At 38.7% G+C, this 72,089-nt stretch overlaps 1 protein-coding gene across 1 annotated transcript; it reads left to right on the top strand.

Moving 5' to 3' along the window:
• Nucleotides 1-35,423: 35,423 nt before the first annotated feature.
• Nucleotides 35,424-41,266, top strand: irx2a (iroquois homeobox 2a). Its single transcript, XM_084944816.1, has 3 exons — nt 35,424-35,828; nt 37,179-37,584; nt 38,296-41,266. Exons 1-3 carry the CDS (start codon nt 35,589-35,591, stop codon nt 39,189-39,191), a joined length of 1,542 nt encoding a protein of 513 aa, XP_084800942.1. The 5' UTR covers nt 35,424-35,588; the 3' UTR covers nt 39,192-41,266.
• Nucleotides 41,267-72,089: the final 30,823 nt, after the last annotated feature.

Below are 72,089 nucleotides of genomic sequence, written 5' to 3'. Positions count from 1 at the left end.
TTCTTATTATTCAATAAACATTGGGGGTGTTCTTACCTTCACATTTATATCAGTGCCTGGAACCCAGTGAACCACAACCTATCTGGTAACAAATGAAGAGAGAGGGCTAGGTGATTAATGAAGTGGTCCACGATAGTAAACTGACTCTGATAACAGTTTCTCTTGCAAATAATAAATTACAAACCTAAAATTCTTCTAGGAAAAATAATAGGGAGGTATGAGGGTATATGAGGAAAACGTTCAAGAGGGAGATTGGAGAAGTGTGTGTGTGTCTGTTTTGTGTGTTAGTGTCTGTGGGTGTAAGGAAAGGGAGGTTGCAGGGGAAAATAAAGGGATACATTGCAGTCATGCTGTTTAAACGCAGGTGAACACACACTAAAAATGATTAAAAAATAAATAAATTAGTAGTCATAGTTCCCCTGCACCTCTTTCCTCTTCAGAATTTTATTCCTTCCATTTTTTAAATCAAGGATTTTGCATCCAGAGCTGATAGTCAAAAAATACAATAGGTCCAATGCCGTATTTGCTCCACATTGTGCTGTGAAAACACATTTGTTGGGCTCCCTCAGCTGTAATTTAAAGAATTTAATTTTTGCTGTTCTCAGATTGCAGTATCTACTCTGAAGTTCAATTTCATGCAACTTGTTTTATAGCATTTCCTCAAAGAGGCTACAATAGAAACATAAAAACTGAACTTAGAAGTTGCACTGTATATTTTCACAATGAAAATAGTGTAAATTTAAGCAGATCTTAAAATTAGGTAAATACAGCTTCAGATGAACAAAAAAACTTGACATATTTCACCTGACATTATTCATATATTTGTTTATATTATTTATGTTTTTTTAATTGCTAAAATAAAGAAGCAATGTGTGAAAAATGAAAAATGACCTTATTGCTTCCATAGGACTTAGTACAGTGAGAAGGAACCAGATGTTGGTTGATAAATACAACAATGCACTTGATGAATGATCATCAGTAACTACCTCTATAAAAGCAGAAGTTTTGGCAGTTTGCTGTATTCAGGTGTGTTAATCCAATGCCAATGAGGAAAGATGTCAACAATGATCTTAAAGGAGTAACTGCTGCTGTTCATCAATCTACGAATGGTTATAAAGTCATTTACACACAATTTGAAGTTCATCTTTCTACAGTGAGAAGGACTAACAAATTGAAAACATTCAAGACTCTTAGCAGTCTTCCTAGAAGTTGATGTCCCTGGAACATCACCCTAAAGTCAGAGAAACATCAAAAAACTAAGAGATATATCTGACTCTATGGGCCTCTGTTAATAGGGTAACTATTAAAGCTCATGGTAGAAAGAAAAAGCCTTAACAATTAAGGCTTGTTTGGAAGGAATGCAAGGAGAACCCTCCTTGTCTCTAAAAAGAACTTTGCAGCATAGCTTAGCTTGCTTATCTTTGCAAAATTGCATCTGATTAAACCACAAGACTTCTGAAAAAATGTCCTTTAGTCAGACAAAACCAAGCTAGACTTGTTTGGCCATAATGCATAGTGGCAGATTTGGAGAAATCACACATATCAGTACAAAAAATGTAATCCTAACTGTGTCACTATGAGGTGGTGGTGGAGAGGTGATGATTCAGACTTGTTTTGAAGCCACGGGATCTTAAGTGAACCGTGAACTCTTAAGTCTTGCAACAGGGCAATGATCTCAAGCATAGCAGCAAAGGAACAAAAGAATGGCTGAAAAAAAGAATCAAGGTATTGCAATGGCGCAGGACAAAAGTCAGCTAAGGTGAATGCTGTAGTTTTTTAAATCATTTTTTAAGACCTGGCTGGAATATTTCTTATTATATCCTAACATGTAAAACCTTAGAACCGAAAGACGTGTGAAGAAATCTAGGTTTAAATTACATCTCACATTGAATATTGGACACAAATTGTTGGGTTGCAAATCTTTTCCATATTTGGTTGAAATATTATGCCATCTGTGATTATTTAATTTAATTTTATGAAATTGGATGAGCTTGCGTTGCCATCTTATTGTAGGCAGGTTGAATCTAAAAAAAGGAATGCTCAATCTTCAAATTGGAGTTTTAAAAAAGAAGAAAATAAAAACCTGTCTATTTTGCAGCTGGATGAATTAATTTAGTTTAAAGGTGTTTGTGTGATGGTACTGACCCTGCGAAGAAAAAAAAAAAGAACAGAACAGACAAAGAGAGAAGTGTGAAAGATGGTAAAGACACATAGAGAGAAACAGATGGATGGAGAAAAGGCAAATAAAAGCAGATTTTGCACTATGATTGGAAAAAGAAGCAACTCAGACAGCATCACCTTGGGCCCTGGGCCCAAACTCCCGCAGCACACAAGACCTCAGTAACCAGAGGAAGTTGCCAGGCCCACAGAAGCCTTGGAGGTAATTAATCATTTTAACCTGAAGCCTGTCAAGATACCACTCTGTCTCACTCCCTTTGCTGATTTCCCTGTCAATTATATGTCCAGACAATTCGACAACCTCTCACTCTGTCTTCTTCCCTTTCTCTTACTCCAAACTGCCATCTGTAATTGTTTAAAAAAGTTACTTTGAACCTTCAACTTTTTTGACTGCTGAGTGTTTAGCTTAGTTTCAGGTTGCTTCTGCAATTTAGGGTTTGAAGATCTTTTTTTTTTTTTTTTTTAATAAACCCAAATACAACATGTAAGAAAAAGAAATGGATGAAATTAGCAGTCTGCACTCTTATGACAATGAAATAAATAATCCATTAAAAAAGAGGAAGTGTTACACTTGCTATCTGTTCTTTGTAGCATCACTTCCACAAGCATACCAATTACTTTTTTTTTTTAGCATGCAGTGTTTTGTAAGTTACATTGGCTCCTCAGTGAGAACTGGATATTGCAAGTTTTAAATGTTAATTTCCGCTCCACCCTTCCATGAGAAGTATTTTTTCTGGAATACTGCACAAATCTCAATCATCCCAATTCCTGTAACTCCTGTGCTGGTCCCTGACAGCTTGCCCAGTGCTGTTGTGTGACCTAGAGGGCTGGTCCCCAGTGGTAGTCTCCTGTCTCCCAATTACAGCTAACAGACTTACTGAAAACCTGCCTCGCCAGGTTCGCTTCCATATTCTCTCTTTCACTTTTCATTGCTGTGTGGTTCTGTGTGTGGTATGAGCTTTTTCTTCTTCTTCCTTTTTCTCTATCCTTTTCACTCTCTTGTTCTCTGTTCTCCCACCATCTCTCCTTCTCTTCCTCCATCCTCTATGCCTACATCCCTCCTTGTCCTCCAGGGACCGAGTGCAGTACTAGTGCTGCCGCTATGCTTGCCAAGAACAGATGTCCAAGAAATACCAACCCAGTGAGAGAAAAGTAGTGAGAAAGAGAGAGGAAGCACATGGAGGCAGATTAGGTGAACCGTAGGATCTTCTGGTGCCGTCTGGAAATGTGGGACTTCATTCAGAGATTTGAAAACCTGTGTTGTTAAGCTTATGGTTTTTGTGTTCCTACAACATTTGGGATTATTATTATAAAATATTATTATTATTAATAATAATATTATTGTTGTTGTTATTATTATTATTATTCACAAACAGATTCTAAAAGATAACCATATTTTTATTTCTTTTAAACTTTTGAGTACATGTAACTTTAATAGAGACAAACATTTTTTTTTCTTCTTCTTCTTTTCCCCCAAAGTTTTGATAAAAGACATTCAGGATATATTAATATGTAGGATAATTTCTTTCTGGTATCATCTGATATTTGAGAAAAAGTATGAGAGTTGGTAATTATGTACCTGCTAGGTTTGTTTAAAGTACACTGTTTGAAATACAGATCAATTGGATCAATAAATGAATTTACAAAAATACATCCTGATAATCTAACATAACTTGTAAGGAAGGAAAGAAGACTTCTAAATGTGCTTTTAAAGTGATGAAATGCAAATCCACCCTGTATGATGCTAACTTATAAGATAAATCTGCATTCACTTGTGTGATGTATCCACAAGTAGCACATGAGTGAATCCAATGCCAAGGATTTCTTGCTTGGCAGTTTGGTTTCTCTGACCTTGTGGCTTTTTCTTGAATCTCTTCCGCTTAACCTTGCATGGATGACAGGAGACATGAGTGAAAGAAAGCAAGTAGGCCTATTAACATAACGTATAGCCCATTTCACATTGGCCTTGTCGAGCCAGTGTTTTGGTAGCTGTCGTGAATATGTGACTCCGATAGCAATGTGTCATGTTTCTTGCAAGCTCTACCTGGGCACCTCCACTTGAGTATTTGCATTTGTGAGAACAACCTGTGTGGACCTTCTCCTGTTGTTGTGTTATATTTATTATAAAAACAGAGTACCTAATTTTCCTGGTACTGTTTTGAATTCATGTGCAAAAACAGCCTTAGCTTAAATTACATTTCCTTTGTGTTTCCAAGAATATGTGTGTTACCAGGGATACGAGTGAGCATTAAACCTTTGCCCCATATTCAAATATGTCCATGTTTTCTTTTCCTTCATTTATATACTTTTATTTCAAGTGAGCTAAGTCTAATCTAGCCAAACTGTTTTTCTGCCATATTTTATAATATATGTTTATACTTGTAACGTACAACCTTGTGACCCTCCGAAAGGAAACTAAATATAAATGGGTTTAAATTTAAGAAACGGGGAATGAAGAGATAAAACCGCAACCTGGAGAAAAGAGTAGAATGTAAAATTAGTGAGAGAGAAAACACACATAAAGGAAAAAAAAAAGTGCCTGGTGTGGAACAAACCAGTGACCCAAGTAACCTGAGTTCCTCCCAGCAGATTATCATGGGCACTGTGTGATTAAGGCCAGCCTTATTAGCATAATGATTTCCCATCCTCCCTATTCTCTCCTTCTATCCTGCCATCCATCCTTCCTTCCCTGCTTTCCTCTTTTTCTGGGCCCCGTGTTGTTAGCCACCAGCTCCCAGTGCTCCTCAAGTACTTTAAGCTTGTTAATAATCATTATGGGTGTGCAGTGAAGTGGGGGAAAGGAATAATTACCTCACCTGAGCCAAACCAAATTAACCCCTTTTCATTTTTTTTCTCCTCTTTGACTGTTGTCAGTTACCCATTCCATATCCCCACCCACCCATTTGCACATGTGCACACACACAGACATAGCATTCACCTGGGACCTATTAGGGCTGTCTGTTATTAAGTGCTGAAATAATAAGTGCTTGCACACACCATTTGCTATTTGGTAGCAGAGGTACCTGTTTGGATTACATCTAAAGGGTGCTGTTTCACAAAGAAGGAGCCAAGATGAGTAAAACCAAAACATGCTTTTTGTCCATGGTGAAGAGTTATATATACACATATAATACATATATATATGTAATATATAATATATATATATATTTATATGTATTTTCAACTCTTAGTTCACATTGAACGTGCAAATTCTGTCACCCTTGAATACGTCATTAAATGCATTTAAAACATGCTTTTTCATGTTGTTCAGGTCATTCACAGCATGACAGTAAGTAACAAGTGAACCAATTTATACAATTTTCTAAACATTTATTTTCAGTATTTTGTTCATAATAAATCCAATTTCCTCCTCTCAGCAGAGAGTAGACCAAAGACATATGTCTGTAATATTATAGCCTGATGCTCAAATAGAGATAGATTAGGGGCCATAAGAAATGAAAAATGTTTAAATTGTTAAGGGAGAGGGCTGATATTTTCCATATTTCACTCTGCGTATATCAAAATGACATAATCTTAAATGGGAGGAAACAGAAGCGAAAGCTCAGTACATATTTCTCATTTGAGTCAGCTGAGAAGTCAAGGGGTGTAATATAAGGCTTGCTTAACTGCATTAAGAATGTGAATAGAAAACAGATGTTGCCCTTTTTCCCATGTCAAAATGTTCGGCATTTCTGTACTCCAACAAGTGAAAATCAGTGATGCTGGGTAAATGGCTTCCAAAACCCCAGATTATACCCAAATAGGAGCATAAACCTGATTAGCACCTTGTCTTCCGTGTTACATTTGTGTACTATTATACCTTTATTTTTACAATAGCAGTGAGGCAGTGCCCCTACCTACCACTGTAGTCTTGAGACAGGGTACTTATTTATACAGTTATGCTGTTAGGGGAGAAATTTGTTCTTTAATGTAACAGTACAGAGTTGACCTTTTAAAAAATGCCTGAAAACAAGCTAAGTAACTATGAAGCTTGTTAGAATATCTGTAAATTCTTAACACTTACTTCATTAGTGAAAAATCCAGACAGCATTATCTAGATATAAAAGAATGAGACACGTTATGTGGCAGAGATCAAAGTATATTGAATCTATTCATATGTACATTACAAACATGAGCTTTGTTTATGGAACAGAAGCTATTAAAGAGTTTGAAAACCCCCTAGAGCCCCCATCACTGCTTAGTTTTGCAAGACAAAACATAAGCTCCTGAAATGATCTCCACTAAATGCCTATAAGCAAATTAAACATGGGTGTCTCCGCTGCTCATCAATGACAGCATTCATGGGAGGGATATGTAATGAAAGACTTGGAGTACAGGGGGATAACGCTACAAGCACAGCCATCATCACTCAGGTGTGTGGCTGAGATGAAGGATCAAAGGCAGACTCTGCCACTGGCATGCCTCTGCTGTGCTGCCGGCCCTGCTGCCAAAAAATCACTAGGTTTATTTCAGGGGAGATAAAGTAAGGATTAGGAATAAACAAATGCTTGAACTCACAACATCATTTACACAAGAAACAACAAGCTGGAGATGTGGGAGGCCTTCTGTACTTCAATTTGAGTGCTCAGTCTGAGGGAGAAGGTTGGTGTGAAAAGGCCTGAAGAGACGCTGACATTGCATTCAAAAAGCGTGTTTTTTTATTGTTGATCCATTAAAACCTGCTGAGATGTAAAGGTATGAACAAGGTTTGCTGTTGAGACAGTTTCCTGGTAGAAGATGATGCTCACTGATTAACTTTAAATTCTTTATTTGTCATTTTATAAATCAAGGTTCAGATCTTTCTTAGAAATTTAGTGATTATGTGATGGTAATCAAATTCTGTGTTTTTCTTTTGACAAAGAGGAGTGTGCATTTGTTTGTTACCATTACTATAAATACAGTATGTCTATATAGTTGTTAGGTTAAAGGATGTTGACACATGCAGCTATGCAAGTCACGATTGACCCTCATAACCAGTTAACCACTCTTTAGACTCATTCCCTGGTCCCTTTCCATCTCTTTATCCAAGCAGTAGCATGTTGTTTCACGGGCACAAGCCCGTGTTTTGTTTTGTTTTCCCCTCTCTTTGTTTTTAATTGCTACCGTGGAGGTCAATTAATTTCACTTCCCCCCCACTCTCTATCTGCAGCCCACACAGCTGCGGCACAGTGTGTTTGTTAGCCCATCTCCTTCCAAGCCCTAATGCCACATCACTTCAAATGGATTAATCGAGCCACTTTGTTGTTTAATCTTGCCTCGGCAGAACTAGTGGGTGGGTGGTTTAGGGGGTGTGTGTGTGTGGGAGTGGTGTGATCAGAGATGCACAGGCTTGTCTGTCTTTGTCGTGGACAGACATACTGACGGGCAGACAAATGATTGCGCAGGCAGAGGAACGGAAGGACAGGGGACCGAATGATAGGCAGAAACAGGCACTGAGGAAGACAAGAAATGCAGATGAGGTGGCATTACTGATAGACACATCGAAAATGTAAAAAAAAAAAAACAGGACAAATAGCTGCAAACTTGTCTGAATAGTCATATTTTTTATGTAAAGTTGTCAGTAATTTTTCAGTGTTATGAAGCTGCTCATCTCATATCAGTTTGTACAAAACATTAAATTACATCTAGAAGAACACAAATTCATGCGGGCCTGATGAAACATCCACTAACAATCAAAGGCCTGCAAACGTGCGATGCCAAACGCTGTTTCTTTCGACACACATCCACACATGCACGTACACACACACACACACACACACACACACACACAGAGAAGCACAATTAAAGGTCCTGTTTGATGTTTTGATGCTTTCATGTTCCTGATGACAATTTCATCGAGAAGGAGGGAGGTTGCATGGTTCGAACCTCCTGGCTACGAGTGGACAGACATTTGCAACAAGAAAAAAAAAACGACACGGTGCCTCCCTGACAACACACAGTCAGAAGCACACACAAACCACATGTACACACATATGTACACAGCCAGCCTTCCAGCTACCAGCATTGCTTTTTTTTCCCCTCTCTCTTCTGATCTGCTGAGTCAGCCCAAGCCCCTTAAGATGTTTTGCCTTTACTAGATATCAGAGAGTGCAGAAGAAGAGAGAATGTGATGGGAGAAATAGAGTACAAAAAGGACAGATATTGGTCTGGGGACAGTCAACAGACCTTTGTGATCTTTTAATTTTTTTTCTCTTAATTTTGTTTTCCACCCTGTTGGTTGGGTTGAAGCGGCGGGGTATCTATGACAGTTTGCATGCATGATTTAAAAGTTGTTTAAGCTTTATATGCATGAAAAATTGCCCAAATCAGTCTTATTTGAGGCAAATCTTTTCTTATGGCATTTGTAAACTGTAAATTGTAAAGGAAAAAAGCATTCTTATAAGGCTTATTTGATTATTCATCAGATTAAAAATGTACAAACTTGAAAACAAAGCTAAGATCACAATTTTAGCAATATTTAGGTGTTTTTAGGTGCTTTGCATTTATGATCAGCTTACTGACAAAACAGTCGTTTGAAAGGCAAAATACACGGTGTATCTTTCATATGAATGATAATCATGTTGTTTATCCCTCATTCTGTATTTCATGAGCATCCTACTCAAAATGAGGACAGAGCCTGTTTGGGTGACCTCAGCAGAATAAGTCTGATTGAAATATAGGTGGTATATTTTATACGTGTGTGGATGTGCACGTGGAAGTACATGCTAGACAAAAGGAACACAGACACACTGTGGTTTCCTCTGCTCTAAACGCTGGGCTTTAGGGGAAGCAGTGAATAAACGGTTTTCAGTTAGCCCCGAATCAGAAGTTCCTTTGCTGATAAGGAGAGCCAGAGAGCTGATGAAGAGGGCAGGTGAGAGAGGGGCCAGTGTGGTTTTCTGCCAAGGTGACAGTTGAGTAATATCAGTGTTGCTATTACAAGAATCAACACCACCAACATCTAAAATCAGGTCAGAAAAGCGTCTCAAGATGCAGATAACTATGGAAAACAAGATAACTTCTGTTTGTTGTTTTTTCCATTGTACATTGTAAACGTGCTTTTAAACCCAATGACAATTTTCCACAACGTAAATAAATTTATGGATATCAAAACTGGAAAAAAATGGTGTAGCCTATCTGCCGTAATATACATTTTTAGAAAGGAAAAACAAGGAAAGAAAAAAAATCTATTACGTAAAGAAAAGGAAAAATGTGCAGCCCTCTTTCATCTGCTGGCGGATAATCCTTTATTACATGAAAACCAATGCTCAAATTACCAAATAGCCCCCTATAAAGCACCATAACTTTATAATCTGTTCATAATTAGCATTTCAATTATCCTACACATTAATGTTCGACCTTCAAGAACTCTGACCTGCCTCTAATTGGTGCTCATATCCAATCATTGCAGTATATGAAACTAGCCATGACCAAACAAATGGACCTCAGGTACAGCTAATTTCTGGAGCAATTATCTTTTCATGTTGAGAGATTTAGCTGATTATCTGCACAATTTCACACAGTTTTTTTTCTCAGTGTGATTCTAAATGGCATTACATTATAAAAATATTTTTTTAATCACTTTTTAAAGCCTGCACAGAGCACATTCAGATGGTATAAGTCTTAATGCCTGATCGTGTGGAAATTTTCTAAATGCCTGTCCACTCAAGTACATAAAACCATAAAAAGACCTGATATATTTTACCACAGAGAATTTTGAAGACATGAAAGACTTTTGACCAGTAAAAACAGTGGGCACTTGGCATTTTTAAACAGTTATTAAGCCTCTTTTTTGGAGATTTCAAAGAGTAATTCATATGTATCCATTGCTATATTGAATCCAAAGAGATAAAGGTCAACTTATGGCTGAAAACTGATTTTCTCAAAATGACAAGAAAAAGTTCTTATGCTGCTTGAATGCACCTAGGTGCTGTGTTCAAGTGGGCTGAGACATCATTTAACATTTTCTAATTGAATGCTGTCTTTAATAACGAAAAAGTAGAATAGTTTATGCTCAAGCGTGAAAGGTGGCCAGATGGTATAATTAAATTCAATGTACATCGAGTTGTTATAAACATCCTTTGGGCAGGCAACTAAAAACAATGATTATAAGGTAAGTCATTGAGGAAATTACTATAGCATATAGGAAGCTCCTTGTGTGGTCCAAAGTCACTTCGTGTAATGTCCCCATTAAAACCAGGGACAGAAAAGCACAATGACAGTTTTAAAAGCGGGCATAAACAGTGATTAGATGCAGGTGTATTGTAAGTGCTCTTTACACCTTGATGAAGGCAGTGGCACGGGGAAAAACGGCAGTTGTTGGTTAACCAGCATTAGGAGAAAAATGGTTGGTATCAATGACAGAACAGTGTACATATCAAAGAGTTTTCATACTGTCGTATTCCCCTTCAGCTGCGCGCTGTGCTGTGTGCTTCTTAGTGTTACCAGATATGATGACGACGTCAGTGTGATTCCCCCTCCATAAACAAGGCCTTTAATTCACAGATTTTGTATAATGAGAACATTAATTGTAATGCTTTGAACCACTAAGGCTTTTGATAGCTAATCTTATCAATGCTGCACAACATAGGGTTTATCAAATGAATGCATTTCCTGTGGTGGGTCTAGCAAAGGGGGTTGGTGGGGGGGATACTGGATTATTAAATATAAAGGCAGTCTGAGGAAATGTAAAAGTTAAGAGGGAAAATAAAAAGGCAGGGGAAAAAAAAGCTAATATGACAGAAGTAGGTCTGAATTCTGATTGCTGTGCTGGTTTCTGAGTTGCAGGGGTCAGATCGGGTCACCTTGGTTTACTGGTGTGCAACTATCAACACCCCCCCCCCCCCCCCCCCCAAAAAAAAAAAAACAAAAAACAAAAAAAAAAAAACAAAAAACAAAAAACAAAAAACAAAAAACAAAAGAACAAAAGAACAAAAGAACAAAAACAAAAACAAAAACAAAAACAAAAACCCTACACAAAATCAAAACCAAAAATGTAAAATAGATTAATTCAATTTACAAGAGAGCAAAACGTAAAGCAAAACATAAAGAGCATACTAAAAAACAAGTAAGTGAAAAGAAAATTGCACTTATTTTCATTTTGCATATAAGGCATTTTATTCTATGAATTCTATGAAGGTGGACTGAGAGAAAGAAATTGTGTGTGCGAGTGTGTGGTGGTGGTGGTGGTGGGGAGGGGGATTCACCTCTTAAAGAGATCACTTCAAAAAATGCATCCTCATAAATTGTCATCCCATCCGCTGCTCTTCCAATGTGTATTTTTCTGATGCATGAGAGGCCATATTCAAATTAAGGAGGGGAAGACCTTTCACACACACGGCGAGCTATAATGGGGGAAAGCTTAGCATAACTTCTGTCTGATTTCCAATGCAAATATTAGCAGTCAAGTTCAGTGTGTGGTTGCAGATTATAGTTTATCCCTCTCACACACCACAGAGTTCTTTTACGCTCTGGAAACATTTTTGCTTATCAGTGCAATGCAACGATCAACTCTCCTCATATCCTCTCAGTCCCTTGGAGACTTCAAGAGGGATGGGGGGTGGGTGGGTGTGGGAGGAACAGACGATGATGAAGCGGGCGGGGGTAGGTGGTGGCAGCAAGGGTTGGGGGGAGGGGGGGGGGGGGGGAGTGTAGCAGAATTAGAGGAGATGAAGTGGGGGAAAGAGAATTATCAACATTCAAATGTAGTCAGATCCACCCCAAACTTTAGCCACAACCCATGATTATTATTTTTTTTCTTCTTGTCTGAATCCTTAGCGCTCAAATCCTTAAATTAAACATCTTAATTGCTGTAAGCCTTACTATCAAATAGGGAATTACAAAGAACTCAGAGGATTCTGCAGCCCCTCTTTCCCCAAACTCCCCCTCTCCACTCCTAATAACATATCACATACTATTGTTTATGTAATTACGCTGCTTGAGATGCTCCAGCAACATCCCTCCCAATCTCCCCCTGCTCTTCTTGTGTTTGTAATAGTATAAAAGCAGCATGACTAATGAGTTCTCACATCAAACAATAGATGGAAAATAGCACAGATAATTCTATTAGCTTATACAGTTTACTTACTCGGTTGTTTGATATGTTTGAAGCATACCCATTTATGAATATTATCTTTTTCTCCCTTTTACTCAAGTAATGCTCAATTTATGTCTGACACAAGCACTAGTGTCACTTCCTAACATGAAATTGGTTAGAAGAAACCTATTGTCTAACTACACTCACTGGTTAGTTTATTCATTCTAGTTTAGGGGACCCACTTTTGCTTTCAGAACTGCTTTAATTCTTCATGGAGTAGATTCAAGGGGGTGCTGGACAGATTCCTCTGAGATTTTGGTTCTTATTGCCATGATAGCATCACGCAGTTGCTGCAAATTTGTCAGCTGCAGGTCCATGATGCAAGTCTCTCATTCCATCACAGCCAAAACGGGCTTTATTAGACTGAGACATGGTGGCTGTGGGGACCATTTGAGTAGAGGGAACACATGTTTAAGAAGACAGACCACTTTAATGTCTAAGGAGCTTGGAAAAAAAGTTTCTTGAAGACGTTTCACCTCTCATCTGAGAAGCTTCTTCAGTTTCTATGGTCAAATGGTGGAGAGCCCCAGATTTTAAGCCTTAGAGTCTTAGAACTGAAGAAGCTTCTCGGATGAGAGGTGAAATGTCTTCAAAGAACTTAAAGAAGTCCAGATGCTTTTTTTTTCCAAGCTCCTTAGACTACTCAGAACCTTCACAGACACCACTTCAATGTGTTACCCTGTTGGAAGAAAGCACCAGAAGTTACCTTGTGGTTATAAAGAGATGGACATTGTTAGCAACAATACTCAGGATTTAAATGCACTGGAACTAAGGGTCCCAAACTGTGATAAGAAAATATCCCACCAACTTTTACAGTACCCATCTTGTCTGAACCATTCAAGGCAGGAGGGATCAAAGCCAAATTCTGACCCTACCAACTGAATGGTGCACCAGAAACCAACACTCATTGCAATAGACAGTGTTTTCCCAATCTTCTTTTCTTAGCCCATACCAACATTAGTTCCCTGTTCTTCGCTGACAAGAGTGGCACTCAGTGAGATCTTCTGCTATGTAGATCATCTGCTTTAACGTTCAATATGCTATGCATTCAGAGATGCTCTTCTGCATATCTTGGTTGTAATTTGACTTGTTCCTAATTTGACCATTCTCTTCTGCCCTCTGGCGTCAACTAGCCATTTTCATCCAGTGAACTGCTGCTCACAGGATATTTCCTTTTTTTCAGGCCATTCTCTAGTTTGAAATTCATCTCGACCATGTCTACATGGCTAATATGTCTTGATGCATTCTCAATCATCCAGGAAAATAAATCTCCAAAAGTTGATTCTGTTCATCTGGATGTAGCGTTTTGTGGGAGAAACGTTTCGTCACTCATCCAAGTGACATCATTATGCAAATGTACTGTTTATAAGATTGGGGAAACCTGCAGTCAGCTGAGACTGAAGAAGTCACTTGGATGAGTGACGAAACGTTTCTCCCACAAAACGCTACGTCCAGATGAACAGAATCAACTTTTGGAGATACATGGCTAATAGCGCTGGCTAGCAGCAAAGTGACTGGCTGAATCAATGTTTCTGTTAATGAGTCGTTGCAGAGGTAACTAACTAAGAAACTTTCCGGTGTGTGCGTGTGTTGATATACAGTACAGCATGTAGTGTAGTGTACCGGCACTACAAAAAAAAAAAAAAAAAAAAACCTTCAGGACAGGCATTGTTCCCAAATGTGATCATTTGCATACATCAATAAATTTATCTCAGTAAAACAGCATGTCTGGGTCCTAATTATTAGTTTGCCTTGCGGTGTAATGCCAGCTACAGCCTTCCCACTCTCTCAGATACAGTATGAATCTATTCATTACATTCTTTCTTTCTAATCCAATGATTACATTTTTCAGTTAATCAGTAAATCACTGGTTCTATGAAAGGTCAGTCCCTATTGCATGTTACCAAACACTGATCAGTTAATTTGAGTTTATCATAACAGTTAGATCAAGCGATAGAACATGCAATAGCTGCCCATTTGTCTGCTGGGTGTGGAATTATACGTTTGCCTAACTTTTTTTCCTATGCCAATAGCAATCACCATTATGTATGTGTATATTTATTATTTGTTATTGTTAAATATTTCAGAAGAAATTTTTTTTTGCTCTTTATCACAGTAGACATTATTTTCAGTAAGCAATATTTACATCTAAAGTACTTTTTAAAGTTGTCAAATGTTCATCTGGCAATGAGCCGTGACTATTGTGCCTTTAAGCAATACGTAGTAATCTATCAACTGTTACTGAAGCAACAAAAAGAAAGGCTTTTTTTTGGTTTAATTTTGTACTCCGACATTCATAGCACTAGAGGGGTGGGTAAACACAGAGCACCCTGGCAGCAGAGCCAATTAGAAGTTGTATAAGGTCAGGCCAGAGCCCAAGGGAGTGGAGTAAACAATAAATAATTTGGAGGGTAAAAAGCAAAGTCTTGCCCAGTACAAAATGCATTGTGTTCTTTAAAGTCGTGACAATTTATTTTCCCAATGAATTATACATGTGAGACTCTGCTGCAAACATGCATTGCCCAGTGAGGGGGAGATAATCTTCAATCTTTGTAAGTACTTCAACAATGGTGTGTATGACAAACACTGGATGAGATTTGGTGCTGGATGGAGACGTGAAGTGCTCCCTGCATTGTAGACGTGAAGTGCTCCCTGCATTGTAACATCTCCCAACAGCTTTGGAAAACAACAATCCAACTGCACTTATCCTTAGCCAATGTTTACTGATTCTTTCATGTAATGGGAAAAATACTGTATTAAAGCAGCTTGTGGAAATAACCGTTTGTGTCAGTATTTATTTATTTTTCTTAAATAAATGTTTGGAAGCAGAAAGAATGACAAAGAAAACAAAAGCATAAAGCATAAAAAATAATCTGTGTGGTTTACAAAATAAAAAAAAGTATTTTAAGACAAGCATGTTGTCTAAGTTTACACAAACACTACTATAAGTTGTCTGAATGATGATGAATAATCAGTTGTTAAGACTGTAAGCTGTGGCAATTGTGATTCCAGTGCCAGTGTGAGTGAACCTAAAGAGCAGATTTCGTATTTAAAGTTTTCAGCTGTGAGATTAAAAATTTTCAGTTGGATATATCATCGGGAACCTTGAATCAGAAGCGAACATTTGCTTTTCAAAGCAAATCCAGTCACGCGGAGCCATTTGCTGCATTCTACTTTTCCCTATTCTTGTTTTCCAAAACATTAGTCTTGCTAACTCTAATGCGTGCAAATGGAGGGAGTCGAGCAGGCTGCCTGTTTCTCTCTCGCCCTCTCTCTCTCTCTCTCTCTCGTGTTTCTTTTCTTTTCCTCACGCTTCCTCCTTCTGTGTTTAGAAGGCGGTGAGTAAATCATATGGTCAGGCTTGTGCAAAGCCAGAAAATAACGGGATCATATTCCATTCTCTTCCGCCTATCAAAGTTTCATACAATAGCAACAAGCCTCTACTTTCAATACCCAGGAAATTCTAAAGACTCTGACAAATCAACATCCCTCGACAGCTACATAATGTATTGAGCCTATGGATCCACAGCTACACTGATTTACCGACACATGCTGCCAGTCGCATTGGATACAAGGCAAAGGACTGAAGTTTGTTTTAGGAGGTAAACAGAGTGTTGAGGTAAAAGTAAGTTAAGCGAAAGTCAACTGCTTTTAAAGTTTGAATGGACTTTCAATGGATCTCCCATTAACGGTGGGTGTTAATGTGAAAAGTGTGGAAATATTTTCATACAACAAATTAAAAATTGACATCGCCATCAGATAATGTGATTCATTATAGCCTTTTCTTACATATAAAATCCCACCATTTGGCTGTCCTACAAGCAGTCAAATTGAGCTGGGATATTTCCTGCTGACTGACAAATACCAACCCCAAACTCCAGTGGAAATGACAAAGCTTTCCAAAACCAGCTTGCCTCTTTTTTTTTTCTCTTGTGAAGTGTATTTTCAAGGACATCTGGAAAGCAGCACTGTAGAAAATGTTAGAATATAATCTTTGCATGGATGCTTTCTTCAACAGCTGTGCCGCACATGGCACACCATAGAAATTGTAAGGAAATCATAACATGCCCAGTGCTGAAATTGCCTCGTAAAAATTCCCCCGTACATGCACGCAGTGACAGAATAACCAAAAGAAATGAGGGCAGACAGGAACTGCACTTCATAAAGCACATTCACACATAAAAGCACACTGATCCTGAGCCACATATTAGGTGAGACATCTCATTTAAGTCTCTGTATAATTTAGTATATCATACATACGTCAGGGTCTTGCTCTTTACTCATGCACGCTCCCTCTAATCCAACATTTCCTGGGGTCAAAGTGGAAGTGAGTGGAAGTCATTTCCAGCAGAAGCCCTCTATTGCACATGCCCTGATGGGGTTGATTAATCCGCAGCAACTATGGTTTGTCTTCTACAGCTGAGTGAACAACTTCATTTCAACTGATGAGTTCAAGCTCAGGTCAGGGTGGTCCTCATCTGTGACATTACAACCGCCACACAATGAGAATTAATTTCTCTTACTCTGAAAACAACTATGCGGTACTGGGACCTGGCTTTGGTGACATATTGCAATTAGGATCAAACAACTCGGAGAGGAGTTATATGCTGAAGTGATATCGCTTTGTGTGCCCATGTGTGTGCATGTGTCCTAAAAGATTTTTTTTGTTTTTTTTTACTTTGTTCACTCTTCATGTGGCTTTGGTAATGTTGGTCAAGTGTAAACAATGATGTTTTTTTTTCCAGGCCTTTTCTGCATTTGACAGATGATTGTTTGGAGTCTGTTCCTCTGTAGTTTCCAGCTCCCACAAATAAATGTACTGAACACAAACAGGTGAAGCAATCTGCAATACTCATTTTAACAAAAAAAAAAAAAAGTGGTGCCAGGGAAAGCAAACTTCAAGCAATGTTTGTCTTTGTTTCTGAGACTACCCATTCTGTAGTATGGGTTCCATTTGCATCTAATATTACCACTGCAAAATCAAAGAAAAACAAAAACTATTTTTTGATTTCTGTATGGTTTGCCATCTGCTACCATACTTCTGAATTCTGCATTGTGGGTCTCTAAGGTATTTACTCACTTTCTCTCTTATTCACAGCTATTTTTCCACCCCATCTCTTTCCCCCTTTGCAGTCAATCACACAGCTATGAGTTAGCCTCTCCAGCATCACCAGTATCCAAGCTTCATCAAAATATTTAAACCTAAGCAATAGAAACCTCATGTCCTCAGATCTGTGTGAACCTTTAGTTTGTTGTGTTGTGTGCTGAAATGATACAGCCCATGCATACCAACGGGAAATGTTAACACTACTGTGGATATTCACAAAAACAAACCTACACACGTATAGTGTAGGAGGACATAAGGTACTGAAAAATGAAGTCACTCTTAAATGGGGAAGCACTTATAAATCTGCGGGGCCTTTCAATGGACTGTGACCTGTTTTCTGCAGCTTTGACTGAATGTGCTGGCATTTTTACAAATAAATATTGGTTTGAATATATAGCCCTGTCAAAGCTTTGTATTATGGTTATGGTTTTGGGAATAATTAAATCTGTGCAGATGGTCTGATCTGGGTAAATTAATGGATTGTTCCAAGGGGCTGGTGCAAACAGAGAGGTCCAAGGTTTAGCAATTGTGATGTGTGGAAAGTCATTTCACTGTTTAGCATGGAAGGGCATAATGTAAAAATGTGACTGGTGTCCTGCGATGTATGTCACAGTCAGTTTTATCTTGAGCATGATGAAAATCAAGTGTCTCCGGGGTTTGAAACGACACTGCGTGTTATCTTTCCCGTGGAATATTCATTGCTTCAATTATTTAAAACTCGAATAGAGCCTGTCTGTGTTTATGTGCACTGAGGAGAAAATATGGCGCATGAAAGGTTATTCATAGTTTTACACATAAATCAGCATCATATTATGAAAATCAACACACAGCTACATAAAACCTCACAGCTGATAAGAAATGCTACCTGCAAAGCAGCAGAGAACTCAGCGTGTAGTGTAAATTAATCCTGCAGTTTCGCAGACCGCCAAACTTAAACCTGCTTTGATAAAGTTTTCCATTTGGCTTCTGAGTCTGCTCTTCATTTGAGTAAAAAAATGAGATTTGTAAAAGAGACAAAGGAAACAGGCCAGAAGTTGTCAAGATTGAAACGATAGAGTAAATGTCGCCTGTGCTCTATCTGCTTCCACTCGCATGAAACACAAGTTGGCCGGAGCAAAGACAAAGAGCTTGTCTCCTTCAAGCATGAAGGAAGACAGAGAGAGAATATGTAACCATCCTTAAGTAATTTTGTTTACTGGCCCTGGCTCCTGTGCACTCGGGGTAAAATCTCTAGGCGCTCTCCCATCTATTGAACAAAACTAAGCAAATTGGTACCTCAGGTTTATTTCTCTTTCAGCTCTCTCACCTGGGAGTCGGGGGAAGAATTGCCTTGTAGGCCTGAACTGCAAACAGCTTTTTCTCTGATCTGCTCCCTTCGCCCTCACACTATTTGAACTGTGTTTTCCCCTGGCATTCTGGGAACCGTTTGCTCTCTTTCTCTGTGTTCAGAAAGAAAAAGGCTGTGTTCTTCATACATTTTTTAAAGTCTGGTGTATGTTCCCTCATGCAAACCCAAACACATACAGTCATACACATAGACATACTTTCTCCTCTGCACTCGTTGGCACTTTCAGGGCCATTCTGTCAGTACCTGGACGTCAGGTTTTTGTTGTTGTTGTTTTTAAAGGAAAAGGTCTACCGTCTTGCCCCAATTTGTAAACACGTTTGGACGACATGAGCGCATTAGTGTCGGTTCTCTGTAAATTCAGTGCTGAGAAATGCCAAGAACGTGTATAACATGGCGCTCTGATGAAGCTGTCATCGATCAATAATTCATCACAACTTTGCTCGGCTATACAACCATCTCAATAAGTTTCTAAGCAAATCAGAAGAGAATAAAATGAAAGCAGAAAGCTAAGAAAGGAAACACACACGCACACACGTCTCATCGTGTTTATATTTAAAGGCTTTCTTTCTTTCTAGAAATGCCACAACACACTTGGTCAGCACATTTAGATGGGACGAAGGGAAGTGGAAGACAGGAGCACTGGTGCGGGGGGTGTCTGAAAAACAACTTTGTACAAGCACCTCTGGTTTGTTCTCATTTTGTTATTTAGCGGCATAAAGAAAGAGAAAAAAATTGCTTTGGCCACCATCTTGTGGTATTTCCTGCTAATCCCCACAACCTCCTGCTCAGCGGTGGTGCTGGTTTGTATGTTTGTATGTGTGTGTGTGTGTGTGTGTGTGTGTGTGTGTGTGTGTGTGTGTGTGTGTTTGCATGTACATATGTGCACCTGCATGTGTGCTGGGGCTTTAGTTTCTCTTGTGTGGCCAAAATCTAAATCCATGCCAGGACAGCAATCCAGTTTGAAAACACAGCTCTAATCCTTTAACCTTCAGAACAAGAGAAGAGGGAAAAACAGCTGAAGGGCCCCACGTGGTGAGGCAGAGGGAGCAAGACAGACACCCAACTAAGACCAGACCAGGAGGCCACAGATATTCCTTCAGCCCGCCTGTCTCCTCAAGGGAGGAAAATGGATTTCTATTTCTGGTGGCTTGATATCACTGATCATGGTTCATAGCCCCCTTTCAGGGCCTGGAGTTAACATTGCGGGCCGATGTCAGGATGTGAACACTGATCAGAGCCAGAGAGATGGGTCCTGATGGCCTTCCAATCTGCCAAAGCTGTGATGGCTGCTTTGCTGATACCATCATACTAAATTCTATCACTGTCACTCTCTGTTTCTATCCAGAAGCACTCAGACTATGTGTTGGCACGTCTTAGTGTGTACATTAGTGTGTATGTGCCTTTTTCAGCTGTCCGTGACTGACAAGTTATCTGATGGCATTGTGCTCTCTGTGATGTACTGTAGCTTAACCTCAATGATGCAGTCCCTTGAAAACTTGAGCAGCTGGATTTACAGGTGCAATGGCTAATGAGAAAATGAGTAATGTCGCTTTGTATTTGTAGTGTAACAGTAATGGTAAAGTGACACATTTTGATCAACAGAAATGATAAGTGGCACTCAACATGAAAATAGGATTTTTGCTATTGGAGATCCAAATTTGAACATATCTCATTTACTAATATCAGTAAGACAACTTATACCGACACCCTGCCAATGTTGGAATAGCTTAAACGCGATAAAAGCACAGTCTTACAATAAATATGCTCGATTTCCTTTCTAAGGTTGTCCTTAAAACCTTCTATTGGTCCGTTTACATGAACACATAATCGTGTAAGCAGCACACAAGTCTGTAAAGTAGTGCAGCCGTGTATCATAGCTTAAACCCACAAACTTGCAATTCTTCATCATTTTACATGCTATCAGAACTCTCCATCCTTTGGCTGCATTGATATTTATGCTGACAATAAATAAATAAAATGTTCCTCCTACTCTTCTGTGTCTGTATAGCCCCCAGCATATTCCTGGGGCCTCAGTCTAGGAAAGGAAATGCATAAACAAGAAAAGATCTGAAGAGACTTAGCCAGAGGCACTGACTACACAAACCCACTCACAGGGGCCCGCACACACACACACACACAAACATATTGCATATGCAGTCCCCACTCCAGTCTCTCCCCTTCACACACGCAAATGTACACACTAGAACATTAATGGTCAGCAAGCCAACTACTTAAAGTAATCAAAGGGTCCTGAATTCCTTGCTGATTTTTTTTCTCTACCAACTTCTCAACAAACTTATTCAGAGTTTAACTTGAAAGAATTTATAAACGCATGACAGGAAGTGCATTTGTATGTGTAGGATTGGGGTAGATCACAGCTCCAGAGTGCAACTGCCATATTTTTTTTTTGTTCCATCTGTCTTTAACCTCCTAGGACCTGGCATCCACATATGTGGACATCATTTGGGTTATTTAGACCAAAATACTCAATTTTGCTCTACAAGGGTCTGATATCCACTTACGAGGACATTATACTGCTACTGTTCTATCGAAATTTTAAACAAATATCCTCATATGTGGCTCTCATTTTTCTTAGAAACAAAAATCAGGTAAAAAAACAAATCTGGTCATTCTTTGTTTTTACATTCATTGGGTCCCAATCAGCCCAAATATCAAAGAGAAATCAAAAATGCATGCCGTGGAAGAGTTCGGGTCTTAGGAGGCTAAAGTCGTTTCTTGCAAGACAAATATAGTCGGTATGCAAACAAACATACAATGCATAGAAAAATCCAACATCCATAAGTATACACATAAATTAAAACCTAATATTTTTTGGTTCATTAACTGCAATCTGAGCAACCTGAGTTGAGTCAGAAAGCTCAATAGTCTTTTTTTCTCTTCACGGTTTACATAACCACAATCAAAATAAAATTATAACATGTGTGACCCAACAATGGAGTAGAACAGTCTCAGATAAAGGCATGTTTTCCAGAATATATGTTAAATTCAGGTTAATCTTACTTATAGTTGTTGTGCAAAGAGTTCACTCTGGATCTTCAGTATAATTCACCGTAAATATATAAACATGATGTTCCTTATGTGGTGGAGGAGGCTGTTTCATACAGTGCATTACATCTCCAGTGACAGGCAGTTTCCCTAGTCCTCCATACCATTAGGACCATCAATGTTGACAGAATCAATACCTGTGTTTTGGCCCCAGTGCCCCTGCCAGAGATAGCATGTCACTGCTGACAGACAAATATCAGCGCTTGGCCCTTTGACAGAGGGGAAATCATAGTACTTTCCCTTTAAGATCATCCAACATGGTATTGATCTGCCCTGTGCTAATCATACATCAGAGCTGAATAAATGGCTCAGAGGCAAAAGTTCCATTGTTCACGATTGGGAGATGTAATAAAAAAGAGAGACATTTCTTTTATTGCTTGTAACTTGGGGCTAGTCACATAATCTTGCTTTGACGGGAAAAGACCTGGTTAGATTGAGGTTGGTCAGGATGTTGTTGCTACTTTTTAGTGATGATCCATCAGCTGAGCCAGGTTCTGATTACAGTTCATGTTGGTGTGTGTGGGAGGGGTTTATGTATTGTGTTGGATGTAAAAGAGCAGATTGCTATCAGATTACTTGTTTTACTTACTGTATACAAAAATTGGAACTCCAAAATTGCAGCAAGAGGAAAAACTGGAATTTGATATATGACTTGTGAGGAGTCTTCTTTAGATATGAAATGGATGTCCTTGGGGCTGTGCGATATATCATAATATTTTTTGGCTATATCACAATACATGATATATATCACTACATGCTTAAATAACCTGCAAAAACAAATGTTATTTTCAACCATATAGTGCCTAAAACTGCACTGGTATACTCATTCAAACTGGATATTCAATATTTTTTTCCTACTTTCAATACAAAAAATCTGAATGAACTGAAATGTTGTTTTTAACCATTTTTAACCATAAGTTGCACTCAGAGGTTTTTCACAAATGACAATACTGTCACACTAAGTCAACAAAAAAGTACATCAAGCAACAATTCACTAGACAAAATAAAACAATTAAATTTAAAAAGGTGTATTTTGTGCTTATAACTTATAAAAATTGTAAAGAAAAAAAATGTGATGATCTCAAATTAGAATAATAAAGCCATTTTAACCATCGTACGTGGTCGATATATATCGCCCACCCCTAGATAGCCTCCTACTCTTTCACATTCAGTCAAGTCAATGCCTTGCAAGGGCTGTCAGTTTGTTGCTAATGATTTTGCAATACTTTTTCATGGAAATACATATTTTCCTTAAGTAAGAATCCAGTCCAATCGAAGACTGTAAGTTATAACAAAGTAGTTTTCACATATATTATCAGTCATTTCTGTTAAGTGAAGGATGTCATTCCTTCCACCACCATTCTGTGTATGTTGTAGGACTAGCAATAAGTAGCTTTATCATACCTTCAGCTCCCAGCTGGTCAATAGTATCCCCTTTAATAACAATTTTAGAGTTGGCACAGGTACTTCCACAAAGAATACTCTGTGAGCCAGAAGTGACAATATGGTGGAGAGCTAATAATAATAATAATGGATTGGATTTATATAGCGCTTTTCAAGGCACCCAAAGCGCTTTACAATGCCACTATTCATTCACTCTCACACACTGGTGGAGGCAGCTACAGTTGTAGCCACAGCTGCCCTGGGGCAGACTGACAGAAGCGAGGCTGCCATATCGCGCCATCGGCCCCTCTGGCCAACACCAGTAGGCGGTAGGGTAAAGTGTCTTGCCCAAAGACACAACGACCAGGACAGAGAGGCCAGGGATCGAACCGGCAACCTTCCGGTTACAGATGAGCTTCCCAACCCCCTGAGCTATGGTCGCCCCATCAGCTAATGTATCAGTTAGCGCTATAAAGCCTAGTCAACAGACTGCATCCATAAAGTCTAATGGTGTATGGGTGCAGTGCACCAGCTAATTAGTGCACATTAAGAAAATAAAAAAAATTTATCACAATTGTTTATAGCATAACTTCATTAAAATTATTAAAAAAGCTCCAATAGCAGGTTCAGGAATTTTAGTGATAAAGTCATGAGGGCTAACTAGTAGTTAATAATCAGTAACAAGGGTAACACATTAACTTTTCAGCTTATTCAAGACTAAGAACATTGATATATATGTGCACTCGTTTCATTTCAGGTTAGGAGAAGACTCTTCACTGCTGTTTCGCTCCTCCTCTGTGCTATGTTTCTCCCACAATTTGTGTATGTGCTCTTTGCTTAATTTCTGTTCCCATTTCGTGTGTTATGGTAAAACAGAGATGCATGGAGTGAAGGGCACACAAGGAGAGACAGATAAAGTGAAATTAACGTTACTTGACTTTACAACAACTTATTTCATTTCTGCAAGTTTTAGTACATTTATTGTTATTGTAGCTGAGCTTGAACAGTTCCAGTCAAGTCATAGTTCAGTGGGTTTCAGTCACAGCAGTTTTTCAGGTTTTATTTTGTCTCCTGTTTATTAAAAAAATATATAACTTTGACAGTGTGGGCTGCTTCTATTGTGCATGTACTTGTGGTCCTATAAGGCATCTTTTGGGCCAGTTTGCATATGTGTAGTCATATTAAGACATGAAGGGATTATTGCCATGAAAAAGAAGCAAAAATTAAAACAGTCCAAATACATCATTTTAATGAACAGAGATAAGTTTAATTAATGCCAGAATAGGAATTTTAACGGTTAGAAATGTTGCTATGTGGCGATGGTTCCATAATTATTTCAAAAGCAGCTTCTCTTGATCTCCTGTTTCCTTCCATCTTTTCTGACTAGACCTACTCTGTTATCTGCACAATTTCATCAAAAACCACGCTGATAACAGACTGGAGAACTCAATTGACCTTGACTGTGTGTGGGAGAGTAGACACTTGTAAATTGAGGGGAAAAAAGGGCAAAGGAAACTGTTAACACTTACTGTCTGTCTATTCTGTTTTTTTGCAAATGACACACTTACATTGTTGTAATTGTAACAGAGCTGTGGGTCTGTTAAGATTAATTTTTTGGTGAAATCATTTGAGGTTAGACACGATACATTTTAAATGATAATAGAGTGCCCCTGTCAGTCTAAAAAAATCTTAGATGATGTTATGTTATATTATAACATGATCTACTGCTGATTAATGATTAGCTCAAACCCAATTTACATCAGTTTTTGTTTTATTCTTTTATAGCATTAATTAAGTTTCTCCTAATTGGTCAGACAAACATCCAGCAAAAAATAGTACATGGTGATTGTGTCTTTGTTACATTACTCTTGCCATACCACCAGCCTGTTAAGGAATCATTACTTGAGAATATTTGGTCATACTATATCATTGCACCTATAATATAATATGAAATTTGCGCGGTTTATGTAGTTATTTATTTTAATTTAATTGGCATATTATTATTATTACTATTATTATTATTGTTACTGACCAGTCTATTTTGATTCACATGCTATCAAATACACTGTTTTGTCAAACTGTGTCTGACAAACAAGATTTAGAGAGATGCCAGTTGAGTCTATTCCACTCACACCAGTGCTTGAAAAGGACCTTATGGTGTGACATTTAAACACTGAGTGGGAGTAATTTTTCAACATATAGAGTTAGCCGCAAAGAGGTATATTCTAACCCAAACCCCAGTCGTTTCCTATACCCTAACCATTTATGCTTTCGGTGATTAAACCCATTGTTTACTTTACATTTGAACATGTAAAACTGAAAGTGAAAAGTTGTTGAAAATTAAATAAATTAGAGTGAAAGCCAAGTAAAACAAAGTTTATAAGACAAAGCTCACAAAAAAGTGCAAACTATGGTATTCTGTCTGAAAAACATCTAACGTATTTCATACCCATGCAGCCTCCACAAGCTTGATAATCAAGCTAGCAATTACATATATGGGACACAAAGAAAAGTAATTGTGAATCCTGAGTGCTACAAGAGTTTTGCAGGTATGAACCATCATTGCTACGTAAGTGTCCAATGCTGCTGAAGAATTAAAGCACAGATTCCAGCACTCACCATACATAACTTGGAGATGCTGTTGTGCTTTCTTAAACATAAATAAAATATTTCATTATGCAGTGCATCTGTTAGGATGTCAAACATGTTTGTATAATTTATTCACCATTTATTCAAGCACTCTTTGAGGTGTCTACTTTCGAGGAAAGTACTTCAAAAAAAAGGATTAAACTTTAAGCATAGCTAAAACAACACAGTATCCATATGATATAAAGATACATATACAGAAACTGGTCTATATATACACAAACACACACACATATACATTTAATGGTTTCCCTTTATTTTTACTGCTCTATATATTGTAGATACTCACTGAAGATGTCAAATATATTGAAGCAGGATATAGAGAATTGTGTAGTAAAGAAAAAATTGATAAATAACTCAAAATATATTTTATATTTTAGATTCCTCAAAGTAGCCACCCTTTGCTATGTTGACAGCGCTGCAAACCCTTGGCCTTCTCTTAGTGAGCTTCATGATGTAGTCACCTGAAATGGTTCTCACCTCACAGGTGTGCCTTGTCAGGATTCATTTGTGGAATTTCTTGCCTTCTTAATAGGGTTGTGACCATCAGTTATGTGACAGTCCATCACTACTTACTTACTTACTTCTATAATTACTACAAAGAGTGGCTATTTTGAAGAGTCTTGAACATGTTTTGAGTTATTTCACACTTTTTTGTTTACTACATAATTCCACATGTGATCATTTATAGTTTTGATGCCTTCATTGAGAATCTACAATGTAAATAGTCATAAAAATAAAGGAAAACCATTAAATGAGAAGGTGTGTCCAAACGTTTGACTGGTAGTGTATGACAGCCTCTTTTACTTGCTTCTCTAGTGACTGATTTCTTTTTAAGGAACTCTAGACACCCCAGTAGAAGCTGCCAGCTGTCAATACAGTGGAAGAGTGCCAAATGTAAAAAATCACAAACCTTTAGCCTGCCACACACAATCATGAGTCTCCTCAAAGAAAAACTGCTGACCATTAAATTATTCATATTCACGCTATGAATAAATAAAATAAACAGGCCCTGCTCTCAGTCTACAAATCTAGGAAGTATTTTCCCATTTAATCATCAAATTTTAACAGAAGCTGCAACACATTGCATAAGCACTCAGGACTCCTGGGACAGTTACAAACTTGACCAACTGCCAATAAGTGGTTGTGCCTAATTTTCAAGAGCTATTTGCCTCCTATCTAATTCCTTTTCCTCATATCAAGGCCCATAGTATAAAGCTTGTCTCTCCATCCGTCCCTAGATAATTAACTTGGCTTTGTTCTGAACAGCACACGCAAATCTATTTCTAATTAGCAAACAGCATCTAGAACTACTATAGGATATTTTAAAACACCTAGTAGTATTAGTAGCAGAGTAATAGTGCTTTTTTTTCCGCATGTACAAAATGTAGGTAAATCAATAGTGTCAGTAAGTCGCCGCCAAATAAAATTCACCCCACACATGCCTTGCAGCAAAGTCCCTAATAGTCCCCTTCTCTACATGTAAATGACCTCCTGTTCTGGATCTTTGATTGCAGATCAATGACTGTTTGCTTTATTTCAGCATTCAGAGCTGGTGAACCACAATGCCACAGGGGCAAATGTTGAACAGAGAATTTAGAGGTTTACTATTGAGCACTTTGAAACAATAAAGCTGCTAGTGAGCTATTAGACAAATGAGAAAATAAAGTGACTGCTGTGGACTGAGATTAACATGATAGATACAGTGTCGAAAGGTGTAATTATTCTTTACTGACACAAACGTTTAGCCCCCAGAGCGGAACAGTGTTTACCACAAATACTGCCACCACGCTTGACCTAATCAGTGGCTGAGATTTACCTGACTACACTGAAATACATTGCAGCTTATTTCTATGTTGGAGCTTATTATTTCTAGCAGTTCTCTCACTGTGTATGCTCATTTTTTTAAAGTAACCAAGACTGTTCATAGTATTATAACTGCTAAATATACTATTTTGATAACAAAAAAAGAAATAAGAAATCATGGTGAACCACAGCATCACACATATCCATAATTTATGGGGGACTTTGGTTCAATTTTTTGAGTTCTGGAGATTTAGACTGCATTTGATAATTTCTGTCCAGCATCTCTTTGTTACATTAACAGCAGACATAGCAGGCAAGATCAAATTACACTTTGTTGTATTGTTGTGTTTTAATATGGCAATAGTTAGTATTGTAATAGAAGTGCAAGTCACTCATGCCATGTTCCCCAATATAACCACAAGTACTGGCTTTTGAATTCGACATTTGGAATGCATGACCAAAATCAATCCAAATTACCCCAAAATGTTGAATTGTGATTCTTTAGACCAAAATTAATCCACAGTTCTTTGTAAATGAGCGACACTGTGAACAATCGCAATGATTTTCAAAAGTTTTCATGATCCTTAATTAATTTAAGCCATATATGAAGTATATATGTTTTAAATACAGTGCCATCTGAGAGCCTGGAGCTCATATTCTCACCACATATAACGAAATCCCCAATTTTTTTGCTGTTTTAGATTGAGAAAGGTTATTCCTACACTACTGAACTATTTTATCTATTTTATGAAGCGGTGAAACAGAGTTACAGTGTTTAACTGTGGTTATACATAATGTTTCTGCTTGATTGCTATAAGCAGAACGAACTACTGACCACCAACAATAAATTTTGTCCCTGACCAAGCTTCTAAATTTGATTTCCAGATGCAGTTACTTGGACAGATCAAATTTCTCTTTCTGGTTGTGAAGACAGGAGATGCTAAATACATATCTGGTGAATTACTATTTCAAAATCATAGCTTTAAAATTCTGCTTTGTTCAAAAATAGTCCGAGGACTCACACTCGCTATGACCATACCTAATGTAGGATGGATGTGTATAATTACAAGGTGGGGGACTCCACAAGCATATACATAAATGCACAACCAGACTACCAGGGACAATAGAGGACAGACTTAGCCATTACTGCCAATTCCTGACTGCAGAAATATGGCAATCTGTATATTGTCCTGCCAATGTATTAAAGCCATGAGCTGCATTCCAGGTCTTGATTATGTGTGTACATATACCACTGTCTATGCATGCGAGTGTATGCTGTACATATTGCATTGTTGGCACACATGTATTCATGCACTGATGTGTGTCTCTTAGTTATGTATGTATAGGTGAGCGTGCATATTAGTTTGTAGCCCTGCTTGTGCATGTGTGTGCTCTAGCTGGCATGTCAGCTGATGTCCCCAGTAATCCAGCAGTGGGCCTGTTGTGGATTAGTAGCAGGCTCCAGGGGATGGGAATCCCATTCCCGTTTACAGCTCTCCCTGGCAGGAAGAAAGGCAAGGATGCCTTCTCTCCCCTGCCTTCACACCAGTTGGAGCCTGAAGGTGTGTATGTTTGTGTGGGTGTGCCTGAGTTTTTTTGTGTCTCTGTGTGTGAAATGGATGCTTGTGGATGTGTATGATGTGTGTATGTTGTTTAACATTAATTGGAGTTTTCTTCCAGTCTTATTAGATTACATTACATCTATTTTACACAAGCACAGATTCAGTTGGCAGCAAGGTTATACATGAAGAATTTTTTGAAAAGTTTTTAATCTAGCATCGCTCATATGTGTTTTTATTCAACATAAAATTTTGGTGACTGTAAAAAAAAAATGCATGCTATTTTATGTAAAAGTCACTTTCTCGTGTTGTTGCCACCAAAGCAGAGTTATACAAGTTTCTTTTCCCTTCTCCTAATACAAAATGTCGCTTCCTTTTCTTGCTCTTTCTGTGGACAGAAAATGCTGTATCTATCTGGGGATGTCTCAGAGATACTCCTGCAGAAACGTCACAGATGGGTGGCGATGTTTTCATAATGTCCACCTCAGACATGCAAATTACGTGGCAACAACAAAAATTTTCCTCGCAGTTGGATTTGTCATGCAAAAACCCTCCAACACAAGAGTTGACCTCGTGAACTTTGAGATACAACTTCACCTTCTCCCCTGTGACAACTTAAATGCCACCTTTCTTCCACCCAGAGAAACAAAAAAAACAAAGAAAAACATTTGTGTGTGTGTGTCTGTGTGTGTGTGTGTGTGTGTGTAACTGGGACTTGCAACTTGATAGCACAACAAAAGAGCTGTGGTGGCAAGTCCCCACGCAGACATTATATGTCAGCATCACCGTCATACTGTTAGCTGTCCCAACTGTACAAAGCCATCCTCAATCAGGGCACCTAACCAAGGTCAGCCTGGATTAGCCGTTAGTAACCCTATCAGGTCCAGCACAATGATTACAAAGCCCAGTGACACTGGCTGTCAGCAGACTCTTTCTAGGCAACCCTATCTGCCCGACCCTTGGCTACAGAGCCACTGGAGAGGGTTAGTCCATTTCAAATTGTTCCCCCTTTGTGTCTCCCTTTATTTCCCCCTTTGATTTTCGGCAACTCATTTCGTTCATCAATCAGTCTGTCTGGATGTGTGTGTGTTTGAAACCCATGCTGCACATAATTCCTATAATTTGTGGATTCTTTTTTTTTTCTTCTTCCTCTTCCACATAGCCCATTCTTTGTGTTTGTTACTTCTGAAGCCAAAAGCCATTCCACCTAAATCCCCCAGCCTGCAGATGAATGAGCCCTGTAGCTTTACGCTTTATAGACCACATAACATACTCTGAAATGATCATTTGTAAAATGGAAATAGTAAGAAGACTTTTATATCTAACAGTTTCGGTTTAATCATCCTGTGACTTGTTTAAATTCTACTCTGCGTCGTATACTACTTCATGTTGAATATTCTGAATTGGTGAGACAGTGTTTAGTGAAGAACCTCTATTCTTGCAGTTTGCAGCACAGCACTTGGGAGGCATTTTCCCCATGAATTAGATAGCAGCCGCATTGTTCGACATGTCTTACCAACTCAGACAGCATGTCAAAATAAAAGCAAAATAAAGACTTGTGTTTCAGTACAAGCACAGTTGTTGTTTCCCTGCTTTTCTTTCTCTTTTTTTCAGGAGGAATTACACTTCAAGCCCATCGGTTTACTTCTTCACTTTTCCTGCCTGAGAACAGTTTCCTCCAACATGCATGTCAGTTAGCAGCATGTCAGACAAATCAAACCTATAAAGAAAGAGCTTTCTACTGATTTTGTTTCTTATAAACAAGAAGAACAGCAACAACAGCGCTAGCAGCATAATGTATTTGAAGCAACGTGGCAACCGATGTTCTCCACTTCAGCACATCAGAGGCGTCCCTGTTTCAGTCACCCTAAAGGTACCCGTTTACAAAGTGATAGGGCTTAGGGTTTTTAACTCGGGGCGAGGGGCTGATTTGAAACCCCCTTTGCTGCCAAGCACATGGACGGCTGCTGATTAGAAGAGGGTTGGCAGCAGTGGGCAGATGCCAGGCGGGGAGAGAGACGACGGCCTGTCGCCAGCCTGCCACCCAACCCCTCACATCAGCCATGAATTGCCCCCTCCCTTACTGACCCCTCCCCCTCAATGTACAAAAAGAAAAAGGGAACGAGACGAACTGTAGTAGCGCATCAAAATTCAACAATTGTGACACACTGACAGATAAACAAAGTCGTGTACTTCAGCATTTTGGTTTTTTGTCATTTTTTGGGGGTTTTTTTTTTCAAACTGATCTCGGGAGTTTTGAGGAGTTGTTTTGATCACATAAAGCTCAAGTCTGCACAGCTAACTAAGTTGCTCAAGGAAAGATCACAATGCAGTTTTTCTGCTTTCCTGTGCACACCCACGCACAAACATGAGCATAAAAAACACACATATGCTGTACTTTGTGCAAGCTTGGGATACTGAACATTCTTTCTCCAGCCCACAGAGAATAAAATATTTTGAGCTTTTTTAACGTGTTTCTAAATTTGGGATTATAAATGTTGTTAGAGCATTTTACGCCCCCCCTTTTTTTTTTTTAATGACACAAGATTAGATGAGCAACAATGACTGCCCAAAGTACAAAATCACCAGTATGAGTCCAAAAGAGACAGACCACAAGACAAAAGCTGCTTTTCAGGGAGGACAAACTCAGTGCACTCTGCCTTTAATCATTCTGCTATATTCCAGACTCAATTGATTTTACATCAGTTCAATATGACTACATAACAAGTCCATTTCTAGCTCTTGCCATGCACCTAGAGCTACGGATAATTACAGTAAGGGAGATACATCCATATTTCTTCATTTATCCAGCTGTAGCTAACTCTGCCCCTAAATATACACAATTAGTGAACACAAGCCTCAATAGTTGCTTTCATTGCGCACCATACAAATAAAGTTTACAGCAGCCATATCCCAGAGGTTCAAGAGTGTATGAAAAATTAGAAATCAATACTAATTTAGTCATTTGTGTTGAGAACAAATATCATGACATAAAGGCTTTATCCTTTAGCTATTTAGTTTAACTCTGAGCAATTTACTCTACGAAACGAATTAGCTGCTGGTAATCATTGTTACAAGTAACTCTGCCACTTCATTGTTATTTAAAGGTAAATTTTGTTGAGGGGAAATACTGGGAGAGAGGAAATCAATAATTGTTTCTTTTATTCATAAGGGAAGAGAAGATTTCTTATAAAATAGCACCTGATATTAGGCTATCATCAGTGAGCAGAGACATTACAGCTACTTTTAGCCTTTAAACAATCATTTGCAAAAGCATCAGTTAGTTAGGCCTCTATTTTTTTTTTATAAAAAGGTATTGAATAATAAAAAGAAACACAAAACATATTTTTTGTGTATTATGCTTTTGTAATTATTAATAAAAGTAAAGGTAGTACAGGTCTCGGCATCACAACAATGCAAATAATTTGAAATAATGTACATGGTCAGTGGAAATGGTGTTCAGGTACTTTTATAATGGAGTCAAGTAAACTGGCGATGTGTTCAGTTCATATTGAAAGGTCCACATCATTTTCCTCTCTGCTTCTGTCTGACCTCATGCTTTTCTGTTCCTCTTCACTACTTTAATTTCTGTTGGATCTATAAGGTCTTTCTCTGCCTGTCTCTGTCTACCTCATCGCTCTGTCTATGTGTCAATCACTAAATTCCCATCTCCTGTATCTTTATCAAGTTGGGACTAAAATATCTTTGGAGCCTTTCTGAAACTGAGACCTGGAATGCACTACTGTGGAGTTTAACATGTGCCCACATAGACACACACTCTCACAGACACACAAACTTATGCACTTTAACCAGCTAACAGGTGTACTTTCACAATACCAAATGGACACAGACTTGCATTTACGATTTAGATGCACATGCATATAATTTAACCATCGTATATGCCTTCAGATATAAAGCCTCACAGACCATGCATACATATACACACTTGTTGGTACAGTACTAACAGTTAGCCCATGCCCTGTGTGTAGAGGAGACAGTGCCCCCTGGTGTGGGCCACTCAGTACTCCCGGTCAATAATATCTTGACCCGATCTATTTTGAGAGCACTCATTTACTCTTCTGGGATTGATTACTCCTGCCTGAAACATGGAAACCAACTGCATGTGCAGAAAAAAAAGACAAGCTGTTCTGTAAAATTCACATAGATCATGAAATAATTGAGGATGTATTAAATAATCTGTAGTTCTGTAATCTATTAAACAATATATATCTTTGTCAAACAATAAAACAATTTAAAAAGGTACCTACAGTAAAACTTTACTTATATTTCTCTTATTTTGTGTGTATTTCCGGGAACAGAGTTTTTAAAAAGTGTTCTACTATGGAATTTTAGGACAACAATGTTAGGTCGTGTCAATTTTAAGAATAATCAAATGTAAATTTCTGTTGAAAAAAAATTAGAATAATACAGCATGTGGTTAAAATTAACAAATGGTAACTTGCCTGCCTTATGCTATAACTGTATGTAACGGTATAGTTATATGCTGTTATTAACAGTATTAAAATGTGAAAATACACATTTTGGGCAACACTGTGTGTAAGTGATTGATTTGTTCACTTTTTTCTTTAAAAAAAAATATGTTTAATGATTAAATATATGGACACTTTGAGTAATTTATAACAGATTGTTGTTATTATTTTTATTAGTATTGGTAGTAGTACCAGTAGTAGTAATATCCACATATATAGTATTAATCAAAATTTACTTCTTTTACATTAGATTTTATGTTAATTAGGTGTGAGGCCTATATATAAATTATTCACATGCTAACAGGACACCTGTTATAGACGAATTAGTACAAGTGAAATAAGTTAAACTGATGCCCATATAAATGCACAAACAGATCACAAAACATCACTATTTCCCAGTTATTATGCCCCCAGAACAGACTGTTTTTACAACACTGCCACCCCACAATGCAGCGAAGGAATAAGTAACTTATTAGATGAATACACATTCATTTGAACCAATCCAGGCTACACTTTTTTTCCGCCAAGAGCTGCCACCTCGACTGTCTGTTCCAAAACTGGTTTCAGGTTGTCGCCACGGCGTGTTGTATCTCTTTTCTCCAACAGAGGTCATAATGCGTGTAATCACAAATGACTATGCATTAATTAGCAAGAAGACAGGCCTAAGTACACACAGATATACTACAACGCGTACAGGTGAGCATCCAAACGCACTGACCAAGTAAACAAGCTTGGTTGGAGTTGGTGGTTAATCTTGGTGTCTGCATAGAGGAAACACCGCCCTTGATGAAGCGACAACAGACCACAACCTCCTATGTAATTACTGGTGATGAATGAAATTGTAATAATAAGCGGAGGCCATGTAGATGCGCTAAGTAGTGAAACTTCGGGAGCGGTGTACGCCTCCCGCAGGCCAGAGCGCGCACTGCGTGAGGAGCGCGTACACATCGGAGTCCACATACGTTCATGGATGTGTCGGTTTGTGAACTACAGGCAAAATAACCAGCTGCAAGTGGAGAGCATTGGCCATGTTATACTCTCGCTCCTGTTCGATCTCCCTCCTCAGCCTTTCCGTTGTTATTGGATTGGATTTAATCACACAGACACCGTGTACCACAGTCAACTTAGTTTTAAAGCAAAATAAAACGACAAGAAAAAAACTGTCAGTAAAACAGATGAACTTTTATTTCACCGCCCTTTCTGCGCATGTCATGTGCTGCAAAAATACTCAGCCTAAGAAGCCAATTAAATTGGATTTAACCGTTTTTGAAATAATGAAACTGAAACGGACGTTGCGAGTCGATTGTATAATCATGGTGAATTTCTTTTGAAACAAATGGAAAATGAGCTATAACTGCGAGGCTTGGACTTAATAATTTGGGATCACTATAACATTTAGTTGGAGGATATGTCTGATACTAAGGGGGTGAAAAAAAAGTTTTAAATAGCCTCATTCCAAGTCAAACGTCTATTCATAGGACGGACGGACGCTACGATTTGCCGTGTGGGTTCTTTGGTTATGTTCCGAGGCTCCATTTCTATCAGGCAGAAAGGGGGCGGGGATGGGATATTCAGATGAGCCGGAGTGACAGCTCCTGTTTCCCCCAATGCTCTGTGTGTCTGAAACTCCACTGGCTCGTTCCCTCCTAACTCCTCACTTCATAGTGCTGCGTACTAAAAACATCGGACGCTAGGGGATCAAGACGCATGCCACATTGCCTCTATGTGGGCACTTTAACAGATCTTTCGGGGGGTTTTTCCCAGTAAGGGGGCAGTGGAGGGAGGCCTTTTTTTATTTTCACTCTCTGATGACTGTTTGCACGGCTGATTATTGGGTTGATTGTTTATTATTTTGGCCGCTGTTGTCCGCCGCCTTGTGCGTTTTTTTCCTCCCCCTTTTTGGATTCGGCGACCTAACGCGCGCTCACCAATGTCCTATCCTCAGGGTTACCTCTACCAGCCCCCGGGCTCTCTGGCGCTGTATTCATGTCCGGCTTACGGGGCCTCGGCTTTGGCCGCCCCGCGGAACGAAGACTTGGCGAGGTCGTCGTCTGGCTCAGCCTTCAGCCCATATCCCGGGTCAGCTGCTTTCTCCGCTTCGGCCGGTGCAGGCTTCTCCACTCCACTGTCATACTCCACGGATCCAACCACGGGATTCCCATCGTACATGGTAAAACATCTTCTTTGTGTTTCTTTATGATAAAGCTTCAGAGAAGGCGATTGTCGGCGTTTTAAAGTCGCAGGCGAACAGCGCCGATAATGATTCACTCCACAGAAAGTAGTTGCGGAACTTTACCATGGAGTGCTATACATTCATATCTGGTGGCCTCCTAGAGGGGTCCTCGCTATAAAAATCTTTGACCCCCTTGGCTTAAATGGGATTTTTGATCGTGAGCCGCAGATTGGAATGGCTTTATTGACGCTTAACACTTCCTGCGCAGTTAATTGTATAAAATGGAATACCTAGGATTGCCTTTTAAGCGTCTGGCTTCTAAGCATCGACTTTATGCGCCATAGAAATCGAATATAACACAAACTATGACCCTTTTCTTCATCAGCCACGCACTAAAATCAGGAATGGATGGGGTGGTATAATTCTTGGTTAAATAAACTAAATTTTAACACGAAAAGCATGACTCGCAATGTTAATGACACAGGGCACCTCAAGCGTTCTAGGAAAGGTGCACATCAAGTGATTCGCTAATGGGATTTCTAATGCTGCAAAGAGACGATATGTTAACACATTGGAGCTGCCACCATAAACAAAAAGCAGCCACTGAAAGGAAATGAGTTGGTTAATAGGTGATTAAAGAAAATTAAAATTTCCTTTTTGTTATCTTAACTGCTATATAAAGGGGAACCCTGTTATTAGTTAATCCGATAATGATCCTAACCATTAGTTAACCATTACTCCTCGGCTTTTTGTGGCCTGCTTTTGCCCACGATGTGTTCAGCATCCCTGTTTACAATTAGTCCTTTTTGATTCAACCCGACAAGTGGGTTAAACCATAACAACAATAACAACAATAATAATACTTAAACAATTAGTTATTATTTATGCTTTGTTTATATGAAACAGTCCACTGCATTCCGAAATCTTGCGACGATATTTAAATCACTTTATAATATATAATTGATATAAAATGAAGATAAAATCTGGTACTACTTTTATATTTGAGTCCCGTCATGTTTCACTTGTTTGGACACGTTTTTCAAAAAGGAATGGTTATAGGCCTACTTTTTTTTTTTTTAACACTGTTGAATAAAGCATGTACAGTTATAGCTACTTATGATGTAATTTTTGTCTTATCATTTATTATTATTCGTCAAAATGTAAAGTTTATATATACATATACATTTGTAATGTCCAACTTATAGGAAATTGGTTTTCAATATAAGTCACTATGTACAAGCCACATTAATGTCGATTTTTTTTTAATTCTTTTTAATGTCAGTCTAACTCAGCTCAGCTCTTGACTTTTTCTTTCTTTCTTTCTTTTTTCCTCCAACTTTTATCCAGTCCTCCCCATACGACGCGCATACCACAGGCATGGCCGGGGCGTTGAGTTATCCCCCTTACGGGAGCCCAGGATACCCCTTCCAGCTCAACGACCCGGCTTACCGCAAAAATGCCACCAGGGACGCCACGGCCACCTTGAAGGCCTGGCTGCAGGAGCACAGGAAGAACCCGTATCCGACGAAAGGAGAAAAAATCATGCTGGCAATTATCACCAAGATGACCCTGACGCAGGTCTCTACTTGGTTCGCAAACGCCCGGAGGAGGCTCAAGAAGGAGAATAAGATGACATGGGCACCCCGGAATAAGAGCGAAGACGAGGACGAAGAGGACGGGGACGGCGAGAGGAAAGAAGTGGAGCGCTCAGAAAAAACCCTGGATAACAGCGAGGCTTCAGCGGAGGATGAAGGTGGGGTATTATCCGGCGACCAAGTCATGATCAATTCAGAGTTGGATGGGAAGGAGGGGGGTGCCCCTTTTATTTACTTCACAAGTTATGTGCTGCACTGCTGCTTTATGTCAAAATATCAAAGAGATGAAATTATAACTCAGTTACGTGAATTCTAGTTCTAACACACACACACACACACTCATATATATTTTTAAAAATTAAAATGTGTTTGCAAGACAGTCGAGTCCATGAGCTATTTAGGTAGCCACGTTGATTGATATCAATTTTTAATGAAAAACGAGGTTCTAAGACTCAAGCTACACGTAATGACCTGTTAGAAGGAACATTTTATTTTCTTAAGCGTGATTAATGACAGGTCACTGGCAAGCAGACACCGAGCATAGCAGTAGCCATAAGTGGTCTCAATAAAACTAGACTGTTAATATTGTTACGACGAAAACGTCGACGTGCATGATTATGTAAAAAAGAAAAAAGAAAAAAGAAAAAAGAAAAGAAAAAGAAAAAAGACAGCACAATTGTTATGGTATAAAATATACATTAAATCCAGCCTACTTTATAAATGATGCATGTACCACTATTTAAGTAAGGCTGGCTGTAAAGCATTAACGATTAACGGACTTTATAAGTTTTATACAGTTTACTTTTGAGACTTTCTCACTTTCTTTAACATTTCTAACCCTTTTCCATTTATTTGCATACTCGTCTTAGGCATCAGCTTGCACGTAGACACCCTGACGGACCACTCCTGCTCGGCAGAGTCAGACGGGGAGAAGGTCAGCTGTGTGGGCGAGCTTGGCTCTGAACAAGCCGGCGACAAATGCGAAGAGGACGGCGAGGACCCAAACCGCGACCAGCGGGCTCAGCTTTCACCTAAACCCGTCACGTCATCGCCACTGACCGGAGTAGAAGCTCCAGTTCTCAGTCATCACCATCACCACCACCACCACCACCTCCACCATCTCCACCACCTCCACAGCCAACGCGAGGATTTAGCACGGAGCCTCGTCAGTAGCAACAACATTAACACCAATAAATCCTCCTCATGCCTTGACAACAGGCCTTCTTCGGGAGCGCCTCCTAACCCCACGGTCAAACCCAAATTGTGGTCGCTGGCGGAAATTGCTACCTCGGACCAAAAGCAGCAACATCAGCAACAGCAACTGGGGCAGTCAACTGGGCAACCAAATTGCCCCTCCTCCAGCGGTGGACTTCTCACTTCCCCAACGCCTTCCGCAGCCTCCCCGGCTGCCAGTTCGCCCTCCCTCTACCCGCCCCCCTCCATCCTCGGAAGACCTATTTATTACACTTCACCCTTTTATAGCAATTACACAAACTATGGCAACTTCAGCCCCCTGCAGGGTCAAGGGATCCTGCGGTACACTAATTCATCTGGAGTGAGTCTGGCTGCTGCCGCCGCCGCCGCCGCCGCCGCTGCTGCTGCAAACGAGGGTCTCAGTTCTTCTCAGCAGGCTCTGGAGGCCAGCACAAACCCCAAACACAGGCCAGACTCTCCCCTCGTTAAAAATAATCCAAACCAGATTGTTGTTGAGCAGCAGCAACAGCATTTCAGAACCGCAAATTTAGAAGCAAAGAAAGGTACGTAAAATATGACGCGGTAAAAAAAATAATCATAATAATTTAAAAAAAAAGAGAGACTAACTTATGAAAACTTATTTAATCTAGTGTTGAGTCCTAAATTTGTATTTTAATTCAACCCTGTAAGGAAATGGCGCCACGCTGGAGGTAAAATGAGCTCACTTGTTTCCAATGCAAACTAACTGGTTTTCTTTTTCACTTCCATGTGTCACTGCAACGACACCAAAGCATGATCTGAACTCTTTAGCCTTGTTTCGAGAAAGAAAAACAAAAACAAAAAAACAAATAGCACCAAAACAGAACAAAATGAAGCCTTTATATTCAAGCGATCTTTCACAAGAAACAGCTAACACGACGTGATTTTTATTTGTGCTAAGAAGAGTACATTTTTAGGACTGAATATGAGACTAAATGACTTATTAAGTTGGACATTTTTCAGCGCAGTAAGGAAATGAACGCGCACTATGGCCTGTTATTCGTTTTCACTGCAGTAATCTCCCGGAGTAATCAATTTATAATTGCCCACCAGCCCTTAAAAAATAAAAAAAACTACGCATATTTTGATCTTTCCGATGATCCCACGGGATCATAAGAATCCGGTGACGGGGTTTCTATTTGCAACAATCTTGCCTTACAAAGCAGTAGGGATATAACATACAAGCCAATTTCAAACAAAACTTACAAGATCGCGTCTACAGATACACTTTAAAACAACACTATGAAGGACGGGCCTGAAATAAGCTTATCCATGCGCTCAGACGCGCGCGCGCGCACACACACACACCCACACACACATGCACACAGTGGGCACCCTGTGAATCCAATAAGCAGACAAAATGTTGCCATAGTTTTGAGCAGGAATCCTATTTTTAATGTTTCCTGTGTGTGCGCGCGCGCGCAGCGGGCCCAAGACCTTATCTTTCAACCTGGAATAATTCTAATTACACAGGGTCAGCCAAAAGCAAACAAATGAGTTTGTTTGCTGTGTGCAGTCATCGTGGAACTTCACGTTTTCAAATGTCACTTAGGTAGCTGTGGTGGTTACTTTCCTTGCGCACATTTAAAGCTTTCCCTACATGCCGATGAATAGCTTAAGGACGTTTTAGTAGCAGTATAAGCAGAGACTCACCCCCCCCCCCCCCCCCCCCCTCATTTTTAATGAGCACTTGCAGTATAGAGGTGTTTTTGTTCATGTTTTCTGTGGTGGTGGACGAAATTGATCATTTGATCGTGTGGGACTTTTTTTTTTTTATTTCCATGGTCTGCAGGTAGGTGTCACAATTGCTTTGACTATAAAACGACAAAGGACGCCACCCCTTAGCCTCACGTTTTAACCCACATAACCTTTACTCCAAATCGGATCTGGTGCCACCATTTAGTCGGAATGACAGCTGCTACCGCTTTCTAAGCCCCACGCAGACTGGGACTTTTTCTTCAGCTCACGTTTGTCAGAATGTTATTGTATTATTTCCGCCGTTCTGTTTGAGGCAATTTGGACGACAATTACATATGCTGGTTTGAAACCGATCTCCCATTATATGTGATTTACATGTTATTTCTCAGGTTCCTCTAGTTTGCTTATTTGCCACGGTATATTATTTCAGTATATATTTACGTGTGAAAATAAAAACTAAAATTTGGCCTGAAACCGAGGTGTCTTGGGGACGCAAAGTGGACGGAATTGAACTGAAGTGAACTTGAGGACTTCAAAGTGGAATAGCCTACATTTGATATTTATTTTTTTAAAAGGACGGCAAAACGATGCCTATAATTTATGCAAGTTGTATTGCAAAAATGGGAAACTGACATCGTCTGTTTGTTTTGCAAATATATATATATATATATATATATATATATATATATATATATATATATATATATATATATATATATATATATTATGGACGGTTTTTATTTGAAACGCATTTGGGAAAAAGGCGACCCATCTTGTTATCAGGAGTACTTTTACTAATTTATATCTTTGAATGTAAATAAAATCAAAACTCGCTGGTAAAGATATACTGGTGGGGTATTATATCCATTATTCAAATGAGAAAATATTAAACTGTTTTCCCAACTATTACATTCATCTTTGGCAGTCTTTCTTTTAGTCATAACACTGTTTAACACTGTTGCATTTTTTATTCCTTTTTTTATTCTCTCTGCTCATTATTCTTTTGTTTTGTCAGTTGCAGATGGGAGATGTTTGATGAATCTCACTTTTCATAAAGATTATGAGTTCTCACAGATTGCACAATCCATTCTTTCTAAATGGACAATCATTTTCTTTTAAAGCGTCTGGTCAGGGGATCTCCCTCGGTCACATATTCAGGACCTTGATGGGGATAAACGAGATGCTTATTTTATTTCATTTTTCTCCCAGCTCCCCTCTCCCTGCCACACATTTATTTTTCAGTGTGATTAATACAGCCGTGGGACGCATTGGGCATTATGGGCTCCCAGCGGGGCCGTCCCTGGAGCTTTTTAGCCTGGTTCAGGATGGGTCAGCACTGCCTGCTTCATTACAGCACGGCATTGAGCAATCCATAAAAGTCTATCTAAGCATCTGCCAGCTCCAATGGGCTGTGTGATGGGCCCTAATCGGACAGGCTTTTCACTGCTTTTCATCATGGCTGGATATTATATCACACAGCTAACTGAACAAATTAGAAAGAAAAAAGGTAGTCTTTAGTTATTATTATTATTATTATTATTATTATTATTATTATTATAATTATTAATTTAAATATTTTGTCACCTTATTGTGATATAAGGTATGAAATACTCAAATATACAATATTGACATCCTCCAAGAAGAGGCCTCCATCATTGCTCCCAGCTAGACTAAAAGCTAATCCTTCATTTTCCAGTTGAATTTGTGCTTTGGAGCAGTCCAAATGTCATGGGACCCCCACCCCTCCCCATACCAAGGACGTAATATTTAGCTGCTACCAAGGGAGCAGTGGAGGGTAAACCTACCTTAACTCACTTAGACCACCTTTTAAGTTAACATAAGTCTTTGTGACATAAATGCATACTTTGCTCTAAGAGTAAATAGTGTTACACTCCCAGGATGGTGTAAAAGTCTCCTTTGGATTATTCATGAAACAATCACTATTTTTTTTCAGGTTCTTTGGTTCATCAGTGCAGTGAATTGAAATATTTCATAATTTACCTCTACCTCACTAACAGACTGCTGCAGTAGACGGAAGACATGAACGTTATAGCACCTGGCCAGTTTCTTCCTCAGTCAAAATGCTTTCATTAGCAGCTGATTTATTGAAATGCATACTTTATTCTCAGGTGGGCTCCCCCAGGGACACGCACTGTTGTCAAATAGCACCAGAGGCAGTCTCGAGAGCACATAGGGGCCCTGCCTCTCACTCGCTTTTTCTTTCTGTCACCTGCTGCTGCTCCCTTCAAATGTCAACATTTGTTCGCAATAAAAAAGTGTTATTGTTTCATTCAAAAAAAAAAAAAAAAAAGAGAAAGTGCTCGGCAACCAGTCACCTTTGAACACATGAAAAGAAACTTCCACCCCTCGTCTTTGTTTGACTGAGAGCAACGGCAGGTGAAAATAGGAACAAGGCGGCCATTGCACATGACAAATTTCAAGCTGTGAAACCCCTCATGAAACGATTGTGAATTTATGCCACAATTAGTCACAATTGTGCAGAGGAATTCCTGACTCTTTTGAAATAGCTCTTCTTTGGTCCACATCCATTCAGACTATTTGTGGAAGAAACTAGGGTAACCTTGACACAGCCTCGATATTGATCCTCAAGGGCAAAACAGACGGTTTGCTTAGTACCATAAAAGCAATGTTTTAGTGTCGGGGAATGATTTAAACTAATCTAGTTATTCTTTTAGTTCCATGCACTGCATACCAAATAAAGACATAATCCCATCAAATAGCCTACCAACAAAGATGCGATCGTTACTAAGGACTAGTCGTCATTGAAAACTACATTGATGATATCGCAGGGCTCATAGGCTTCATGTGAGCACAGACTTGAGAGCAAGTGGACTCATTCCCCTTATCGCTGATCAAATAAGTAGCTCGCATATGCAGATAATTCATGAGCTCTGTGTATCTTTTATCCTCCTATCAACACTTTCTCCTCCAAAATGGCTCAAGCGTTTATCTCTGATACACACCTGCTGAAGCTAAAGTTTCACTGTAGCCAATTACTATTTTACAATTGTCTGTTACTGGAGGTGCAGTGTTAATTTGACATGATGTTAAGGAAGACTATTAGGCAGTTGACTGATTTGCTACAGATGCCCAGATGTTAAAAGAAAAATTGACACTTGCATATTATTTTAGATTCAGTATGCATGGACTTCCACATGTGTCTATCATGGGCAGACAGAAGCAAGAATAATTAGCCTTTTTTCTTGCGTTGAGGATGTAATGCAGCTATTCTCTTGCATGATGCAGTGAGATCATGTTTTTAAAATTGCATATAAAACACTAAAAAATAACCAGCTGAAATTCCAAGGTGTGAACTTAGCTTTATAGAGCTATATCAGAAACAATACCACTTAATTTTTATAGCAAATTTGAGGTCTTGTGTAAAAGTAAGGCAAAATAATATGAAAAGCACCATTAGCCTTTAATTTAACCTGTCTTTTATTTTAACCTGTTTGATGCTATTAAACCGTCCATGGTAAACTCACCCATTAAGACCTATCCATAAATACTGCTGATGTTCAGAGTCAAAGGTAAGTACTACAAATATTCAGGGAAAAACCGAGAGACCAAAGAGAGAGGCGTACAAATCAGGTGCAGTTGTGTTTAATAAAACACATCAAAGTGAATGAGGGAGGACGTTAAAAATGAGTCCAAGGTCCTGTCCTCTCGTAAAGGTGTCAAGTGAAATGTTCACTACTCTGGATGATCAAGGGGAGAGTAAGTTGTGCAGGATTTCATAGTGATCCTTACGGGTCTAAGTCCACACACACGCACACACTCGCTCTTAGACTGAGACACGCTAATACATGTCCGCACAAAAGTCTAAACAAGGCCATTAGGAGCCTTGACTTCCACTCCTAATTGACAGTTATGTTTAATGCCTTTGGTGAGTAAACACTTTGCAGTAGTGGACTCCACCTTTAGGTTGTCAATCAGGCAAAAATTGGTAGGCGGCTGTGAAATCTCCTGCAAAGCTGAACATAAAAGGTAAGGTGCAACATACATGCGATGCAATTTATTGAACTATCAAAGCCTCTGTGTGTGTGTGTGTGCGTGTGTGTGTGTGTGTGTGTGTGTGTGTGTGCGTGCGTGTGTTTGTCAAAAGCAGTTTGTGAAAAAACACGCACCATAGGTGTATTTATTTAAAAGTGTTTTGCTCACAACTATACCATAAGCACAAAAATAAGTTCATAATGCTGTATATACTAACGCAACTCCATATCTACATCAAGTATGGAGAACCTTCACAGACATCTAAGTATATACTTACATACAGTATATGCACTATAATGAAGACAACATATATTGTTAACAATACTATGAGAACTATTGCGTTTACATGCATACTTTAACTGAAATTCCACTGATAGCGCTACACCTTTTATTTTTCTTGGTTATACAGTGGGACATTAAATGATACACATCCCATTATCTAAGTATCACACATACACAACATGCTTGTTTGCAAACACTAATGGTGCACTCAGTGCTGGACCTTGTTAAAAGTAAGAAACAGAATGAGTGACAGCATGGTGACATGAAGCATACGATCAGAACAGTAAAAGATGCCACTGTTACGTAAGTGTCACTACTGTCCCACGTTGTCATTTTTGCTTCACACTCTCAATACACCACATAAATATGTCCAGTGGTCACCCCCCCCCCCCCCCCCCCCCCCCCCCCCCCACACACACACACACACACACACACACACACAGAGACACACATACAAAGGCACAAAAAGAAATCTGTGAAGAGTCACTGAGTGCTGAAGAAACAAACAGCCTTAAAATACAAATTCATGCAGATAATGAGTCTTAGGCATTCATACACATACTGTATATTGATAAAACTGTATGCAGAAGGGTAGGGTCAAGACATTTCTTCCATGTTTTTGTAAGATATAGACAAATCTGTGTCCAGTGCAGCTCTTCAAGCCCAATATTGTGTTTGAATTAAGGATGTCTTCAGATTTATAGAAAGAAAATAAGACAGCAGGGATGATATTGGGAATTATGAGGTTAAATCTCATATGTGTGATATGCTATTTATGTGCAGCAGCACTTTTGCATTATGCTATATAAAATTATTAATGTAATTGAACTAATATTCAATTTGGACTTGTGTGTTTGTCTGCACATGTGGGAAGGTATGTTTTCGAGGATTCTGTCTATCCATTGTACGTTACTGCTGCTCTGCAAATTGTGATATGTTAAAGTTAAACCTCCACACCCTGACCTGTCAACTGTCAGCTTTCATACCATTGAGTGCAACAACTGGATGAGGTAAACATAGATTTTTTCCATCTGTATGTTTCAAGTGCTTCTTTTTTTTCCTTACTTTTCTTTTTTTAAAAATCACAACATATCTGCACTGAACCTTCTTACTCCGATTACGTGTTCTGTTAGACATATCAGGGAAGTGATTCATGTTAAATATCTGTCAGACTTGTAGGCTAATTAAATGAAGCTTTGCTTTAAGGATAATATTTAATGTCATGACTTTTAGCATGACCGTAGCTTTCAAGCTAAACTGCTTCCACAGAGTAATAGCACAGTGTGCAAATAAAAAAAAGCATTAATGTGTTGAAGAAGCACTGTGACCTAAGATGATCATTTAATGAAAATATCCAGGGAGACATGCCTCGAGGCACAGTTTGAGGCACTATATATTAGCTGCCAAAATGTTCACTTTAGGCTTTCTTTAAACATATTGCATCACTTCAAATTATATCTAGATGTTATGAATCAAAGGAAGCTGAAAAGCTTCTTGGAAAGGTTGGGAAACATCTTTAAGACCAAAGAGCCATTTCAGTTACTTTGACTGCAAAACATAACCTTGCTAACAGACAGTCAGAGAAAGCAGGATGTTCAAACCAAATATCATTTTTGGGCCTTTTAAATTAAATTGGAGGCATTTCCAGATGAATGAATAAAATAACCCCGTTGCAACAAGATGTCAACTTTGGAAAAAGTAAATTTGCGAACCTTGACTTCAATGTCAGTGATTGTTTTGGATCCTGTGCCAGCTTATAATAATCCTTTATTTAACCATGAAAGTGGTGGCATTTTTAAGGTTAGAGAAAACTCTAGATTTTTTGTAGAAAAACATGGATTATTTATTTTAGTTGTATCATGTTACTAATTGTGAGGCATATCAAGACACAATTAAAAAAGTCTGCAAAATCCAGTCTTTTGTGTGGCATTAAGACATGCTGTACTCTCGTATACCACTCTTACATCCATGTCGGTTGATATTGGATATAAAGCATAATGTTGATGTTCCTTGGCATAATGGGTGTTTTTTTACAACTGATAGTAGGGTAGTGATTTAAAAAAAAAAAAAAAAAAAAAGATAACTGATCATGTTCATTTAAAAGGAAAAAAAACTGTGGTGCACAAATATACAAATTGGAAAAATTCTTAAGCCTTTTATGAGTAGTTGTTGTACATTTTTATCATCATTTTACCAACTGCCATGATTGGCTTGCCAAAACTAAAGAGTGGACCATCATCATGGAGATCAGGTAAGCTGAAGCAACAACAAATGTGGTGGTGTGGAGGGAAAAACCTAGAGTGTGCAAGAAAAGTTTCTTTTGCTTCACATAACTAAAAGAAAAGTTGCATTAAGTGAAAGGGTTGCAGTCAAAAAAACAGACAGAACCAATAGAAATTACCGGTATAGGCATACATCGTAAGGGTCATCAGTGTTTTTGTACTTGCTGCCAGAAAATGGGAGCCAAATGTTACATACTGTAAGTTTAAACTGCTACATTAGCTTGTTGTGTTTAGTCTGTAGCTTTAACATGAGTTTTAGAAATGTTTTAGATATTAGTTTTGAAAGGTCAAACCCAGAGTTCTACAGTGTGCCTCCATCACAAACTAAATGAAATACAAACCTCCAACCAAAGCAGTCTAGGGCTCCAGCTCTAAGACCAACCAACAAATGTCTCTCCTAACTCCTTCCCCCCTTTTTAAAAAGCTTCATTTGTACTCTCTCTGCTCTAATCAGGGTTATTCCCCAAGTGTTGTACTGGGGAGGACTGGGAGACTGCACATTGCAAAGCACATTGCTCTCTCTCCTCACATTCCTCCATTGCTTTCTCTCGTAGGAGAATCCCCTTTTGACTCCAAACCAACCCAGGAATATTAGTCTTATTGCTTTTAATCACCAAAGTCTCACACCCAAAATATGTCAATTCATTAAAGGCACTCAGATATTCAGGCCAGCTGCTTCCTGGCGACGGGCTAAAGACAAGGTGGAGACAGACAGACAGACTGTGTGTGTGTGTGTGTGTGTGTGTGTGTATACGTGTCTGTGTGTGTTCTCTCTCTGTCTCCCTCTCACTCTCTCTTGATCTCTCTCTCTGTGGAGACAGGGCTACCCAATCCTCAGCAATGCCCTGGCTGTGCTCAGCACAATTTAACGACAGCTATACCTAATCACACTACACAGAGGTGGTTCTGCTTATACTGTATGACTGTATGTGTGACTGAGGTGAAGAAATATGTGTGGAAGGATGCAAAGTGTGTATACACAGAGAACTGTAGATGCACATACTGTATATGTACACACACATACACACACAGCTTTGCAAGGCTTTTAAAGGACAGACTGTTGATCCCTCCACAAGCAAGCGAAGCGGCTTACATCTTTCTGTTACAGAGGATTGGAGGTGCATTCTAATACAATTACGCTGACGAATAAAGTGCTTGTATATGAGGAAGGAGGTGCTCTAGCAACATCTGCAGCTTGAAGCTGTCCAAAGGCACTTCAGCGGTGACACATGAAGAAAGAGGCAAATGAGTGGAACAAGGCCATTGTTGCAGGCAACGTGACTGCGGTTGAGACAGTCATGTGAAATTACATTTGGAATCCAGAACAAAACAAATTGAACGTCCTTTCATGTGTCTCTGTTACTCGTTTTTGGAAAGAAATCTGTTTCCCCTCTGAGCAAGGGCATGTGAGAGGCAAGTGCAAGGGTGTCTGCCCTTGTGAGTCTTTGTGTAAGAGCTGGCAAAAAAAAAGATGATGCTTGTGTGTTCATGTGTTTTTCACATTCACTTGTATGTGCTCACCTTTATGTGTCATTGTGTAGTTGAGTATTACCAATGTACCCGATAATTTAAGGTCAAGATATGCTTTGGGGTTGGGTTAAGTTAAAGTTAAAGTGAGGTTTAAAAGGGTTGGGAATTGTTTTTTGATTTATGGTTCTATAGTTAGGACGAGGGTTGGAGCTGACTAACTGTATGTCAAAGCAGTGTTACTTGAAATCTTGGTAATGACTGCTTGTGTGCACATATGTTTGAGTGTGTAAAATATTCTGAGAGACAGAACAACGCATCTGCACACGTGGCTGTATGTGTGTGTGTGTGTGTTTCACATCCAGAATATATTCCACAGACCAGATGGCTGCAGAGTGGCTTAGGAATCAATATTTAAGAAGAAAACATACCAACAATGCATCTGCATGTGTTTGCTGTACCCCTGTGATAAAATATTGACTCTCTGGTTTTTGCAAGAATTATCGGCTGTGGTCAAAAATAGGATTTGCGGCTTACCGGCCTGTATCTGTTTTGTGGAAGCAGTGATGATGGCTACACATTTGTGTCAAATGTGGATGTAGACAGGCAGTGTGGATGTTTGTCATGAATTACTGCCACCATCAGCAGATGTCAAAATGTGTTGCTGGCACTTGCAGTTACTTCTGTTTGAATGAACAGAAATTGAGAGAGTGAGAGCGAGAGGAAGATAGATGCCACACTCAACTGTCCTAAAGCTATGTTTACTATCGGAAGCTAAGCCCGAAAGTGCTTTCAGTTTGAAAGATTAAGCATGTTGGCATTTTATATTTTCTTATTATTTAACCCCTACAGGTTCAAGACTGAAATTCATTCTCATTTCTTCCTTCTACAGTTGGCCCATTTCTTTGAGATTGAATTTAGAGCATTTAGATGTATTCATTTATTTAAGTTCTTCCTCACTGAATAATGGCACCGTGTTTTAATTAGCAACCGATATAAAGCATACATTGTCAATCTTGTATTTTATTATTTAACACAAATGTTTTTTCAGACTATTAAAGCCTTTATTGAACTTGCATTTATTTAAATGACCAAAACGAGCTGTTCACTTCTCACTTTAAACAATTACGTTGTATTTGCAGAAATAAGTGAAAGAAAACAAAATAACAAACATAAAGAGTTTCACCCTAATATCATGAGGTGCTGAAGGACAACATTCAGCAGAAAGCTACAGGACTGTGGTGCTTGCCATCATTTGCCAACACAAGAGTTCTTTTTGGCCACATTGATATAATCTTCACTCACCACCAACCCTACTAGCCAGATTTGGCTTCCTGGAGTTTCTTCCACATTCATATTTGGAAAATGAAGTTAGCCTGTTATAGATGGGATTTAGCGAGTATTAAAAAGGCTTTCATCTATGGGGAGCAATCTAAAAAATAGGTGCTGAGCCGATATCATGACAAGATGACTTTGAAGGCGAAATTTAAATCAGGCATGGTTTTTGATTTTTATGGGCTGATTCCATAGAATCGGAAAGGTTCAATGGTCTTGACTGACATAGAGCTGTCAGTATGAAGCCTATCCCAGCTGTCATAAGATGAAAGGTGGGGTACACCATGGACAGGTTACCAGTGTGTTAAAGGGCTAACATAGAAAGACAGACAACCACAACACCTATTGCCAATTACAATCAACAATTAATCTAATCCACTGATGCGATAAAGCCAGAGTACCCTGAAAGAACCCATGCAAACAAGGAACTCTCCACACAGGAGGCCCAAGCCAGCTGGTGGATTCAGGACCTTCTTGTTGTGAGGTAACAGTGCTAATAGCTGTATCGCTGTGGTGCCTGAGTATTATGGTTAGCTAGTTTAGTCATTGGAAGAGAAGTTGCCAACTACTAAAAAATAAGTAAAGAAACAAATGCATTTTCCCATCTCCGTGACAAGATATCTTTATTGTATTTCACTTGATAATGATAATTCTCCAATATGATATGTTTGACCCGTGAGACGTACACCAGTGGACATGTACACTTGGAGAACATTTTTCAGTTGACGGTATCTTAACTGGAACCTGACCTTGGCGCTCTCCCTCCTCTTTTTACGAAGAGTGAAACTAACCTCTTTATTTTAAGTCAACAATACAGCATGTGAATGAACGGCACAGCTGATAGAGCTGCTAGGACATATCACAGATTTCACACTATACACAGATTGAGTTCTCTCTCTCATGAGAAAGTATGCAGTTAGGACATTTGGCCTATGAGAGGTATGACTTACACGATACTCTGAATCACATCTGAGAAGAGACCAAAAATCAGCAAGAGACCACAGAGTGGATTGAATATCAATGAAACATATGCACTGTTATTCAAGTATAGGTGACTGAGTTGTTTTAGAGATTGGAATGCACACTTACCAGATGAGTACTTCTATTTTAAAATAATGCTCGACAACACAGTTGTTAGTCTTCCATAATAACGCTTTTTTTATGGTATTCACAACATATACTATTAATATTAATAGAAATGACTACTCTTAAAAGCTTTATTAGCGGGACTTTACAGTCACAAGTCACCAGCCAGTACTACACATCCCTTCCTTTAATGTGATTTGGTTTACAAATATTCTTATGTTATGCAAGTAACAGACTCTTCATCACAATTTAACAGGGGTTATTTAACAGTTATTTAATATATTGTGCCTGATTTGTTTAATGAATTTCTCACTATATGTCTTACAAATGCTTTGAAAGTTGGTGAATATGAAAACAGTAAAATGTAAATGTAAAAACAAAGATATTTAAGTCAAGAACTGAAAGCATTCAGTTTTGCAATATATTTCAAGTTCGAACAGCTTGACTTTTAAAGTCAAGCTGTTATTTTGAATAATCCATAAAAGTCTTTAACCCACTGTACTGTAAAATATAGTAAATTAGTGAGGCCTGAGAATTTCCCATATGGAGGTGATTTTGAGAGGAAAATGTTGTTTCTCCATAAAAAAGTAAATGAAGAAAAACTGAATCTGACCTTCATAAAATCATCTTGCAGACAAGAACTGCCTCTCCATCATTTTTAATGATCAGTATTGATATTTAACAATATCACAGAGTTGTGACAGCAAAACAAGGTATTTGCAATCCCTGTGAACTGTTCTTGAAGGGGAGTAGTGACAAAATGGACATTAAACAACTGTTCCAGATATTTCATTACATGGTAATATTAAACTATGGAGAGACAAGAAATCTGTTTTAGGTTTAACTCAATTCTATGACTGGGATGGACTCCAAAAATAAGATAGATTTGACTTATCTTATAATAACAAAGATGTGCTTTATTAACAAGTATGAAGAAAGCATTACAGTAAGTAACAAATAGGTATTTTGTTTTGTGAGTGTGTGTGAAATTACACAGCATTGTTTCATAATTTAACTTTTTCCTCACCAGCCACTATTTCTAATATTTTAGCATATATCTGATAGTCATGGATCAACAGTCAAGCATCAGGAGAATAATGTGTGTAAAGTAACAGCCTATAAAATATTTTATCCCATCTGGTTGGAGTGCAAATATTTGACATTCCAAATCCAACTGATGGCTCTGCGTGTACCCCCTCTTTTTTCATTTGTCTGTCAACCCCATTTGTTAATGATATAACAAAGAGGATCTGACATAAAATAACATTTAAATTACACACTGACTTGCTCAGAGTACACATCTGAAGATTCCTGTGCCAAGAAGGAGGAACAGAGACCTTTGAACATTAATGAGAATGGAGTGGTGGTCTCTGAAGAGCCAGTCTCTTGGATCCTATGTGTCCCTGTACAGTCCTAGGCGACTGAGCATGCTTTATAAGATCTGATTAGGTGTAAATTAAAACTTCATTAACCGTCAGGCCTGATTAACAAAATGGTGGAAGAATGCTTTTGTTTGAGCTCATTAAACTGGATATAGCCACGTTGCCTCTTTGATAATGTTTGCGTGCATAAATATATGCATATACATTCATATATATATATTTATAAAAGTGATATTCCTGTATGTCTTCAGCCTTCAGCTTTCATCACACACATTCAGTATTTATTTATTTTGTTCTCTACATGGTTTAGGCATATTCACAGACAATTGGTCACAGTTTAAAATAAACCCAGTTTACCACACATATACCAGTCCAAGTATTAATGAGTAATACTGAAAACATGGGCCAGATACAAAGTAGACATCAATATTACATGACCATAAAACTCAATTCTTTTAAGTTAAAAATAATCAAACTTTATGACTGTTCATGGAATTTTTATTATTTGTCTATTTACTACAGCCCATTATGTAAAGCATTATGCATTATATGTATAAAGCTGTACAATATACACTCACCAGCTTCTCAGTTAGGTACACTTGCTAAACTGTTCAGTAACACAAATATGTAATTAGTCAAATGACAGCAACTGATTGCATTTGGCGGATGTAGACAACAGTAAATGTGGATGAACAAGACTACCTGTTCAAACAGAGCATCAGAATGAGGATGGAAGGTTATTTAAGTGACTTTGAATATGGCATGGTCATCGGTAGCTGGCATGGGTATATCTGAAACCACTGATCTACTGGAACTGTCCTGGACAATCATCTCTAGGGTTCACAGATAATGGTCTGAGAAAGAGGAAATATCCAGACAGCAGCAGGTCTCTGGGCGAAAATACTTTAGTAATGCCAGAGTTCAAAGGAGAACAACCAGACTACTTCAATCTGTCTGGTTGAAATCAACCAAAAGTGACAACAACTCAAGTAATTGCTCATTGTAACCAAGATATGCAGAAGAGCCATCTCTGAATGCACAACACAGCAAACCTTGAAGCAAATGGACAACAGCAACAAAAGACCACACTGGGCACCACATATTATTATCTAAGAGCAGGACAAAAAGGATAAAAATTTGCACAGGCTCATAAAAATACAATAAAAAAATTGCCTGTTCTGATGAGTCCTGATTTCTGCTGTGACGTTCGGACGTTAGGGCCCAAATTTGGCGTAAACAGCATGAAAGCATGAATTTATCCATTGTTATCACTATTTCTAAGGTGGTGGTGGTGGTGTAATTGTGGGAGTGATATTGTCTTTTCAGATTTTAGGCACCTTGGTACCAATTGAGCCTGTTTAAACACCACAGCAAACCCGATCATTTCGCTAACCATGTCCATCCCTTTTTAGCAACACAGTACCCATCTTTTGATAGCTGCTTCTAGCAGGCTAACCTCAAACAGCTTTCAAATGGCCTATATGGTCATCTCAACTCAACAGAGCTCCTTTGGGATGTGGTGGAAAAGGAGATTCACATCATGGATGTGCAGCTGACAAATCTGTAGCAACTGTGTGATGCCATTGTGTCAGTGTTCTTGTTTCAGCTGCTCCATAGTGGATCATCTGCCTCTCACTTTATTCCTAGCATTTATGAAACTGTTTTGTTGTCTCCCTATTTTCTTCTTCCCTGGCAGCTTCATACAAATCCACACATTTTATAACCTGTTCTAGCTAACCACATTCTAGCTAAACAAAAGTCTTTCTTGAGGCATATGCTAAATAGTGTGTGTGTGTGTGTGTATAGGTGTGCACGGGCGTTTGTGACACCAATTTCTTTTTACTGGGCCATTGTCCTCCCCCACCTATGTCTCCTCCTTCTGTTCTCTTTAACAATCCACATCTTTGGTGTGATCCAAAAACACATGCACACACCCAAACACCACAATCATGTGGAGTGCATCTGCTTCATTCTAAGTACCTGAATTGGCATTACCTTAATTCACCCCATAACACTTGCAGGCCTCCACCCACCACAAACACATTCATAGTTGACTGTGCAATGGCTCACTCAGTGGCTTTGAACATCAAAGCTGAGGTGCTTGCCAGCATAGTCCTGAAATCCAGCAAGTCAGGTTTTAAATACACACACAAAAGTACAGCATATGCTTTCTCATAGACCACACACACTGAGAACATTATATTCTAGTGATTGCACAAGCAATACTAGTCATTGTGCCATGTTGGTGATCAAGCTCTGGCAACAACGTATGATCAACGAAAACCAGCGCCGTCATGTCAGTTTCTTCTGTTCCCCTAACTAAAAAAAAAGTCAGTTGGCTATATCCTGATTGTGCAGATGTTAACCTCAACGATTAACACTCAAGACATTCACAAAAGAGAACTAAAATGGGAGAAAAAAGTATTTCTAGTTCACTTTTCTTCCAAACGCCTCAGGCCTTTTCCATTAATGGAGGGTTTAAGCAAGTGCAAGCTGTTTAAGTTTATACACACTCGTGAACACATCAAAACCTCTGCTTAGGGCTTCTGCTCAATGACAGTTAGGTTACAGCCCACTAAAAATTAATGATGAAGACAAATTGAAGCAGCACCTGGCTAGCTATTTATCAAAGCCCTGCAGCTGAGATGGTGCTGTTTGCCTGTGAGGGAATTTGGCGTATTTCACCGAGAAGTGCTTTAAAAACACAACAGAAGCCTGGTAAGAGCAAAAACAGACAGAATGTGAGACGGACACCATTTGTTGGCTGATTGAATTAGAGAATAATTTACGAGTCACTGACAGATTTTTTCTTTGTTTTTTTTTTAAAGAATGACTCATGAATTGAGGTAAAAGCTCAATTTCCAAATCAATCCCTGCCTTTCAAATCTTGTTCGTCTCACGAGTAAAAACAACACATGAGAGATGAGAGTAAGACAGAGATAGACAAGTAAAAACACGAGAGATCAGCGACTTCTTTTTTTTCCCCACCTGTGAAATTATTAATAAGATTCTTGACCACAATTCATTTTGACAAATCGCTGCGCAGGGCATCAGAGTAGTTTGACTGTGTTGAACACTGCCTCACGCCAAGAGTTTGATAACCTCCCCACCTGCACATGCTCTACCACAAGCACTCCTCCTGCAGGATATTTGATGGAAAGATAAGCTCAGATGCTGAAGATACATTTTTCTACAGTGTAAATTTTAGTTGTAGCTGGAAAAACGTTCAAGGCAAAACATGAAAAAGATGTAGGCGTGGTTCCCACACTTGAGATCTTGAAATACCTGTCAGTCTATCTTTGAGCGGAAAGATGAGTGGGGAGAGCTTGAGTGAGGCTCTTTGAAATCACAAATGCTCAATTAGTTAGCAGTTAGGTGTCATTTTCTTTCACCATTTTTCTTAAGTGATTTTTTTGAAGCTGTGTGATCTTCGGCAGGTCAGTCCCTAGAGCACTTCAATTACTTTTGGAATTTTGATGACTGTGTGGCTGCACCTCCCTGAAATCAAAAATCACTCATGATCCTGGCAAGACATTAGGGGAGTCTGGAGTTAATTATAACATGTTAAACTCACTATGATGTACTCGGGGTGATTGTAAACCTTACATCATACAGTGAATTTACTGTGATTGCTATCCAAAATCAAATAAAGACATTACTCAAAACTGTTATTTAAAAGAGATTAACAAACAAGTAAAGGGTTCAGCTCCTTCAGTGATTCATAAGAGGAGGACTGCCTCATTATAAAAATGTCTGATCTCCACCTGTTCATTGGTCATGATCACAGAAAACAATAAAATGACTCATTTGAAGGCTCGTGTTTTCTTAATTAAAGGTTAACAACTACCTTTTATTAGTACGTTTTTCTTTAATTTCAGAAAAAGTACAACTCTACTTTGTGATCTGAAGCCAAGGAACATAATAATATGCGAGGCATGAACAAGAAAACATGAAAAAACCCCACTGATGTCACAGTAACATATTTTATCTTTCTGCTACAATGCATTTTTCTCTGTTTTGTTTCTATCTACCTTATGTTTACAGGCTCTTGTCAGAAATCTCAAGGAAAATTTGTCCTTTCACATTCCCTCAGATGCATTCAAACTGCATAGGTGGTGGAGTGTGAGATCTCAGATTAATGAGTGAGAAGACCATTATGCTTTCTGACCCTTCAAATGCATGTGGGTCAGCTATCAGCCCTGCTCAGAGGTATTTCGCACTAACACTATGAAACGCACACACGGCGTTGCACAGTTTAGATGGTACAGATAATGTTAGAATAAAATTAATCTACTCTGACTTTACCTCAGGCTGGCTGTGGCTCCGCTACAGTCATGACCATGGAGTATGTCTATGCCGCCATCCACTTACAGGAGTAATCAGTCATGCATCTTGCCCACACCACACCTCACTATGGGCCAAACAGCACTAATCCATTCACTCACTTCATTTCAGCTCGATGATTCATTTCATGTACATCTACTTGACACAAACAATAAAGCAATTAAACTATACCAGTCATATACAGTCTATCTGTGTATCATGATGTGCATTAGTCAGGTCGATTGCACATTTGACCTGTCAAGCTGACTCTGCAGAAAGGAGGCAACATGGTGGAGACTGCTTTAAAATGCAGAAATTTCTCTACATTTTCAATATCTGGTGCTTTAGCCCACTGAAGTATTAATGTAAGGTTTGACCTGTTAAGATTAAGCTGTTTTCAGGGGCTTATTGCTGAATCCACCCACATATTTCCCTTTAGTACTCACAGTATCGCTTTCTTTTTATGTAGCCTATAGCTGTGCGCCACTTCTATAAGTTTCATCATTTTATAAATTTCAGTTTCAGGTTCACGGGTGTCCAAAATCGCACACACTACTCATAGCCACTAAAACTCACACATCTGCACACAACACACCCTCTCTGCCGTTCCAGTGGCTGTACACTGTGTACATCACTAGAGGCAAGGTTACCTTTGTTGTTTTGGCTCTCCTTGCCAGATGCCTTTTGTAGGTGCCTCGCCCCCAAGCACTTTGTGGATCCTGGAACACACACTCACACACGGACACAAGTATGGCACAGTGTGCACTCAATGATGCACACAGACACATTATCACATGCAGACAAATGCACGGTTACATACAAGCTCACTCATATACACTCATGTACCACCTCCACCTTGTGACTCCTCAAACACACACACACGCACTAAAGCCCACACAGTCTACCCCCACCACCCATGGGTGATGAACAACATCTGCTTATCCGTCCCTCCGTCCCTGCCCCTGGCGTAGCTGTTGGCTTGCTTCTGGCTTCTCTGTCACAATGTCATCTTGTCTGCCTTTCTGTCACCCATTACAAAAATGTGTAGTGACAATCAGTTTTTTTTCTTCTTCTTTTACACAGACCCTTTCACTTACATCACCTTGGACCAGTGGTTCCAGCATGCACAGTAGCCTGATAAAATGATCTAGTGTCATCTTCTGGCTGCTGGAATCATTCCCATGGATCAGGACAAGACTTTACATGATGGGGGTCTACATTTTTGTCGTGAAATTATAATTGATAAGGATTTGGAACTTTTAGACTAAGGAACATTTGTCCTCATTCACCAAAGTTTTCACTGTGAACCACAGTCGTCCCCCCCCCCACTTGCCACCACCAATTATATTAAAAAGATATAAGAAAGTAGAACAAATTCAAGGTTGGTAGTATTTTTTTTAAGTTAAAAATCTGATTAGATTAGCAACAGTTGCCACATCCCAGATGGACATATTTGCACGTTTAAGAGCAGAACATTTGTTCAGGAGCAGCTAACTTGTTGTAAAATCTTTAATAATGAACACTTTATATTTGAAATTCATTATCCATCCACTAACTACAATAAGAAGTAAACATGGAATCAAAAAATTGATACCTTATAAACATGTGGCATTTTAAAGTTGAGCTAATCAAACATTGATAATGAAACCAAGGTGATACAATCTTACATTGTTTTTTGTTTCCTTGATTTTTCAGGTTTACTTTTGTGCTCCAGTTTGAAGAAATGAGCAAGTTCCATGACTAATGGGATTCCATCAAAGTTGCCCTCTAGATAATAATTGAATGCCATTGCACGTATGTATTTGTGAAGCTATTATTTCAGAATCCTTTCTCAAGCTAACACCTGGCTGTTTGGATGACTAGAGATATGCTAATGCTCGGTGAGCAAGACAGACAAGAAGAGTTTTTCTGTTAAAATGCATTCAAATAGCTGAATTTTAGAATTAAACAACTCCATACCACATTCCCACACACTCTAGATTTAAGTAAATCAGTTATATGGCTACACTGCAAAGTAATATGAGTTTATGTTGCTATGTTTTCAGAGCTCAGATGTTTATACTTCCTGGTTAAAAAATGAATAAAAAAGAGAAGGATGCTTGTTGTAGATATAGCTAAATGTTAAAGAATTAGTACTAGCCAGGCACCAAAACAGTTACATACTGTTATGTAACTGTTATGTACATACTTAGTTGTATTGTTATAGCCTATGTTCTATTTCAGTGATCATATGTGTGATATAATTTTTTTTTTATATTTATTTTTATGTATTTATTCTTTTTTTTTTTTTGGGGGGGGGGGGGGGGGGGGGGCATCATCGTGATAAAGATATTGGTTTGGAAGCTTGAGCTAAGACTATAGCTCATTCCATTTAAAACAGATTAGAGTAATTGGTTTGTGTAATGGTGTCCAGTTTTGAAACGTGTCTGTGCTATAATTGGTCTATTATATGTTTTCGAAGGTACCCCCATACTCTTTCTCTTACTCTAGTCTTACTTTTCAAAACTCTGTGTTCAGATAGGCTGGTTATTCACTCTTGTTTGCATTTATTTCTCGTTTACATAAACATGATATTTAAAAATTAAAAACTAATTTTACATTAAACTATTTTAAATAAAATTGCTCTTTTTATATACCACTTTCACTGCTGTTAAATCTAATTAATCTCCCATAACAGTGACGAAACACAGAATAAACAAAGGTAAAAAGATTTACTTAACTGATAACTGATAATTGATATTGCTCTATGTATGTGCTAGTTACAGTATTTTAACATCATTAAACAAATATAAGTGAATTTTCTTAATCATATAGTATAAATGTGATATTGTGACAGCTCTAGGGTTAGTCTACAAAATCATCAGTGACATTATAAAAATGAGACTAAAAGGTCACTAGCAAAAGCTATACCATAACTCTAACTTTCTTGAATGTAACTAGGCTAAAATGTTACTCAAAGGTGTTTTTATATGAAAATGACCTAAAACAAAACCAGCATCAAGTGTCAAAATAAACACTGTCCTGTACTTGTACAAGAGCACTGCAGAACCCTGTGCTTTGGCTTTTCTGTGTCAGCCATGGCAAATAAACTACTGTAGCTGTAGGGGGCAGGTCACAGAGGATGTTGCTGTAAAAGCACATTCTCTCTCACTCTCTCTCTCACTAACTCTATATACCTGTCTTTGCCAGTGGGTGTCTGTTACTTACAGGTCTGCAGGCCTGCAATCTCCTGACACAGACAGATGACATATTTATTAGCTTGTCAGATCCTCTTCTACCCCCCCCCCCCCCCCTTGTTCAAACACGCACACCCTCGTTCACTCTGTGCCACGCACACAAATATGTACACACACACATACACGTACACACAGGTGGGAAATACAATAAAGCTGACACGTGGATATCGACTTCAATCAACATACATAAATGCAGTCTGATATTGTATCACTGTGTCACCTTTCCAGTCCACACCATAAAATAGCATTGCTCCTTCTTCCTTTGATGTGGTTACTGTTTGCTCTCTCTTTCTTTCCCCTACACCTAAGCTAAACAAAACAATTGGCTTCACTGTTGGCTAATTGGGACGGGCTCCCGTGGTGAGGAGCAGGCAAAGCGCTTGATGAGGCATAAAATGATGATTAATTAATTTACTGCTCAGTTGGTCATCAAACTGAGAGCTTTATGAGACTCCCAGCAGTCAGCCAGCCCAGCCCACTGTAGTGCAGCACAAAACACTCATACACACATGCACGCACACATTCTCAAACATGCAAATATATATGCAGCCTCCGAATGTTGCCAGCCATCAGCTTGGATGCGCACATCCACACACACAAACGCAAATGCACACGCACACACACACACGCTCCCTGTGGTCAGTGCTATACACTGAGTGAGGAGGCCTGCCTTTGCAATGACCTGTATTGGAGATTTACTGAAGCATGGAAATGCAGAGGTGTGTGCTGGCAAGTATTTATTTATTTGTTACCTGAGTTTGAGAATTTGATCAATTAAATAAACTATTCTTGACTTTGATGGCCATTTAATGCATGTAAACTGTTAAGTCTGTAATTTAAACTTTCTTATTTGTGTAACAAAAGTTACTCTTACTGCTGTCGGCTTGAATGTCTTTTAATGTCTGAAAGCCACCACTTACCATAGTTTTAAAGTAAGATAGCAAGACATTTTTTGGGATGCTTTTTTGTTTGTTTGTTTTTCTTTTCAGGAAAGTAAAGTGATGTCTAGTGAGATATCTAGTCTTTGTTGAGGCAGAGATCAACAAATCATCTGTGGTTCATGTGACTTACTAAGCCAGTATTTAGCTCCTGTAAGATGAACCTGTCCTCCAGATCATATTTACTTGTCACAAAATAATAAAGTCAACTGAAATTGCACTGGGTCCACCTGTTTTAGCATAAAATGCTCTTTAATGTTTCTTTTCCCCTCATATAAGAATGTGATAAAGAGAAAATGAAATAGAGGAGGAAAGGTGAGACACAAAAAAAAGAAAAGCAGTGACAGATTAGACAGAAGTGATAAGGATCAGAAAGAGAAACACCTGTGCTCTCAAACCGGCTGACATATCTTCATTCCACTCTGTTTATTTCAGCTCTGTCAGTGTGATTGATCGTCTGATATCCCTTCACTGTCAGTCTTTCTAAAACGCTCCTTAGTTTTTCTCTTTTCCCAGCACCTTCCAACTGATATGCAAATGCAGTGAAGGAAGTCAGACAGAGGAAAAGGTGCCAAGTCAAATATTTTAAATAGAGGCATTAGGAGCTTTCAGAGCATTGCAAGGTTGTACAACAACAATTGTCTCGTCATCATCAAAAGCTTGCTTGTCAGGATTATGCAGCGCGAGCAATATGCATTTGTGCTGCTGTTAGTTTTGATTGTGAAAGACCTCCAGTTGTCTTTTAAGTCCCTGTGGTATTACCCACTTGAATAGGGATCATGGAATACTGTCAATACGGAGACAATTTTTTCTTTGTCTTCAGCTTTACAAAGATCATCATTAAATCAACAATACATTGTTTTGTGCTTATTCTAGGTAACTGAACAAGGCATTTCTTAAAACAAATCCTGAACAGATTGAAACAATCTGAGTTTCATGCTGTCTTTACAATTTTAATCCATGCCAAGACAATGGATGGATACAATACATGGATGCTGGGGCAGATGTATTTGAATATTCAAAACCTTTTTCTTTTGAACACATCTGTGTACAAGGTGAGCAATAACCTGTCATTAACCGTCATCTAAAAATGACAGAAGATTATGTTATTAAAATGAATTCCATGTCTGTCCTAGCATGTTGTGAAGCATTTCTTAGTGAAAGCACTCTGTCAGACAATAGAAGGATGGAGCTTAGGGTATTAGTTACTTGGAGATTGTACCAAACAAAAAACATGATAATTTTAACCACTCATGCTTATACCTCAGTTAAAATAAATATATCTAAGGATTATACTGAAAAGGGGAGAGTCTCAAAATATTTTTTGTGTGACCCCAGTAAGAATATGTCAAGTATTTGACTTTTTTATTTTAAAATTTACAGCCAAAATGGGACCCTTGACTTCAGTGTAAAACTGATATGCTTGTCGAGTCAAATTTTAAAGGGCATAGCATGTGTGTATATGTGTGATGGCATTACATTATCCCTAGGCTGCATTCCACAGTAACATGATCAGTTCTACAGAATCACCTGAATTTATACTATTATCTAATTTAGTTCTTTTGAATAGCATTTTATAAATTTGTGTATAAGCCATTAACTCAGTGTGAACAGAGTCTGTTGTCTTTACACGGATAACTTTCACTTTCTTCATTTATGCTATAGCTTTAACTATTTCTAACTGGTTTTTTTTTGGGGGGGGGGGGGGGGGGGTGAGTAGATGACAAATGCACCGGCATACCTGAGAAATCTTACTTGCGTGTCTTTTTATGGTTAAATCTGCCTACCTTCAAATGTGTTGAGCTAACATGATAATGTGTTATGGTGGTTCATGTGTTAGCACTGTCACATCAAGAAGGTTTCTGGTTTGAAACTCCTGGTCGGTTGAGGTCTTTTCTCTGTGGAGTTTGCATGTCCCCCTTTTGCCTGCATGGGCTTCCTCCAGATGCTCCAAAGATGTAAGTTAGTTTAACTGGTCATTTTAAATCGGCTGCGTGTGACAGACTGGCGACCTGCCCAGGGCTTTGCCTTTAACTGCTAGGAACGGCTCCATCAACCAACCCCACCCCTGCACCCCACCACAGGCAACCCTCAGTTGAATGAGAGTAAAATAAAAGTAAAATATTGTGAAATTTGTGTCATAAGGAATTGAGGTGGTTTATATTGCATACTGATTTTTATTTTGGTTTCCTGATAAAGTGCAGAGTAGCTGTGCACTGCATTGTGTAACCAATAGAAATTACCAGGAAATCTCTGAACGCAATACCAGCGACGCTGAGGTGGTTCTGTGAATCAAGAGTTAACGTATTGGCTAATCTCTCTCTTTCTTTGTTGCTCTTTCAGTGTTGGTAACTCCCTCCTTCCTTCACCAAGTCTCATAATTGCTTTAGCACTCTGTGGATCAGCGCCTGAATTCAAAGGTGGAGAGTAATAATTGGATTTGCAGCAAACATGCTGAGCTGTGTAGCTCTCACTGTCCGGTCTTGTCCTCAGGGCTACAGACTGCACTTTATATATTGGATCCATGCACCACGGAAATGGAATATACAGTGGAACCCTGTATATGATGTATATGTGTACTGTATATTGTGTCTGTGTATATGTGTGACGTTTTAAAGGAGACAACTTTGTAGAGCCCTACTAGAATATTTGGTATAAAGGTGGAGGTCAAATGTGTGTGTTTGTGTGTATGTGTGTGTGCATGGTAAACAAAGGCAGTTGAACTTAATCATCCATTATCGTCATAAACAACAGTGCAAGGATAGGCATAATATGACTCACCTAATTTAAGACCTTTTGCTTTATTTTTTTCTGCCACTGTCTTATCTCCATTGTTCTCATTAGACAACTGTCTCTCACATGAATTGTGCTTGCTTTATTGCTTTATTTAGTGGATTGACACAGTGTGGAAGATCAAGAGAGAAAGCAGACTTCCTTAATTTGAGTTTGTCTCTGTGAGCATGATAGACTGCAAGATGGAGACATTCTCTGTGCGCTTGTGTGTGCACTTCTTTGCTGTCTGACAATAAGTCTGTAGCTGCAGGTGAAGAGTCTTGGCTGAGAGTCTGCAGTGTCCTTGGCAGGCATAAGACTATGTCACATCAAAGCTTAAACCCTGGAGAAATTGGAATGTTCACTGTGTGCTTTTAGTGTGTATCAGGGTCTTACTCTGTGTGTTGAGGTTGAGGTTTGCTGCTAAGCAGTTCTCCACATTGTAAAGGAGAAAATGTCTTTGGATATGTGATGACTGGTAGATAAAAGTGACATTTTTAAAGCAGCTCACAGTATCTCAGTTTCATAGTTTCAAGACTTTATATATATTAAATAAATTAGTTGCCTTTATTTAGTTATTTTTGACTCAATCTCTCAGGATTTATATAATACTTCAATTAGATTCAGCAAAATGGCTCAAAAGCTGTCTTATTTCACAGTTCAGTTGAAGCAGGAATGTCCATTTATGGCCAGCTTTTATTGTAGGCAGATAACGCATTAAAATAAATTTTTTTAATTTTATTTTCACCTCACAAATTTCCTAGCCATATTCTAAAAAGCTAAACGCAGTCGCTGGCAAATTGTTTGGATCTTTCAAGACTAGCATGACACAGAAAATCAACATTTTCATATAATATTATACCAATGTTATTTTTTGTTATTCTGTAACCAGAATTACCACAAGGAGATTACAAATACCGACATAAACCTGTTGATAATCTTCAGCCTTAGAAGAAAGTTTTCTCTGGGGTCAGAGACCCAGAACATTTCTGAATAAGTCATGATCAAAAACATAAAAAAGCACTGTTCATTGTGGTCACTACATGCTCTGTTATTGAAAATGACAAATGGTCTTTCATGTCTTCTTAACTTCCTCTGATTTCACTTCACATTTGCTCTTGGGCTTTTCAGGTGTGAGTCCTTTCCATTATAGGATTTTTTATCTGGGTCCAAGAGGGGGCTGACGAACACAGAAAAGCATTGTATCACAGCACTGACCACCTAGAGTAAGAGAGTGTTTAGCTTCAGGCTATGTCCTAAGGACACAACAAACCACTGTAGACATTTGTGAATAAAACATTTAAACAGAGGATAGGTCCATCAGAAACTCTTCTGCAGATGTCCTGTTCCTGAAGATGAAAAGAAAAGGTGAGTAGGGAGGACAATGTGTGTCTGCACATGTTGTGTATATCTTTTAACACTCTGCTGTGTCATAGACGTTTCACCTTGAACTAGGGACATACAAACACATGCAGCAAACACATTAAAGTGGACAGGTGAAGAACGGGACTTTAGTATAGATCTTGTCACTTCAATTCATATTATACCTGACAGTAAGATGCATAAAGCCCAGTGTCCAGAGACAGTCCTTTACTCTGTAACAGTGGCAGGGTAAAGGACATGACTTCATGTGTCTACAGTCAGCTTCTGTTTTCTGATGCAGACAGATTCCATCTTTGACAACAGACTGTATGTCTCCTAGATACAATTGTAACAAATCGAACTACTTGTATTTGTTTTGGAGAACAAAACTCCTCAAAGCATATTTGAAGCAAACAACCTGCCAAATATATATTTAAACATAATCTTCCTATTTGTGTAGGCCTACTAATTTATTTGCATGTTTAAACCATTGTGGATATGAAGACAAAACGTATTTGATAATATTAACCAAGGAAATGAACACGCACAAAATAAATAAATAAATGTAAAAAATTCAAATCCTGTTTTGGTTTAGGTTGAGTGACGTTGATCTGGTCGCGTGCTAGTCGCCCACATGACCCCTTAGTTGCTGACAGACGGCTGTAAGCAGAGTCGCCAGAATACTAAATCATTTATAAGCTGCACACCAGCCAACCACCCCCATCCTTGTACTCTAATTTGGCTTCATCAAAGTCTTGTGTGTGTCTTTCTGTGTTAGAGAGTGCATTCTGTATACATATCTGTGGATTGAGTGTACATGTGTTTGCTTACTCTTGTTGGCATGTTGTGCAAATGTATGTGTGTTTAATTGCAGTGACTTAGGTGAATGCTTGGAATGGTGAAGGCAAGCAACAATGGTCCACTGAACTTTTGAATCTACTAAATAGTTAATGAATGATTTGATTAGGACCAGGAGGCCCCTTATTGCTGCAGATGAGATCAGTGTCTGGGTCAAACAAGGAAGATGATAGGACGGCGTCTGACCGATAGCCACAATTTTAAAGTAGGACTCTCCTATTGGCATGTTTTCATTGTGTAGATGTGAACTGTGCTCACCTGGATTTTGTATAGCATAAAGTATAAGTATAAGTATAGTAACTACAGTTTATGAAAAGTATCTAAACATTAATTTGCAGTATCCTCTATACTGTTGATACTACCTGGCATCAACATTACAGAATATAAAGAATATGCGGCAGAATATTTGCAAAGCATAGGTATGTTACCGACAGGTATGTCATTGTATTTTAATATAAATAAAACTTGCCATATGTAATCATTTCTGCATTTGCACAAATACTATCGTGTAATACTATTGTGCTTTGCAAGTACAATTGCTAATAGAAATACTATTGATTCTTTTGGGTTAGATGTTGAGCAGGTGTACTAGGTATCAATTCACCTGTCCATTTCCATTCTCTTTCACTTTGTCTATGTCATTGTCATGTCCACACACATACACTCATGCTATCTCACTTCAGATATATGCTAGGCTGAACAGCACCCACAACAACAAGTACTAATGTCACGGCATCCTCCTCTTTGCTTCTTCCCCCCTGCACTCAATAATTTAGTTCAAGGTGTCAGACAAAGCTGCCCTGGCTCATACAACCCCTGTAAAAGACACCACTGCTTGCTTCACTGACTTACATCTCCACCCTACCACTACCACCTTGTCTCAATTAAACATTTGTCTAAGTGTTTATGGTTGAATGAATGCAAACAAAGAAGTGATGGAAACAGGATTATGGCCTACCTGATTATTTTTACAACACAGATTAAAAAGTTCTCGGTACAAGTAAAGATGCTTCTATGGAATGGATTTTATTTTTTAAAGAATTATGAAATGCATTAGTGAAGCTACAGGATGCTGGACACCTCTCATTTGATGGCTTTAAAGCAAAGACTGATTTTATTAGTACAACTGCTCTCTTGCCAAGTAGTTCTGTAGTCTGAACAACATCTTGCTGATTGTACGGGATATCTCACATGTGTCTGGTTATCAGTTGTCAGAATTCCTTTGAATTTTTGGCATCACCATTCTTTACAATGTAATCATGATGTAAAAAGTTAAGAACATACCATAAAGTGTATATAGATTAGACATTGTTTGTATAAAATATTTTGAAGTAGTAACCCCACACAAATAACATCTGCACTAAAAGTAATGGCACACACATTTTCTTTCACTTACCAGTTCCAAAAAGGAAATTCTTTCAAGTGTCTTACTTTCACCACTACGATGAAGTGAATGTTTGGTTTGCTACTTTGCTATCACTCCAGTACTTTTACATTTGGCAGTCATTTAAAACAGTATAGTAAGCACACTCCACCACACTCAAATATTCTGACACATTATCTGAACCAATCTAGGCAAAAAAAAGTTGTATGTGTTGTATGTGTGCACTCACAACTGGTAGACTGCAAATTTGCACAAGAAATTCAAGTTGCAAACTCTGACAGAATCTCCTTAGGTAGTGTTTTTACTCTCCACTGTGATATCGGTAAAACAGCATTGCTATAGACCCAGATCAATTTTTCAGGCAACACAGATGAAAAGAATGTAATTTAGATCCACTGATTAAGAAAACATTTGATACAAATGAGAATTGGGATGAGCACATATATTACATTAGGTATTTTAATCCCTGTTATTAAGTTTGAGAGTGTAAAAGAATAAAAGTCTTGACCCTCCCTCTCCTACCAAAATTGCGAGACCCTCAGACAGCTCTGTCTGGTAAGGTGAACTCCAAAGTTCAGTGTCAGGTTTTAGCCCTACAAATGGTGTGGACCAAAAGATATTTGGATAAACTGCCATAAAATATGCAACAGATTTTCTATTTGCTACATATTAGATAGACTAGATAGATAAATGATATCTGATTCAAGAAAAATTCTGCCATCTGTTAATAAATCACTTAGTGTCAGGTTTCACTTGTTGTATTGTTTGCTTAAAAAGAGAAAATCAGAGAAACAAATGATGAATATTACCACCTAAACATTAAAATACTGACAGTGAGCAATATAACATGCTGACATTGCTTCAACGCTAATATCATTGGGCCTAAGTACAGCTTCATAGAGTCATTGAGTGGGCTGTAGTCCAGTTAGAACTATATCATTTTCAGCTATTCCATCTTCTTTGTTTCCAAGCAGTATAATTAATTACTTCACTGCAGTAATGTCTGTTTTTAGTAATGCCCCGTTATAAAGTCCAATAAAAATCAAATAGACCACACAGTGTAGCAGGAATAACACTCAGTTACCACTAATTATGTCCCTCTTTGACTTTCTTAGTTGCTGCCTTTATAAAATCCCTCCCCCTTAACTCCTAAACTACCCCTGTGTAGGTGGTGGGACATGGTGGTTGCAGGGAGACACTACTGACAATGATGGATTTGACAAGAGGAAAGTGTTAATGATATTCCCGCTTTGATGGCTGGGGCTACTTCACACACATTTGCATTTCCATTCATCATCCTGGCATTTATCATTATGGGGTTGCTGCCAAATCTAATTACAGTCCTGGGCAAACGGGGGTGACACGCCTGATATGAGGGCCTCCAGCCCCTTACTCATCTTTATTTCTCTGTGTTTGTCACTTCCTATCATTCTCTCATTTTTCCTTTAATTTTTTTCTCATCTGACTTTCCATCTTTTTTATTTGTTACTTTCTTCTCAATCTATATCTGTTTGCTTTTAGATTGCGCTCTCCCCCCTCTGTGTTAAAATCAGGAGGGAAACATAAGAAAGTATCCAGGCAGGAAGTGTAGCACCAAACCCAATTAACTTCACTCTAAATTAAGTCATTTGAGGCCTCTTCATTAGAATTACTCAGAGAAGTGAGGCTAAGCATGGAGGGAAATAAATAAATGAGGGATGAGATTCGGTTTCATAACTCTGTTCCCGCATGCCTCCCTCCTCTCTCCCCTCCTCTCCTGTGGGGTGATTTAAGCAGTGATCCAAAGAGATCACATTAGGAGGTTGGTGATTATCCCCTCATAAGTTTATCAACACTAATTATTCGTAACGAATCACTTGTTACAAAAAAGGTGTTTGCTTCGTTTCCTTTAAAGGTAATTCCAAATTTCTGTCATTTTATTTTAAAGGATGAATATACAAACTTTTTAACTTTTCAAATGTTAAATAGTTTCCATTTCTCTGCCCTAAACCTACCCTCATCAAAAGTTTCAAGCACAATGTTATGATTGTTTTGTGTTCCAGGACAAAGCCTGGTACTGTGCTACCACGGGGTAGCGAGGTCATGGTTGGACCTCCTATGAACCAGTATAACCATCTCTCTCTATTCATCATGTGCACAGCATGATGTAGGCAAACATGGGAAGAGTCATCCTTCAATAGTCAAGAGATGTTTACACACAGACACAAGCACACAACACAAAAACAGACTGTTAGCCAAACTGTTACCTTGAGGGTAGCTCAGACAAAACTGAGAGTCCTTCGAAAAATCACTCGAGTGTCTAAACTTTTGCATGCAATTAATTGTTTTTTGTTTTGTTTTTGTTTTTTAAGGAACAATGGTACAGCTCATTGGCCAGTTTATAAAAATGACTGCATTCAGAAGATTTAATTAGCTACTACTGTTTTAAAGAAGAAGCCAAATGCGTAAGGAATTAGGGAAAGCAGGAACAGTGGAGGGAAAATGTGATTGTCTTGGATCAAGCATTACTACCAAATAAAAAATCTATAATTAACAAATAAAGAAGTCGATAACTCTAGGACCAAATAAATAAATACATCATGTGCTGAAGCAGAATTGTCAAAATAAACTACAATTCAAAAGATATACATTTATCCTTTGACTGTATATTTTCTACTACAAAAGAAAAAGACAGTAAATGTAGTATATTAAAGCTGTGACATCCATAAATCTGACTCTCACTCATTAGGGTTTTAAGTCAATCAAATATAAGAAGCAAGCCATTTAATAAAAAATTCCTTAGATAATAAAATGAGGGGTGGTTTAGGTGCGGAGGGTGGAGCAGGAGACCTTTAGTAAGCCAACCCATGCTGGACAAATTGCCAAAAGACCTACTAAAAAAGATAACGGCAGCATGAATCGAGGAAAAGCCCAGTGTGGAGGAAATGAAAGGTGCCCTGTACAGAGATAACCATCATGTCGACTTACACAGCAAATTACTGAGCTGGCTGTTATAACTGGCACTGGATGCTCCATCGTTAGATGTAACATGGCTGAGGGAGGAAAGGAACAAAAGTCAACTTCTGAAAAACAACTTCAACTAAGTTGTTTCCTTTTGCTGTTTGGCCGTCATTGCAGACAGGGCTCTTTGATAAGAAGCTAGTAACCTGAACAGCAGATAAAACGATGTAAGACAAGGGCACACACTCACACGCGCACACATGCAAACACACACACAAATACAGCTGCCATATGTTTCAGGAAGCCAGAGACCCTTCAAGATGAGAAGGGGGCTCTGAATTATTGATCAGTGATTAGCAGATGCAATAGAAATGTTACCCTTGATGTTGGCTGTGTGTGTGTGTGTGTGTGTGTGTGTGTGTGTGTGTGTGTGTGCCATCACTAATCTACTGTTTGTTCTGCCTTTGAAAAGTGCATATACCTATGCTATTTGTTTACCAAAGTGAACATTCAAATGCACATTTTATATTCTAACCTTTTATAATTACAGTTCCAAGTGTTTGTGTGTGTGTGTACATGTGTGGGTGTGAGTGTGTCATCAGAGGCTACAAAGAGCGTCACCACTGCATTTGAAGGGGGATCTAATTAATTATTAAGTCAGGGACAAAACAGGCAGTATGGGAGGCGGGTAACAGTAGGTGATTGCCGGCCTGTATTGATTACTACCAACACCAGGAGCCAAGTGTAGTGTGACGGGTTGAACAAAACCCGCCATACCAGCCACACACATACACATACACCTACACACACACCAACAAACAGATCGCGATGGCAGAATAGCCATTGTCATTGCCTTTAGAGCGTATTGTCCTGGCTGATGATGCTCTTTCACAGAGGTGACTCATTTGGCTGAGGAGGGTGGTAAGTTACCACTGTCAGGAAGTAGACATCTAGCTAATGTGGTGCAGTGTTTTTGTTTGCTGTCAGGTGGCTAATTGGTGTCTATTCTTACTGTTAGGTGGGTGGAAGAAAAGATAATTTGTACATTCATACAAATGCTTTTTCAACTAAAGAAAATGTTTAATTGAAAAATCATGGACAAAAGCACTGCCTGGACCTAACAGGAAAGCAATGATGATGCTCAAACTATGTAATCTTGATGTCCTTAAAATTAAATACTATAGATACTGTCCATAAATGACAGTTTAAAAACCCTAATCAGAGTCCTATCGGTTTAGCTTCTCTGCCTGTGCAGGGAAAAGAGAAATTCATTGAATGTGCAGGCTTCCACTTGCATGCAGTCCTCCAACAAGCCAGCAGTGCAATGTCTTTGGGGAATGGTGCTGCACTTAGTTTGAATTCTAATTGGCAGAAGGTTGGCTTGAACTGGAAAGAGAACAACCACAATGCAGTAATATTGAAGATGCAAGTAGAGAAGCACCAACAGTTTTGACTATTTTTAAAACTACGTTAGTGTACAAAGAACTTTTCCATACACAATGACAATGCATTCATTTTTTCCACAACAGGGGTAAAGCAAAAGGGCCGGCAGCTGCACAAATGTGAACAAACAATGTCTACCTTATTGATGGTGCCTCTGCCTAGAAGTGGAAGCAGACAATCTCCAAGCTGACAGAACGATAGACATTTGTCTGCAAAGCTCTGGGTGCCCTTTGACGTTATTCTTTACTAAAGTAGGAAATAAAAGTGCATTTAAAAGTTGAAATTCATGCCACATAAATTGAATTTTGTTGAAAACAGAACTAGGAAGTGATGCTTATTGTGCATGCAGCAGGCATAAAGTATTTTTCTGAGGTTAGTGCCAAAACAATTATCCAGTTAAGTGACTGTTAAATCAATAGAAAGCTGATCAGAAAAAAAGTCACTTTGTTTAGGCCAAACTGTCCTGGGTCAAAGTTTTAAATTATGAAAATTTGAGGTAACCTTCTGTAATAGATGGAATATAATTGAATTCTGGATTTTTGCTGAAGCAAATTTTAATAGGAATTTTACACTTGCTTCAGACAATAAATAAACGAATCAAGAAAATAAATAGCAGACTTACTGATAA

Source organism: Perissodus microlepis, chromosome 11 (assembly GCF_051167445.1).
Source record: "Perissodus microlepis isolate ML-2025 ecotype Zambia chromosome 11, ASM5116744v1, whole genome shotgun sequence".
Lineage (NCBI taxonomy): Eukaryota > Metazoa > Chordata > Actinopteri > Cichliformes > Cichlidae > Perissodus > Perissodus microlepis.
This window is presented reverse-complemented; position numbering and strand designations above follow the sequence as displayed.

What these genes read in the sequence shown, in the direction of transcription:
- irx2a (XM_084944816.1), top strand. Translation starts at nt 35,589, where the DNA reads ATGTCCTATCCTCAGGGTTACCTCTACCAGCCCCCGGGCTCTCTGGCG. An exon ending in CGGGATTCCCATCGTACATG is followed by an intron (nt 35,829 to 37,178) that starts GTAAAACATCTT and finishes ACTTTTATCCAG; the next exon opens with TCCTCCCCATACGACGCGCA. An exon ending in GGCTTCAGCGGAGGATGAAG is followed by an intron (nt 37,585 to 38,295) that starts GTGGGGTATTAT and finishes TACTCGTCTTAG; the next exon opens with GCATCAGCTTGCACGTAGAC.